Raw genomic sequence first — 72,089 nt, 5'->3', positions numbered from 1 at the left:
TTGTATCAATTCTGCAGATCCCATTTGGCATCACTAACAGAGGAACTTGTTTCCACAGAGCGATCGATGAGATTTTGGCAAAAGAACAAGTGAAAGATGTCTTTGTTTACGTTCATAACATGACCATTTGCGGCCTCAGTCACACAGACCACAATGTGAACTTGCGTTGGTTCTTGGATGTCGCTCGTAAATACCGATTAACTTTCAACGAATCAAAATGCAGCTATTCTGTGGGAACCGTTAATCTGTTGGGTTACACGGTTTCTGGGGGTGAGATCAGGCCCGATCCCGCACGCCTTCAGCCCCTCCTCGACCTTTCCCCTCCCGTCGACCATGCAACGCTCCGCAGAACAATGGGATTACTCGCTCATTACAGCATGTGGATCCCATGCTTCTCAGAGCAAATAAGGCCGCTTGTGGAATGTAAACAATTTCCCTTGCCCTTGGCTGCGCTGACGGCATTCCAACAACTAAAGCAGGACGTCACCAACTCGGTCGTGACATCAATCGATGAGACAATTCCTTTTGTAATAGAGACAGATGCGTCCGATTGCGCAACCGCAGCGACACTGAGCCAGGGAGCTCACCCTGTGGCATTCTACTCACGGACTCTAATTGATAGCGAAAAACGCCATTCTTCCGCCGAGAAAGAAGCATACGCAGTGATAGTCGATCCGTCGCTGTGGGCATATTCTTCTTGGACGTCGCTTTACCGTCATAACCGATCAACAAGCTGTTTCGTTCATGTATGACAAGAAGCATACTCAAAAGATCAAGAACGAGAAGATTGATCGTTGGCGCATAGAACTGGCTGATTATCGCTTTATAATCAAGTACAGGCCGGGTATGCTCAACCTCGCTGCCGATATGCTCTCTAGACCCGTCTGTGCTGGGATGACCGTCGCTGACCTGCGTGATATCCACACATTGCTCTGCCACCCTGACGTGACGCGTATGGTGCACTTCGTTAGAAGTAAGAACCTACCTTTCTCCATGGAGGAGATACGCCATTTATGCAAGACCTGTAGGGATTGCACAGAACTAAAGCCGAGCTTCTACCAGCTGGCCGTGGGTACTCTCATACATGCAGGGAAACCATGGGAACGGCTGAATGTCGATTTCAAGGGGCCGTTACCTGGGAATCGCTACATGCTGACTATAGTGGATGAGTTTTCTCAGTACCCATTCGCTTTTCCGTGTGCTGACATGTCCACCCAGACAGTGATTCGTTGCTTACGGCAGCTCTTCCTGATGTTTGGATACCCTGCCTTCATTCACAGTGATCAGGGGATTGCTTTTATGTCTGGGGAACTTAAGCAGTTTCGCCTCGGGTGTGGCATCGCTTCCAGTCATACCACCGCATATAACCCCCGAGGGAAAGGACAGATCGAAAAATATAACGGTGTTATCTGGATGGCAGTCATGATGGCCTTGCGGACCCATGGTCTAGCCCCTACCATGTGGTAAAGGGTGCTCCCTGCACCACCACTAATTGTACGCCCGATGATAGACTCTTCTGGCACCAACGTCGAGGTACTAGTGCCCACCCCTTGCCCGCGTGGTTAGCCAAGCCCGGGCCAGCACTCTTCAAATGAATGGTTCGTCACAGCAAATATGAGCTGCTTGCTGACCAAGTTGACATACTGGAAGCGAATCTGTAGTACACTCACGTTAGACTTTCCGATGGTAGACAAACTACGGTTTTGCTGCGACACTTGGCACCTTGTGGTGAGATGGATGAAATAGAAGCCGATTCGACTACCCCCGTCGCGCCCCACTCGGGCCCCTCCGCGGCTACGGGGAATGATACTGCGTCACCTGTACGAAGTCATGTCTCCCTTGCCCCCGGCAGTGTCACTGTACAAAGTCATGTCTCCCTTGCCTCCGGTTGCGGGATCGCCTGGTTCTGATGGGGGATTGCCGGGTGACGGGGAACGGTCTATGCCTAGCTGTGGGGCCTATGGGACCGACGGTGTTTATCGCACTCACGGCGGTCGGCTGTGTCAACCACCGACCCGCTTCGGTTACGACTACTCCTATTAGTGGTATTCTTAAGACAGGGAGAATGTGATGAAAAGTCTCCTTTATGCGAGTGCTTAATACACATCCCTGGCTGAGGAGGGCAGTTGCCGTGGTGAGGGGCGGGATGCATATGTAATCTGCTTCTGGGGATGTAGTTTGCTGCGGGGATGATGGGAGACACACGAAGTCATGATTCTATGAGAGAGCTCGGTGAGTTTTTGCTGTTTAATGGTAGTTGCTTTATTCAAATGTATTACCATGTATTCTTTGTGTCTTGTTGACTAATAAAATACTTATGATGTTTATTTGTAGATGCACCAGGTCGATTGCATTAAAGCCTCGATACCTCGAGAGGTCTTTGTGCTCAATTAATTTTCACATCAGGAGGTGTGAGCGGGGAGTTTGGGAGGAGAGAGGGGAGATTAGGAGAGGAGGGGTGAAGGGGGAGTTTAGGAGGAGAGGGGAGGGGTAAGGGAGGAGTTTAGGAGGAGAGGGGAGGGGCGAGGGAGGAGTTTAGGAGGGTAGGGGCGAGGGAGGAGTTTAGGAGGGGAGGGGTTAGTGGGGATTTTCGAAAGTATTGGACGATTAATGGACAACGAACATTTATTGCAAAATTAGTTTCTTGTGATTTTCGAGTCAGAGATCCGTTTAAAAACGTTGGAGGAGGGGTGGAATGAAGGTGGGTTTAGGGAATGTATAAAGGAAGAACTGTAGGAGATTGATTTTTTTTTTTGAAATGGAATGATTTGATGAGCAAATTGAAGACAGCATTTTAAAGAGGAAGAAGAAAAGCGTGGCATAATACACAACAGAATACAACACTGCAGGGGAGAGAGGGAAATTCCCTGAAGTGAGAGCATGGATGATTAGGGGGATGAAGGAATCCAGAAAAGGTTCAGGAGGAACAGAAGAAGAGGATATTGACAGCCAGGTGAACAGCGAATGAAGGAACAGGAAGGTGTATAAGCAATTGTGCTTATACGTAGGAGGGGCGAACTTTTTAATTCTTCATTAATATTGTTATGTCAGTGGGCAGAGCATATACATAGATATAGATTTAGGTAGATCTGCATAGGTAGGTGCTTCGTCTGTCGTGCTCGAGAATCTCGATGTAATACGTTATGTTGGCCTGGTGTATGGCTGTCTGCTGGACCTTGGCATGGTCAAGTGTGGGTGGGCACTCCGGGCTGCAGTTGTGTGGACTGGGGGAGGAGGGCGGCATAGGTGACGTGATGTGGATGCCACGCACTGCGACCGTCTCCCCCAGGGCCGAGGTTGTGAGTGTGGTAGTGTTTGTTGGCAGCAAGTGCTCACCACATTGGCCAGCTGAGGCTAGAGCAGCTGTGTTCCTCACAGGGGGGCCGAAGGATGGACGGTGGGTCGCACCCTTATGGACACTAATGGGCCATGTTGACGTTTCGGCTGCTAAGCTTGTCCCGATGACCCTTGCACAGTAGAGGTGCAGAGCTGTCATAGCCACATGTAGTTATGTAGTACAGTTCACCATTGGAGGCAGATCCACATACCTGCCAGTGTAGTGGGGACAAAAGAGAAATTTGGAAAATTTGATTGGTCCAAGGATAAATTTTGGGATTGTGAAGGGTGGATGGCACTTTGGGTCTGACAACCGGAAGTTACCTGTACATCAAGGTAGGGTAAGGCCTTGATGATTACTGTCCCAGGCTTCAGGACTTGCTTATGGAAATTGTGGACATGTAATTTGGAGTTGGGGGCGGGTGAGAGTGATGACATGGCCGGTGAGGGGGATGGAATGTGTGCCACAGAGTCTTGTGGGTGGCGTTTGTTTATGTGTGGAGGTGATATGTGTTTATGTGGTCGTGAGTTTGGAAATTGCAAAATGAGTGAGTGGTGATTTTTGAAATGATTTTTTTGAGATGTAATGGTAAAATATGAACCAGGGGATTTCACATGAAGCAGGCCATGGCAGCAACTGTTGGAAACATCTTTTGGAACCATTTTTTCACGAAACTATGTGGTGGAGAATTGAATGGCAGTGGGGGAGGAAATGAGTTTTGTGGATTTTGTGGGTGGGGAAGGTGTGCGTGTCCGCAGGTACGGATCAAGCTCTGAGGAGCGATAGTTTTTGCATGTTGTTGTTTGTTCCCTCCCTCCGCAAGAACAACGAATTATAATGATTGTAAATATTTGAAATGCATGATTGTTAAGGGGGTTAGCATGTTAAGGAGCATAGGCAGGTAGTTTCGGCTCACTTCCCACAGCCTTCCTGCTTTATTTCATAGGTTAATTAAGTGTGAGACAGTAAGTGCGAAGACTGGAATGGTAGCGCCTGCAGTGAACCTTGCAGGGGCTATGGTTCTGGGGGGGGGGGGGGGGGGCTGTGTTATGTCGGTGGGTAGAGCATATATATCTATATTATAATAGCCGTAGATGATTCTGTCTGTCTGTCTGTCTATCTGTTGGGTGTCTGTCCGGGGTGTGGCTTACTCGGTTTGCAGAGTAGCTCCACCCATAGCTCCACCCATTCTGGGAGTGGCTATAAACAAATATCCACCATTTTATTAACTCGCATAGCTTTGAGTCCTGTTTTGTAGGCCCGTGGTGTCTTGCTCTCCCCCAGTTTTATTTCAAATCAAATTCGATAAATCATTTCATTTTTCACAGTCGCTAACATAGTTTTAGACTCGGTTGAAAAAAAACGGGAAGAAAATCCGATGAAAGTTGCCGTTTATAGAACGAAATGAATTCTCAAACGCCTGTAACTTCAACTTCAAGGCCATTGAGTCTCTCTCACGCCTTTATCTCCAATCTAACTCACCATATGATTTCATTTTTATCGATGGTTTTACTTTTAGACTCGGTGTCAGCAATAATTGAGAACAATCCACACACGCGGGAAAATGCAGAGATATATTTTTTAAAATCGCGTCATGGTGTATCATACACCGCCCAACATGACCGCCGGCAATGTGTCGATATATATTAAAAATTCGCTTTTGCTTTTCCGTTATGATATATTACTATTTCGTTTGATGATAGTCGTCACAAAAACGTCAACAATGATGCCGACATATATTTCTTCGTTTTTATTTCATTCAACATATTAGCCGGAAGTAAAATATGTTTCAGGAAATTACCGAGAGATATTTCTTCGTTTTTTTTATTAGTTATGTGCGCATACACTTTAAATAGGTTTATTTGAAATCTTTAATTTTCCACAAACATTCCACACACGCGGGAAAATGCAGAGATATATTTTTTAAAATCGCGTCATGGTGTATCATACACCGCCCAACATGACACCGACGGCAATGTGTCGATATCTATTTTAAATTCGATATATCATTTCATTTTTCACAGTCGCTAACATAGTTTTAGACTCGGTTGAAAAAAAACGAGAAGAAAATCCGATGAAAGTTGCCGTTTATAGAACGAAATGAATTCTCAAATGCCTGTAACTTCAAGGCCATTGAGTCTCTCTCACGCCTTTATCTCCAATCTAACTCACCATATGATTTCATTTTTATCGATGGTTTTAGAGTCGGTGTCAGCAATAATTGAGAACATTCCACACACGCGGGAAAATGCAGATATATTTTTTAAAATCGCGTCATGGTGTATCATACACCGCCTAACATGACACCGACGGCAACGTGTCGATACATATTAAAAATTCGATATATCATTTCATTTTTCACAGTCGCTAACATAGTTTTCGACTCGGTTGAAAAAAAACGGGAAGGAAATCCAATGAAAGTTGCCGTTTATAGAACGAAATGAATTCTCAAACGCCTGTAACTTCAACTTCAAGGCCATTGAGTCTCTCTCACGCCTTTATCTCCAATCTAACTCACCATATGATTTCATTTTTATCGATGGTTTTGGACTCGGTGTCAGCAATAATTGAGAACATTCCACACACGCGGGAAAATGCAGAGATATATTTTTAAAAATCGCGTCATGGTGTATCATACACCGCCCAACATGACACCGACGGCAACGTGTCGATATATATTAAAAATTCGCTTTTGCTTTTCCGTTAAGATATATTACTTTTTCGTTTGATGACAGTCGTCACAAAAACGTCAACAATGATGCCGACATATATTTCTTCGTTTTTATTTAATTCAACATTATTAGCCGGAAGTAAAATATGTTTCAGGAAATTACCGAGAGATATTTCTTCGTTTTTTAAAATTAGTTATGTGCGAATACACTTTAAATAGGTTTATTTGAAATCTTTAATTTTCCACAATATAATTTACTTGCCATTTATCATTTGATGATTACGAGACAAATTCCTCTTGAGGATCGTGACAATTCATGCGCTGCGTGGAAACTTCTATTTCCAAAATGAATGAGACGATCGATGAAGAACGCAGACTTGAACAGGATGCAGCAAGAAAACGAATGAGACGGGCGAACGAGTCCATCGACGAACGTCAATGCAAACTTGCGGGGTCACCCGTGGGAATCCCACGGGCATGGATGTGTGTGACATTTCGACATATTGAGTTAGATGCTGCACATTCATTTTTACAAAATGGTTACTGGCAAGTCATCAGATCCAGAAATGGTGTAAAAACCACCGTTTAGAGGCCATTTTTCCCCGCAAAGCGGGGGTTGGCCTTTTCGGGGACCGTGGTAGTTGTTGTTTTTTTGTCCCCTTTTTGAAGCAATGTTTTACGGCCGGATGCCCTTCCTGACGCCAACCCTTTTTGCCGCCTTCAACGACAAACAGGGAATTACCAGTGAACTGGTACTCAATTAGCCGACCTCGGAAGGATGACAGGCTGAGTCAACCCCCCTGGCATTAATTCGGCGATCGACCGAGATTCGAACCCAGGATCCTAAGCCGGCACCCTAGCCGCTAGCCCAACACCAGAAATGGTGTCATGAACACAATTTATTTACGCACAAGCACAAAAGCAAGACGGGCCGATTTCCGATTCCGACGGGCCGACGGGCGAGACGGGCCGATTTCCGATTCCGACGGGCCGATTTGGAGCAAGAAAAAGAACGAGACGGGAGAAAAAGGAGAGAAACGAGACGGGGAAAGCCGATTGGAGAGGCGAGTGAGGCGCGATTGGAGAGGAGTGTGAGGCGCGATTGGAGAGGAGTGTGAGGCACGATTGGAGAGGAGTGTGAGGCGTGATTGGAGAGGAGTGTGAGGCACGATTGGAGAGGAGTGATTGGAGGGGAGTGTGAGGCACGATTGGAGAGGAGTGTGAGGCACGATTGGAGAGGAGTGTGAGGCGCGATTGGAGAGGAGTGTGAGGCGCGATTGGAGAGGAGTGTGAGGCGCGATTGGAGAGGCGTGTGAAGGATTGGAGAGGAGAGGAGTGTGAGGGATTGGAGAGGTGAGGGATTGGAAAGGAGAGGGATGTGAGGGTTTGGAGAGGAGAGGAGTGCTAGGTGGAGAGAGGAGAGTGTCAGGTGGAGACAGGAGAGTGTCAGGTGGAGACAGGAGAGTGTCAGGTGGAGAGGAGTGAGGGGTCACATATTATGTGAAATAACTAAATTCACACCATTTCTGGATCTGATGACTTGCCAGTAACCATTTTGTAAAAATGAATGTGCAGCATATAACTCAATATGTCGAAATGTCACACACATCCATGCCCGTGGGATTCCCACGGGTGACCCCGCTAGTATATATATATTTAGGTATATCTGTATAGGTAGGTACTTCGTCTGTCGTGCTAGAGAATCTCAATGTAATAAGTTCTGTTAGCCCGGTTTGTCAGATCAAGTGTGTACCTGTGATCATACGAGGATGATCCAGTGATAGGTAGACTAGGGACTAAGCTAATTCCCATTTGTGTCAGACCTGGTGAACATCCCAGTGTCCCTTATGGCAATACATCACATATATTAGCTAGATCCATTTGTGCACCACATTAATTAATTCCCCCGCCATCACAATGACTGACCGAAAAGACCGACAGCAAGCGTTGCGCAGTGGTACACCATGGCGATCAGACATAGAGCAGGCAGGCTGAGGCCACGCCCACCTCACGATAGATTGACACCGAGGGTTTGTTGGGCGGATCGCACGACTGGTGGGAGGGGATGGATGACATCAGAAGATTCGGGAAGTCCAGAAGCGACACGCTGGTTGGAGGAGGAAGCGCCAGTGACGTCAGAGAGATCTGATAAAAGAGAGCGGAGACCGACATTTTCTCTCTTCGCCTCTGCCTTTCTTCGCCTCCGCTTTTCTCTTCACCTCCACTTCTCTCTTCGCCTCTGCCTCTCTTCCCTTCTGGCCGTCTTTTGCGCTGGAACCTCCCTTGTGTTGGACCTCGTCCCATTTGGACCCTCGCTCGTTGGACATTGGAAGGGCGTTGGCACGCCGACGGTTCTGTTACCCGGCGTTCATGCACGAACCTCGCGAACGTTCGCATGGGGACACGAGGCTTGGCATGCAGCGGAGCCCTCGGGCCTGGTGGAGCGCGAATGGGGGCGGAGCGAGGCCCACTTCCTGCTGACCAGAGCCACGGTAGGACGACTGCGCTCGGAGCTGGACCATCCTTGACGACTGCAGACTACTGATTGAGATAAGCTCGCATTCACAAACACAACGAAACGGTTATTTTATTATTCATTCCCCTGTGCAGTATGTGAAGTCTGTGAGTGGGGACGTCCCAACCTAGGTTCTGGTGTTGATCATCGCATTTCCCTGTCCCGATAGTTGTTTTAAATAAACCCTTTTATTATTTTCTTTTCTATTCAAAATACTGTGTTCGTGTGAGTTTAATCACCTTGCAGGTTGAAGACGCCGGCACGCACGGGCGTGAGGTAAATCTCGCTGCTTCTTCTTCTTCCTTCTTGCTTCCTCCTGCGCGTGTATAGCAAATCCGCCATTGATCTTCACCTCAGAGTTAAAGCTCGTTTTGGCCATCCACGATTCCCTGGTCTTAACCGAGGGGCAATCGCGCGACAATATATATATATATTTTTTGAAGGTTAGGTGAAAATGGATCTGAGGAAGATGGAGAAAGGTCGAAGGAGAATGGTGAAAACTAGAATTGGAAAGATGAGTATCAGCTGGAGAGGGTTGAGATATGAGAAAATGGGCGAGATGAGACAACATGTGGTCGCGGTTGAGGGAGGGGAAGCCACGAGGAAAGAAGGAAATTGTTATTAAGAATTTTTTTTGAGTTTCTTTTGTATTAAGACCTTAAACAAAGGGTAAGATGTTCGGGGAAAGTATGGGGTGAATAGAAAGACAAAGAAAAACCATACATTGAAAGAACGTTAGTAAATAGACAACAAACGATGGCCGAGGAGAGGGAAGCCTCGAGAGACCAGGCCCCAAACGTGGCGCGAACAAAAACGACTGTTAGGCGTATTACACACAGGTATGCACGATTTACAAACCGAGATCTTACTCAAAACACACAGTAAAGTGGACACAAACACAGCAAAATAAACAGGAGAGTTTTGACAAAAACACAAACAGGAAAATACTTTTATATAACCAGGATATTTTATATAACCGGGATCTTTTCTATAACTGGGATCTTTTCTATAACTGTGGTCTTTTCTATAACCAGGATCTTTTATATAACTGGGACGTTTTATACAACCGGGATCTTTTATATAACCGGGATATTTTATATAACCGGGGTCTTTTATATAACCGGATCTTTTCTATAACCGGGATCTTTTATATAACCGGGATCTTTTCTGTAACCCGGGGTCTTTTATATAACCGGGATCTTTTATATAACCGGGATCTTTTCTATAACCGGGATCTTTTCTATAACCAGGGTCTTTTCTATAACCGGGATCTTTTATATAACCGGGATCTTTTCTATAACCGGGGTCTTTTATATAACCGGGATGTTTTATATAACCGGGGTCTTTTATATAACCGGGATCTTTTCTATAACCGGGATCTTTTATATAACCAGGATCTTTTCTATAACCGGGATCTTTTATATAACCGGATCTTTTCTATAACCGGGATCTTTTATATAACCGGGATCTTTTCTATAACCGGGATCTTTTATATAACCGGGATCTTTTATATAACCGGGATCTTTTCTATAACCGGGATCTTTTATATAACCGGGATCTTTTCTATAACCGGGATCTTTTATATAACCGGGATCTTTTATACAACCGGATCTTTTATATAACCGGGATATTTTATATAACCGGGGTCTTTTATATAACCGGATCTTTTCTATAACCGGGATCTTTAATATAACCGGGATCTTTTCTATAACCCGGGGTCTTTTATATAACCGGGATCTTTTATATAACCGGGATCTTTTCTATAACCGGGATCTTTTCTATAACCAGGGTCTTTTCTATAACCGGGATCTTTTATATAACCGGGATCTTTTCTATAACCGGGGTCTTTTATATAACCGGGATCTTTTATATAACCGGGGTCTTTTATATAACCGGGATCTTTTCTATAACCGGGATCTTTTATATAACCAGGATCTTTTCTATAACCGGGATCTTTTATATAACCGGATCTTTTCTATAACCGGGATCTTTTATATAACCGGGATCTTTTCTATAACCGGGATCTTTTATATAACCGGGATCTTTTATATAACCGGGATCTTTTCTATAACCGGGATCTTTTATATAACCGGGATCTTTTCTATAACCGGGATCTTTTATATAACCGGGGTCTTTTATATAACCGGGATCTTTTATACAACCGGATCTTTTCTATAACCGGGATCTTTTATATAACCGGGATCTTTTCTATAACCGGGATCTTTTATATAACCGGGATCTTTTATATAACCGGGATCTTTTCTATAACCGGGGTCTTTTATATAACCGGGATCTTTTATATAACCGGGGTCTTTTATATTACTGGGGTATTTTGTGGCCTTCAGGACACTGTCCTGGTTTTCCAAATTGACAAGAGACTGCACACATCTTTCAACAATTGGCTCTCGAAATTTCATCCCTGGTCTGTGTGCAACCTGCAGGTCACAATTTTAAACCGATCTTCAAGAAGCTTCACCAAATGGTTGAGTTGGTCAAAAGGAAAAAGCCAATTCATTTTGAGGTCAAAAGGTCAACAACGTAGGTGCCGTTTCTAAAATCCTCAATTTTCATCCGATTGATTTGAAATTTGAAGAGGATTTACGTACCAGATCACTGAATTTAACCACCAATTATTTTTGAGGTCAAATTTGTTTTTGGGATTTGGCAAGGATCGTGCTCTGCACGAGGTCTTTCTTGTTTGTTTGTGTGCAGGATATCTCAAAAGATTGTGGACCGATTTGGATGACATTGGGTGGACAGGTTGGGTGTGTGACAAGGAAGAATTGATTCGATTTTGGTGAAGATGAGAATCCAGATTCGTATATGCTAATTTTTAAGTGATACTTCACCATTGAGAGATGGGCCAAAAACGATATATAGCACGATATCTCAAAAAGTTGGGGACGAGTTATTTATGACTCAACGTACTTTTTCGAGTGTCTCATCAGAATAACTATTTTTAAAACCTCACTTATCAGGCGTAAGAGTAATGAAATTAAATCTTCATCTCAATTCCCTTAATTTTGTAATTAGTTTTACGCAATTGAAGTTATGATTTCAGTTTCCCCATTTCGCACCAACATACAGATCGAAAAATGGCAGGAATGACCTATAAGCGATCTCAAAATCAAATATCTCAAATATCTCAAAAACTTGGTACAGATTGGGAATAAATCGAAGGTTTTTCGAATGAACATCCAATAACTAATTTTTACTTCCTGCAGATGTTTCTCCCCTGATCACACTTGGTATCTCTGACGGAATGCTAACAACTAGGCTCACCTGTTATTCCTGAAGATGAGGACTTTTGGAAAATGAGCATTAATTAGTCAGAGAAAAAAACAACTTAACTATTGAACTTGTCTTGTTCGAAAATTCACATTAGCTCATAAATTGCTTTCTTTATTTTCACCTTTTGTTGCCTTATAACCTGGAATTAAAATACATTCAATCAGACATTTTCTACCTTTACTTACACATCGTTAACTCACAACTTCCAAGTGAAAAACAATTTCTACAAATATCAGAAAATTAATTAATAATACAAAACTGGCTTATCTTGGTTGGATTAAATGATTAATTACTTAATTATTATCGATTTATTAAGTACTTATTTATTTTCTTTCTCCTCTGGGCCTTCTTGGCTGTGACCTCGAAAAGATGAGGTGCGTATGTAAGTGTCATCATTCATTTATCTCTCTGCCAAATTTGAACAAGATCGGTGAATGTATTTCCGAGAAATGGTTGAGGACACTTGGACCAAAAACGTTCTCCAGCCCAACCCCACGTGGTGGGAAAAATTGTAGTCGTTAAATTGACGCGTTATCTGTTCTGCATTGATTGATAGTCGTCGTTAGAGGATCAGCCTTACCAATAGTTATTACCTCCACCAGCAAAGGTGGATGGAGGTTATGTTTTCACCCCTGTCTGTCCGTTTGTGAACCTCGTGGTCGTGGTCCCCCTGTACTGTCTTTCCCTCGCGGTCCCCCTGTACTGTCTTTCCCTCGTGGTCCCCCTGTACTGTCTTTCCCTCGTGGTCCCCCTGCACTGTATTTCCCTCGTGGTCCCCCTGTACTGTCTTTCCCTCGTGGTCCCCCTGTACTGTATTTCCCTCGTGGTCCCCCTGTGCTGTATTTCCCTCGTGGTCCCCCTGTGCTGTCTTTCCCTCGCGGTCCCCCTGTGCTGTCTTTCCCTTGCGGTCCCGCTGTACTGTCTTTCCCTCGTGGTCCCCCTGTACTGTCTTTCCCTCGCGGTCCCCCTGTACTGTCTTTCCCTCGCGGTCCGCCTGTGCTGTCTTTCCCTCGCGGTCCCCCTGTGCTGTCTTTCCCTCGAGGCCCCCCTGTGCTGTCTTTCCCTCGCGGTCCCCCTGTGCTGTCTTTCCCTCGCGGTCCCCCTGTGCTGTCTTTCCCTCGCGATCCCCCTGTACTGTCTTTCCCTCGCGGTTCCTCTGTGCTGTCTTTCCCTCGCGGTCCCCCTGTGCTGTCTTTCCCTCGCGGTCCCCCTGTGCTGTCTTTCCCTCGCGGCCCCCCTGTGCTGTCTTTCCCTCGCGGCCCCCCTGTGCTGTCTTTCCCTCGAAGGTCCCCCTGTGCTGTCTTTCCCTCGCAGTCCCGCTGTGCTGTATTTCCCTCACGGTCCCCCTGTGCTGTCTTTCCCTCGCGGTACCCCTGTGCTGTCTTTCCCTCGCGGTCCCCCTGTGCTGTCTTTCCCTCGTGGTCCCCCTGTACTGTCTTTCCCTCGTGGTCCCCCTGTGCTGTCTTTCCCTCGCGGTCCCCCTGTGCTGTCTTTCCCTCGCGGTCCCCCTGTGCTGTCTTTCCCTCGCGGTCCCCCTGTGCTGTCTTTCCCTCGCAGTCCCGCTGTGCTGTCTTTCCCTCACGGTCCCCCTGTGCTGTCTTTCCCTCGCGGTCCCCCTGTGCTGTCTTTCCCTCATGGTCCCCCTGTACTGTCTTTCCCTCGCGGTCTCCCTGTGCTGTCTTTCCCTCGCGGTCCCCCTGTGCTGTCTTTCCCTCGCGGTCCCCCTGTGCTGTCTTTCCCTCGCGGTCCCCCTGTGCTGTCTTTCCCTCGCGGTCCCCCTGTGCTGTCTTTCCCTCGCGGTCCCCCTGTGCTGTCTTTCCCTCATGGTCCCCCTGTGCTGTCTTTCCCTCGCGGTCCCCCTGTGCTGTCTTTCCCTCATGGTCCCCCTGTGCTGTCTTTCCCTCGTGGTCCCCCTGTGCTGTCTTTCCCTCGCGGTCCCCCTGTGCTGTCTTTCCCTCGCTGTCCCCCTGTGCTGTCTTTCCCTCGTGGTCCCCCTGTGCTGTCTTTCCCTCACGGTCCCCCTGTACTGTCTTTCCCTCGCGGTCCCTCTGGCCTGTCTTTCCCTCGTGGTCCCGCTGTGCTGTCTTTCCCTCGCGGTCCCCCTGTGCTGTCTTTCCCTCGCGGTCCCCCTGTGCTGTCTTTCCCTCGTGGTCCCCCTGTGCTGTCTTTCCCTCGTGGTCCCCCTGTGCTGTCTTTCCCTCGCGGTCCCCCTGTGCTGTCTTTCCCTCGCGGTCCCCCTGTGCTGTCTTTCCCTCGCGGTCCCCCTGTGCTGTCTTTCCCTCGCGGTCCCCCTGTGCTGTCTTTCCCTCGTGGTCCCCCTGTGCTGTCTTTCCCTCGTGGTCCCCCTGTGCTGTCTTTCCCTCGCGGTCCCCCTGTGCTGTCTTTCCCTCGTGGTCCCCTGTGCTGTCTTTCCCTCGCGGTCCCCCTGTGCTCTCTTTCCCTCGCGGTCCCTTTGTGCTGTCTTTCCCTCGCGGTCCCCCTGTGCTGTCTTTCCCTCGTGGTCCCCCTGTGCTGTCTTTCCCTCGCGGTCCCTCTGTGCTGTCTTTCCCTCGCGGTCCCCCTGTGCTGTCTTTCCCTCGTGGTCCCCCTGTGCTGTCTTTCCCTCGCGGTCCCCCTGTACTGTCTTTCCCTCGCGGTCCCTCTGTGCTGTCTTTCCCTCGCGGTCCCCCTGTGCTGTCTTTCCCTCGCGGTCCCCCTGTGCTGTCTTTCCCTCGCGGTCCCCCTGTGCTGTCTTTCCCTCGTGGTCCCCCTGTGCTGTCTTTCCCTCGTGGTCCCCCTGTGCTGTCTTTCCCTCACGGTCCCCCTGTGCTGTCCTTCCCTCGCGGTCCCTCTGTGCTGTCTTTCCCTCGTGGTCCCCCTGTGCTGTCTTTCCCTCGCGGTCCCCCTGTGCTGTCTTTCCCTCGCGGTCCCCCTGTGCTGTCTTTCCCTCGTGGTCCCCCTGTATTGTCTTTCCCTCGCGGTCCCCCTGTGCTGTCTTTCCCTCGTGGTCCCCCTGTACTGTCTTTCCCTCGCGGTCCCCCTGTGCTGTCTTTCCCTCGTGGTCCCCCTGTACTGTCTTTCCCTCACGGTCCCCCTGTGCTGTCTTTCCCTCGCGGTCCCCCTGTGCTGTCTTTCCCTCGCGGTCCCCCTGTGCTGTCTTTCCCTCGCGGTCCCCCTGTGCTGTCTTTCCCTTGCGGTTGTCAGCTCTTTCACGAGCCTCGATTCAGTATACAAAAAGAAAAAAGAAAAATCTCAATAAGTTGTGGATTGATTCGCACAAAATTTTGCAGAGACGTAATTTATGTGACAAGGACGAAATGATTCGATTTTGGTGAAGATCCTGATCCGGATAGAGAATTGTTAAGTGATTCTTCACCATTGAGTTTTCGGGCTAAAACCAACTTATACCATGATATCTCAAAAAGTTATGGACGGATTTGAACGAAACTTTGTGGACAGGTAGTGTTTGTGACAAGGAAGAATCAATTCAATTTTGGTGAATATCCGGATCCGGCTAGTATAATTTTTTAAGTGATTCTTCACCATTGGGAGATCGGGCCAAAAACGATCTATAGCAGGATATCTCAAAAAGTTGTGGATGGAAGATTTTGATCAAATGTGATTCTGTACTGTGATTTCTGGTCTACCCTGGGATACAAAACGTAAACTGTTCACCTGGCAGAGGTATGCTCTCTCCTGAATGCCGTTCCAGGTATTACTATTACTATTAAGATTACTAGGGCATGCCCGTACTATATATAAGCTAGGACGTGCCCGTACGTGGGTGCCCGTTCCTTGCCAAAAAAAAAAAAAAAAAAAATTTTGTGTAGGGGTGTGTGTGTGTAAACATCCTAGGGCGTGCCCGTACGTGGGTGCAAAAAAACATGCGTGCAAACAACAACAACAAAAAAAAACTTTGAAACCACGTGGCAGTAACGACCACAGAACCCCCCCCCCCCCCCCTCTATTTACATGAATGGTTTGGTCCATTCGCAACGACCACAGAACCCCCCCCCCCTCTCTTTACATGCAATGGTTTGGTCCATTCGCAACGCCAAAGCGAACGGCGAACGGCTAAATCGCCATAGCTCGGTAAGTACTTGTCCGATTAATTTCAAACCTTGAAAAGGCACATCCTCGGGTCCCCAGCAATATACCTGGCAAGTTTCAAGTATATCGGACCGGTAGTTGTCGAGAAACAGCGGTCACAGACAAACATACACACATACAAACACACAGAGATTACTGGAATTATAGATAGATAAAATATCGTAAAATTTCATCATTATTCCGCTGTCGTTTTACCGTTTTTATCAATTGCATTTTTTGTTTGTACGTGTAGTATGGTACATGATATCGCAGTTCAGTTGTTTGGTTGTTGTTTTTTCTTCATACGTGACGTCACGACCGTGACGCGCTCGAGCCCCTCGTCCGTATTTAACGCGCAAGTCGCGCGTTCCGCGTCCACTCGCTTCTTCACGTCGTAGCACCTGCTCCTGCTCACACCTTGATCGGCGTCTCGCGTCATCATCTCCACGCAATTCGTCCATCACATTTCATCTTCGCGTATTTACAATCAAACGGTAAGTTATTTTGTTCACTTTCAAACGATTTCGATCTCGATAGTTAATGCGTCATTTACATGATTAATAGTCATGTAATCAATCGAAGGTTTTTGAATTAACATTTGTTATGACGTCACAAAGTGCAACGTGCACACTCAGGACTGTTTTGAATGATTGTAACTTGCATTGATCCATATGACTGGCATTTATTAAACGATACAATACGTCGTATATCGAACTTTGAGAATATTGTCGTTCGCTTGCTACAAGTATAAGTTTGACGTTTGTTTGTGCGTTTAGGTCTTCGTGGACCATGTGGACCTTGAACACCTTTCTGCTCGTTTCGTGCATCATTTCTGGCGTCTGGGCTGCGACCTTGGACCGCGGGCTCCGCACCGATCTCAGTGTGACCGACGTAAGCACCATTTACTCAGCACTCACTTGATGCACTCAGCACACACTTCATGCACTCACTTCATGTACTCGGCACACACTTCATGCACTCACGTCATGTACTCAGCACACACTTCATGCACTCACTTCATGCACTCAGCACACACCATGCACTCAGCGCACACCATGCACTCAGCACACACCATGCACTCAGCACACACCATGCACTCAGCACACACTTGCTGCACTCAGCACACACTTCATGCACTCAGAACACACTTGCTGCACTCAGCACACACTTGCTGCACTCAGCACACACTTGATGCACTCAGCACACACTTGATGCACTCAGCACACACTTGATGCACTCAGCACACACTTGATGTGTGGCACAAACACCTGCATTGTAATGTCTTCTCTGATGTGGACAATCACCTGTTCCCACCTTGTTAGCACGACGAAGAAAAACGTGCGCACTTCGAAAAGCGAATGGAACCATTTCCGTCCAACAGCGAGTTTGTTGGTTTGATGGGAAGACGAACAAATGGTGAGTTGTGAGTTTGATAAGTCGAATGATCGCTGAAGGATTACCACCACGGTTTCCTAGATTGTGGAGAGTTAACTCACGAAGTTACCAAAAACAGAAGCTTGGTGTTTGTTTGATGTCAAGTCGAATGATTGCTCAAGGGTTATCACCACGGTTTCCTCGATGATTGTAGAGTTAACTCACTAAGTTACCAATAACAGAAGCCTGGTATTTGTTTGATATCAAATCGAATGATCGCTCAAGGGTTATCACCACGGTTTCCTAGATTGTGGAGAGTTAACTCACGAAGTTACCAAAAACAGAAGCCTGGTGTTTGTTTGATAAGTCGAACGATCGCTCAAGGGTTACCACCACGATTTCCTAGATTGTGGAGAGTTAACTCACTAAGTTACCAAAACAGAAGGCTGGTATTGGTTTGATAAGTCGAATGATCGCCCAAGGGTTACCACCACGGTTTCCTCGATGATTGTAGAGTTAAATCACTGTTACCAAAAACAGAAGCCTGGTATTTGTTTGATATCAAGTCGAATGATTGCTCAAGGGTTACTGTTACGGATTCGTCACTTCCGTTGTTGTGGTTCTCATCCACTGTAAACATTTTTGGTTGCATGTACTATTATTGTTATCGTTTAAGTGAAATAGAGATTACTGTTTTCAAAAGGTAAAAAAAAGTTAGTGTTTTAAAAGAAACCGGAAACCGGATCGGGAACCGGACGAAGAGGAAGAAGAAAAAGAGGAAGCAGAGGCGGAGCGAGTGAGGTCGGAGAAGGAGCCGAGCTGCATTGAGGTTTTGAGCAAACGCTGGCGAACGGGGGTCACTAGCGAACTTTGGGGTTTCCTGGGAAAGGGATTACTGCGACAGAGTTGTTATCGCTGTGACAGATAAACCTGCGTGACAGGTTTTGCGGTTGAATCCGAAGAGAATCATTGGAGTGCCCTAACGTCTCGAGAACGGACCGTTGGCCATTTTGCCTCGCGCTGGATTTTCGCATCGCTCCAGGTTTTTCACATCGCTTCAACCATTTCACCGCATCCAGATGTAACCTGGTGTGTGTGTGTGTGTAATGTGGATTTTGAGTGTGAATTTGCGGTTCGCCGATTGGGAGCCGTTGAACGTCCATACCCGAAGGTGTGATTTCCCAGCCGCCTCTTGAGGACACTTTTGCCTATCTTTGGCAGTGTGACTGTCAACCGAGCGGGATTCTGGTCTCGATACAACATCGTTCTGACGATCACTGGAGTGGATCGACTTTGGTTTGAAGCCGGAACCAACTTTGGTTTGAAGCTGGGATAGAGACATTGGGAATGTTATTTTCGCTCACTTGGAGCACAGTGAGTTATATTGTACGAAACTGATGCTACCATCATAGGAATGATATATTGGTTGTACAATTGATTAATATTGTTATTGCACTGTTATTCTTGTGTGACCTTAATACAATACTTGTTTGTTGGTAACAATTGGTGTGGTTTCACCATTGATCTTTAACACACAGAATAACACATCTTTCTGCCGTGACTCCTCTCGGGGCTCGGAGGTACACCGTGACCGGGGTTTGGGGAGGAGCACGTAACATTACCACCACGATTTCCTCGATGATTGTAGAGTTAACTCACTAAGTTACCAAAAACAAAAGCCTGTTATTGGTTTGATAAGTCGAATGATAGCTGAAGGGTTACCACCACGATTTCCTCGACGATTGTAGAGTTAACTCACTAAGTTACCAAAAACAGAAGCCTGGTATTGGTTTGATATCAAGTCGAATGATCGCTGAAGGGTTACCACCACGGTTTCCTCGATTGTGGAGAGATAACTCACTAAGTTACCAAAAACAGAAGCTTGGTGTTTGTTTGAAAAGTCGAATGATTGCTCAAGGGTTACCACAACGATTTCCTCGATGATTGTAGAGTTAACTCACGAAGTTACCAAAAACATAAGCCTGGTATTGGTTTGATAAGTCGAATGATTGCTCAAGGGTTACCACCACGGTTTCCTCGACGATTGTAGAGTTAACTCACTAAGTTACCAAAAACAGTTGCCCGGTGGTGGTTTGATGCTTTAAGATGGCTGGATTAAGATTTACAGGTTCCTTAGTCCATGGGCCAGAGGGGCGACCATGCACCCACCCCCACCCCCCCCCCCCCCCCCACCTCCTTGATCCTCCCCAATGTACATAATTATGATCAGTGATGTCTCCTTCGATGAAAAAAAAACAAACCGTTAACATCAAAAATAATATTTTGGTCTGTTTTGTACATAATACAAAATGTCCGTTTTTAATATATCGACCATTTGTTGAGGTGTGTGAATTACTTGCACCTTAGTTATGTTATATCAATAATTATCAGCTGGATCACACTGAATTTGGCATGTCATTGCTTTTTATTGTGTTTAACAATCTGACAAAGTTTTACTAATGTGTCATGTTTTGATTTTATGTGAATTAAGTTATCTCATTAGCATATATCGAAATACGTCATACCTGCCGCTATTCTCTCTCTCTCCACTGTGAATCGAATACAAATAATTAAATAAAAAATGTAGGAATGTGTTATATTTTGCTTTTATTAACATCCAATATTCAAATAACTGAAATATTCACATGACACATCAATATGCTAATTTGCATTTGCATATAATATACATGTACAGATACCAATACATATATTGTACGTCTATGAACAAATTAGGCCCATTTACTTGCAGGTTAGTGTTGTAATAACTCCCCAATTACTAACTCAAATGTGACCACACAGTTCAAGCTTTCAGTTACATTACAGTTTCATGAAATTGTGTAGGAATGTGTTATATTTTGCTTTTATTAATATTCGTTGTGTGAACGAACAACTGGGTTCCATGACTCGGTAACGAGATCCGGTAACGTAACTCGGTAATCCGGTAACGAGATCCGGAAACGTAACTCGGTAATCCGGTAACGAGAACAACTGGGTTCCATAACTCGGTAACGAGATCCGGTAACGTTACTCGGTAATCCGGTAACGAGATCCGGTAACGTAACTCGGTAACGAGATCCGGTAACGTAATCCGGTAACGAGAACAACTGGGTTCCATAACTCGGTAACGAGATCCGGTAACGTTACTCGGTAATCCGGTAACGAGATCCGGTAACGTAACTCGGTAACGAGATCCGGTAACGTAATCCGGTAACGAGAACAACTGGGTTCCATAACTCGGTAACGAGATCCGGTAACGTTACTCGGTAATCCGGTAACGAGATCCGGTAACGTAATCCGGTAACGAGAACAACGGTTCCGTAAAAAGGTGAAACTTGTGCAATGTGCTAATAAACGGACTTGCTGATGAACCCTTGTGTAGTTTATTTTCAACCTTGTTAGCACGATAATATGGATGATGTATGGACGATTTAGTTAGATGGTTAGAGTAATTTAGTTAGCCATACTTTAAAAACACAATTTCGGTTACAAATATCAACTCTAATCACTAGGTTGTGTTGCGAGGCTGCAGCCGTTGGATTCGTCCAGTTTCCCGGTCCAAATCCCGATGAACCGTCAAATCGTTTGTGACGGCCGCCTGATTTTGTTGATCCAAGTTTAATCACAGGCCTGTTTGCCACGATAACGTACTATGATGGGGAAACTGAGCCGATGAATGTATCGCGCTGATCAGTGCTATGTGTCGGTTTACACTAATTAGCAACCGAGCGAAGTCACCGGATGCCGGCAGGTCTTGTCCTATACATTTACATGCATAGCACATGGGGTGCTATACAATAAAGAAGGACACCTGCAAAGAAAGGAAGCAGAAAAAACACCCCTCTACCCACATATGTGCCCCAAGTCGACAAACTAATGGTAATTCCATAAATAACTATGCCTTAAGGACTCATTCATTCCACAGTAGATAGAGGATTGGTAAAATTGACGACAGGAGTAGCCGGGCTGCATCTGCCAGGACAGATCGAGACCCAAGTGGTGACATGGCTTGATAGTCCCAATTTGCAGAGTCTGCCTGAGGGGGAGAGAGGGCGTGGCCTGCTGGGTGGGCTGCAGCTGTCGGTTGCTGGGTCTCACAGAGACTACGATGTAGATCATACGCAGATTCACCGCTAAACTCCAGGTGCGTCTCCTCACCAGCTGTTCACGACATGCCTTTTATAGGCTCAGCCTCCACCATCCGCCGTGACGCACGTAACCCCTTCCTGTTTGGCCGATATTGGTGGGAGCAGCAAAGTCTGAAGGAAAGAGGGGGGGGGGGGAGGCGAATGAATCCAACCCTACCCCTTTGGCATCTGTTGCCATCATGGCGGTGTTCCCTCCGAAACTCGGCACCTGATGGCCTTTCGGATACTTTTAAAGGACATTTATTACAGATTACAAAGGAAAGAACATTAGAAGGGGTATAAAGGGATGGCGTTTTTAGATACACATACATTGGGGGAGGGAAGATTAATTATTTTGACATAAAACAACGCATATCCTATATCAATTAAATTACCTCACACTTGTACTAATACAAGCTATATGGGAAATAACTATTGCTATCTTATGCGAGTTATACCCCAGAAGACGTTCCCACAATATTGTTACGGATCCTCCTCAGGGTGAATTATAAGATCTTAAAATTTATTTTCCGAAAACCGTCCAGAAATTGCCATCAGGTGGATAACTCGGGCATGACGGGTTGCTGAGAGTGAGCAATCACAGGCACCATCTGAAAGGTTTAACACAAGTCTGATCCAGCGTCCAAATCCCGCTTTAACTTCCCGGAAAATTAAACACCCCAGATAAGGGACTGTGCTTCCAACACGCTACTGAGATAAAGACACGGCCGAGCGTTACTGTAGGTGTGTGTTGGCTACTATTCATAACGGAATGGCCTGGCAGAACTCCGTTACAACACACAATGCTTAACCAACGGTAACTAGCAACCGGACAGTTTGAAAGGGGATCATAATTTTAACAAAGAGCACATATTTACGAGTCAAGCAATGTCACATCGAGAAAGCCTTATCCGAGTATGTCAACTTATTCCGTCAACTTGTCACAAATACACAGGCACCACTCTTATATCAGCAAATATGTTATACAAGAGGATAGACAGAGACAGACAGACACAGACAGAGAGAGGGAGAGGAAGAGGGGGAAAATGTCGACCCCGCTCTTATCCATGCGTGACCAGCTGGTTCACGCGTGCCCGAACGGGTGCATGATGTGTGTGCTCGGAGAGGTGCAGAGGATGGATGCGAGGGTGTAAGGTGGAAGTGTGAATGTCAGTTAACCCTGAAAGGGACTGTTGGCACTTCATTGATGGCTCTGAATCTAAAGAGAACAAGGAAGATATCGTAAAATAAGGAAGAAAGTCTGCGAGTCTATGTTTGCCAACCTCGCCCAGGAGCGATCACTCAATCGGTCTTTCTGCCGTGGATTGGTTCTTGTACGCTTCCAGCTTTCTCTCCAGGCTTCTCAGCCCCTTGGCACAGCTTGCTGTTCCAAAGTCGAACAACTTTTATAGCCGAAATGTGTCCAGCTATACTTTCACGTTTCCATGTGGAATTCTTGGATGTGTGGTGTGGTGTTGTGCAAAGCGTTATGTAAAGTGTGTTCAGAGACTGAGACAGAGACAGACATTGACTTATGTCCTTTCATTACAAAAGTATAAAAGAGATTCCTTAGAGTCAAAACCACAAGAAACAAACTAGTTGCATACAAATTTACCAGGGGGAAACCAAAACCAACAAAACGTTAATCTACCAAAAAAAATCCACAAAGGATATTTAGTAAAGACTAGAGAGAGAGAGAGAGAGCACCAAGCGGCCATCAGATAGTTTACAAAAATCATCATTTATACAGCACATTCTCTCAAATAGTTCAAGTTGGCTGGAAAGGCAGCAACGGTGAAAATCAAGTTTTATCCGCGGCTTTTACAAAGTGCTCTGAACGTTGCTACAGTCAGTATCTGTACTGTACAATTCATTCTTTTTCTTTGATTTCCTGGTTTTGTAAATCGCCTATTTTGCTTGGGAATTGAAAAAGTTTGCAAGAATTGTTGCTTGGATGTTAAAGGGTCCACTTGGACCAAAAATGAAAATTGGAAAACTGAAACCAAGAAAAAGACGTGGAAATAGCACTTTCGAGAAAATAAAAAGAGGAGTTAAACGATTGCATCGAATATATGCATGGGACAAGGTTTCACTCTGTCCACAAAAGGGACACTAATCACTCATGGGACAAGGTTTCTCTCTGTCCACAAAAGGGACACTAATCACTCATGGGACAAGGTTTCACCCTGTCCACAAAAGAGACACTAATCACTCATGGGACAAGGTTTAACTCTGTCCACAAAAGGGACACTAATCACTCATGGGACAAGGTTTAACCCTGTCCACAAAAGAGACACTAATCACTCATGGGACAAGGTTTAACTCTGTCCACAAAAGGGACACTAATCACTCATGGGACAAGGTTTCACCCTGTCCACAAAAGGGACACTAATCACTCATGGGACAAGGTTTAACTCTGTCCACAAAAGGGACACTAATCACTCATGGGACAAGGTTTCACTCTGTCCACAAAAGGGACACTAATCACTCATGGGACAAGGTTTCACTCTGTCCACAAAAGGGACACTGATCACTCATGGGACAAGGTTTCACTCTGTCCACAAAAGGGACGCTAATCACTCATGGGACAAGGTTTCACTCTGTCCACAAAAGGGACACTGATCACTCATGGGACAAGGTTTCACTCTGTCCACAAAAGGGACACTAATCACTCATGGGACAAGGTTTCACTGTCCACAAAAGGGACACTGATCACTTATCGCTTGTGAAAAGTGGTGAATAAGAGAGTTTGTAGGTATTATCCAATGTGCGATTCTCCATTGAGATCACCAGCACGTTTTGGCACAGGATTTTTGTAATACCCAGTTTCCCCAGTTTGGAAAACATCCCCAGTTTGGGGAGAAAGGAGGAGTGTGTGGCAGGACTGCAGACCACTTACAAGGTGCTGGGGTAGACCAGGAGGGGAAAAGAGCTTTTAAACATTGAAGATATAAGGGTTTACGGTTATCACTGGAAGAGGAAAAGGAGCGGCCAAAATGTATTGGCTCCAAGTTTTCAGAGGCAGACAAAAGAAGGTTGGGGAAAGGAGAGAGGCTCGGCTCAGAGGGAGGTACAGGATGAACCAACCAAGGTTGGGAGGTACCATGGGCACGAAGCACCACCCTTAAACATCTGTCGATTTGGCGAGGTGACCTAACGCCAGTCGCTGAGGCAATAGCAGCAACACTTAGCCACTTATCATTGGCATTGTTTTTAAGGTGGCACACTTTAGTTATTGATGCAGCCACAAACTTTTGAATGAAGGCCCTGCTGTTATCAAAACCTTCAAAAAGTGAATTATAAACCAGTGGCTCGTTAAAAAACATGGAGCTCTCATATGCAGTATGATCGCGATTGCTTGTGAAAGCTTGCCATGCATTTAACAAACTTAGATAGAAAGAAAGGGAGTGAAGAGAAATCAAACTTGGTCCAGTCCATTAGGAAGAGCTCCTGAGCATGACAAAAATTCTTAACTTGACCCAAAATACAGCATGCAAGGGGCCTCCAAGGCACAACAGGCTCATGCAAAAAGGACCGTATCGTGCAAAGACGAAAAGCCATGATTTGGCTTTTTACGTTGACAAGTCCTTGAACACCCTCAGATATCAGCAAATTTAAACCTTTCTGGGCATAGCCAATGCTTTCCAGACCAGAAGAAATGAGTTTCTTCCAGAAGACTGGAAAACTTTTCTGTATTTCGTCGACTAACCCATCGGGTGGTTACAGAACCAAAACCTTGTGCCACAGAATGGAGGTAACCAGGTTGTTTATGACCAATACTCTGCCACGGAAAGACAATTGGCAGAGTAACCCTTTCCATTTTATTATAAGCAGTTCAATGCGTTCAGGCAAACCTTCCCAGTTATGCTTGATGAAATCTCCAGGACCAAGAAAAACTCCCAAAAATCTCTTCTCCAAGTGATACTTGTGGGGGGAGATGGGGAGTGTGGGGGAGATGGGGAGTGTGGGGGAGATGGGGAGTGTGGGGGAAATGGAGGGGGGGGGCGTGGGTAAGGGATTCAAGCCACAGTACCTCTGTCTTTTTCCAGTTGATTGTATCATGGAGGCTGTATGCAACAGCAAGAATTGTAAAACTCAGGGCTCTGTTCTGGATGAGAACTGCACCAAGTCCACTTTGGCATCACAGTGAATCTCGACTGGTTTGTTGACATCGTAGTATGCAAGAACAGGTGGATGACAGCAAAGTTTCTTCAGTTTCTCAAATGCTCTCGATTGAGCTGGTTGCCATTGATATTCGATGTCTGATTTCAGCAGCTCTCAGAGTGGAGTTAACTCGTCACTCAAACGAGGGATGAACTTTGACAGATACGTGATAAATCTGACAAAACATCTCGTAGCTTCTTTATCGGTCAGAATCGGCATACTGTTAACTGCCTCTACTTTGGCCGGATTAGGAGATAATCCATCAGCAGACAGTACATGTCCTACGTACTGTACCCGTGACTGGAGGATTTTACACTTCTGCAGATTCAACTTCAGATTGTAATTTGTTGCTCTCTCGATGACCTTTTTCAGGATTCAATCATGCAACTCCATGTCTGGACCAGCTACAGGAATGTCATCCATGATTGCGAATGCTCCATCAATGCCTTCAGTCATCTGGTCCATAATCCTCTGAAAAATTTCAGGTGCACATTTTAATCCAAAATGAAGACTAAGCCACCTATACCTACCGAACGGTGTATTGAAACTTGTCAGATAAGATGATTCCTCGTCCACTTTGATTTGTAGGAATCCTGACTTTGCAACAAACACTGAGAACACCTTGGCATTAGGTATACTTGCATCGACCTTCTCAACAATGCACATGGGTTGGTGCTCCCTCTTGATGACCTCGTTCAGATCAGATGGATCAACACATTCTCAGTTTGTCATTTCTCAGAGAAACCACCATTGAGCTGACCCATTCAGTTGGTTCATTAACTTTGGCAATGTATTCATCGGATTCCATCTCCTCCAATCAGGTTTTAATACGTGGCAAGAGGGAAGCTGGTTGTTGCTGCAAAGCATGTACTACTCCCTTCGCACCAGATTGCACTTTAATTGTATACATTCCTGGCAAAGTTCCAGTAGTTCGCACAAGATCCGGCTACTCCTTCAGCTCAGTAAGAACGTCACCCGAGTCCACCTCATTTCCAACGGATTCGAGTCTGATGATCAGACCCAGAACTTCAGCTGTATCTCCGGATATTGTTTTCCTGTGGGAGAGCAACCACTTCAAACGTTGTGGTGACTGTCTTGCCACGGTACTGAACAGGACGATCCAGGGCTGCGATGGGTTTTATCCTGTGATTAGAGTAGGTACACAATACCTTGGCCGATTGACGGAGTTCACCAGTGTGAGTGAGACGCTGATAATCAGATGGTGTCATTGTGTTGCAGCGAGCTCGGGTATCAATTCTGAAGGTCGCTTGCCTTCCTGATACGAAGAGAGATTGCCTCCATTTATCACCAGATGATGCAGCCATTGTCTGCAGTGCACTGATCCACCGAATTTTCCCATGAGTTTCATCCATATACTCGGTTGTATCAGCATAAGCACCGTCCAACTGCGTTGTATGCTAGCACGTCGACTGCAAACTGCAAGCCAATGATTCGGTTTCTTGCAGTGAGAGCACATAGATCCAATTGCTGGACATTCACCGTGATTCCATACATGGTTAGGATATTTACCACAGCGTTGGCATCCTTCCTCAGGCCGGGATCTATTCGGGGTTGGTCTCCTGCGTGATGGCGGTAGTGGCGCTGGGTTAGATTGTGGTTTCGGCCTCGCTTTGTTGTAGTGTACAGCAGCTAGACTCGTGTCCTCATCATGGCCAATGCGAATTTGCTTCTTTGAAAATTCATATTGCTGACCCACTTGAAGAGCTTTGGCCAGTGTAAGTTCCTCACCTCTGTCCAGCAGGTGTTCCTGGACCTGCTCATACACACCTTGGATGATCGCATCCACAAGCACATATTCAGGTCATGCGTACTCACAGTCCAAGAGAATGAGAAGCAAGTCCTTAACAAAGTTGTCAAACGATTCCTCAGAGCTTTATTTCCTGTTTAACAGTCAATGCCTCGCGATAGGCTTGTTTTTCGTGGATGAATATACAATTCAAGTTTGTCCAAAACTTTGTTGGGATCATCCTTCTCACCTTCAGTCCACTCAAAAGTCTTGTATATCTCGCGTCCTTGTTCTCCGATCCATGTTCCAAGCCAGCCTGCCTTGCGTTTATCGGGCAGAACGGCCAACGGACCGTCTAACACAAATCCAACGTGGTTTCGAAATCGAACAAATTCCTGATATAACGAAGCCGAATCCCAGTCAATCGTGGGGTACTCCAAGTTAACAGATGCCATAGTTTATGTATCTCAGATACCAGATTCAGATGGCACAGATTGACGGAGTTATTTGCAGATTATTTCTGACACCATGTAACATAAGCAGGACTCCAATGTTAGGCCATCCGGTACACACCGGAAGTCTGTTTATTTTTCTGGGTCCCTCAGGACAACCAACAACAAACAACAATAACAACAATGTAGTTGTTTCTGAATTGCAGGCACTTCAAACATACATTACACCATCAATGCCAGGTGATTTTCCTTTGCCAAGGCTCTTTAATGCGATGGAGAGTTCCTCAAGTGTGAGTGGTTTCTCCAGGCTCTGCCTTTGCTCTGGGGTTAAGGTGGAAACACCATCAAACAAGCGAGCGACACCATTTAAATCGACTTCCTTTGTTTTGTAAAGGTTGGAGAAAAAGAGTCTAGCTTCCCTCTTGATTCCTTCAGGGTGAGTGATGACAGAATTGTCGGTGAATTTTAGAGCAGTAATTTGGGGGTGAGGAACCTTAGATTCAGAATCAAAGAATTATCAAAGTCAGAAAACCGTGCAGGTCAAAAAATGATCTTTAATGTATACGTGTCTTTTTTTAAAAGTGTTGTTGAGGAATTTCAATATTTGGGTTGGTGAGACATTGGATTCATTTGTTGAAAGAAAATCCTCAATTTCGTAAGATTCCTCCTCGGACATGTCGGAACCACTTTCCGGGAAACTTTCAATTACTGGTTATTGGGGCTCTGAGATAACTTGAGGTGTGCAGGTGTCATCCTGCTCCGTATTAATACGAAGCAGGAGGGGATAGAGGAATTAATATGGTGAGATAGAGAACAACAATATTGGAGGGAAGGGCCCAGTGTGCTAACCTCCAATGTCTATCCGCTAGCACACCATGTGTGGGTAAGGTACACATACGAGGCCAAAGTGGAGTAGAGGGAGAACCCGACCTGAACCGCTCTGACCACAATGCTATTCGTGTTCTCTCAGAGAGGGATACATTTTTACTTTGTCAAGAGAAATCACAAGTTCCAGTCTTGTTCACAAGATTAAATGGGTGAGGGGCATGAGGGGGGGTTATGGTCTATCTCTGACTGAAAAGAAGAAGGGAGCACCTTGATTTCAGGGAAACTTAACCGAAACTCCTCAATGATACCAACACCTTCCCATCCACTGTTTAGCTGTCTACATTTCCTAACCATATGACAACACCACACAAGTTGGGCAGATGTAAATCCAACAGGTTGCCAACCCAGCAGGTTTCCACTTAACTCCAGATGAATCTTTCAGATCACACACGTTATTAATTCCTCCTTGGATACATTTTTGAACAGGCATGACCTTTTCCAAGTATCCAATAAACTCCAATAAAATTTCGGAAGAGAAACAAAATTTCTGTGGTTGAGTTCTGTCAAAAAAAGATGCCGATCATATTTCAATTATATAAAGAACAAAAAGCTATTCGCTTGCTGTGGCGTAAGGCCGATGTCTCATCGTTTACACCATGCCCAGCAATACTGGAGGACTCGTCGTTTACACCACGCCCAGCAATACTGGACAACTCATCGTTTACACCATGCCCAGCAATACTGGACAACTCATCGTTTACACCATGCCCAGCAATACAGGACAACTAATCGTTTACACCATGCCCAGCAATACAGGAGGACTCGTTGTTTGGATGATGCCCAGCTATACTGGATGACTTATTGTTTTGGATGATGCCCTTGAAGACATCCATCCATCCATCCATCCGGGCTCATCCTTGAAGACATCCAGGTACGTATCCAGCACATTTTTGAGTGTGTACGCTGCGGTAGCAGAAACGTTGGCTGCCATGAGTTGATGAATGCTTTTCCACTTCAATTGAATTATGCTCAACCAGTTCCTGCCAAGTAAGGAAGGGCCCTTTCCAGGAATGACAATCAGGGGTAGGTGAAACTCATGGTTATCGTAGCCCACCGTGACGTCACATGTACCGCAGGGAACAATCTTCTCACCTGTATAGGTGGAGAGTCCATAGGTAGTAGGTTTGAGATGGGGTCGGTCAGCATCAATCCACAGGTTTGTGAAAACAGCATGGCTGATGAGCGAGACAGCCGCACCAGTGTCGACCTCCATTTGCAATGGTCGATTGTTGACAACAGTGGCAAGAAAAGGGTCCCGCTTATGGCGAGAATCAGTATGAAACAGGTCACACGATTCTGAGTTGTCAGAAACAGAGCTCACCTGGTCAAGCTCAGGTTCCTCCGAACAGATAAACCGATGAATCTTCTTGTCAGCAGCTTTCTCTTTTCCCGATTTGCGAGTGATGCAAGCTGGAGCAATAGGGCCAGTTTTCGAACAGAAATGGCAGGTGGCATCTTTGAACCGACACGTCTCCGGGAGGGTGCTTTCCGTTGCACCGAAAACATTTGTTGTGTGTTTGAGACTGCACCGACTTCTGACGAAGAGCCTTGTCCCAACGTTTTTGCTGAACATGATCCTACCGATTTACAGCAGGGCTGGTACCAGACGAGCGAGTGGCACCGATGCTCGTAGCATTGCGTTCCGCACTTTCCATGGAAATGGCGGTGTCTCTGGCATTTTGGAACGTCGGTCTTCTCTCAGCAAGCAGGCGTCTACGAGTGCGATCATCGGACATGCCAACCACCAGCAAATCACGGAGCATGTCATCAATCATGTCCCCAAACTCACACAGATGTGACAGTTTTTTGAGGTTTTTCCATGAAGTCTGCAATCGACTGACCCTGATGCTGTCTGCACATGTAAAAATTAAACCGACACAGGATGACTGAAGGAGATGGATTACAATGTTCCTTCAAAGCGGCCTTGAGCTCTGCATACCTGAGCTCCTGGATTGTCCGAGGACGAATCAGGTTTTTAATGAGTGTGAACGTCTCACCCCCGCAAACGGACAGGAAGACGGCCTTCATCTGGGCTTCCATCGCGATGTCGTTTGCCTCGAAGTAGAAAGACAACCGCTCAGAATACGTGTCAAAATCTCCCTCATGAGGGTCGAATTCATCGATATGGCTGAAAGAAGTCATGGTCAAGATGTTTATCCTTGTCGCCATGTTAGGTATCTCAACAGACTACGATCGATTGTAGCACACGTTTATTGACTCTGCAGATACAGGGCCAATTCACCACAGCGCCATCCGAGCTGGGCCGTAACTTCCGGGAAAACGGAAATAAACCCACGGTCACGGTGTAGGGATACAACGGTGAATATTTGCAGCTTCATACATGACAACAGGCATCATCCAAAAGTCAAGTGTTAAATTTCCAATAGGCACTGGTATGCTTAAACTTAGGAAAGGATCGGCCCATCGTGACCAAGTGGTGGTCAGACAAGATAGACGGGACAATATTCGAGAAGGTTATATTCCTAAAACGTGGGGTGATGTATCATCTGTCAAGTCTCGCTACGGACACTTGACCATTGGAACATTGACACCATGTGTACTGTTGGTCATTTGGGTGTATCAAGCACAATACATCAAGAAACCCCATGACTGAAAGGAAATGGGAGAGGTCACCATGGGCTTCGGGATGTGGTTCTGGTGAGTTTCTGTCCAATTTTGGCTCAAACGTGCAATTGAAATCACCCCCCATGCATATGCACTGATTGAGGTCAAACAATTTTGATTGGTTTACCACTACAGTAAAGAAAGTTTTACGGTCAGTACTTTCACTTGGTGCATATACATTAAAAATAATAAATTTTAGTTTATTAATCACCAGTTCCAGGGAAGCAAACCGGCCCTTTATCACCTCCTGAAAGAGGCAAGAGTCAGGTACAAGTCCTGGTTTTAACAAGAACCCAACTCCAGCAGGTACAGACGACATGTTACTGAAGAAGCATTCACCTTTAAAAATGCTGCACCTGTCATGTTCAACCTTCTCAATGATATGAGTTTCCTGCAGTAAGATCACATCAACTTGTTTCCGTTTGAATAAACTATTTACTTGGATCTGGCGGATGTTACTCACCCCACCACCATTTATATTGAGAGTTGCAAGAGTGAGTGTCTTCATATTTGTTTGTGAATTTTGTCTGATGCTGAGAAAACTCAAACTTTGCCTTTGTTATTATTTTCTTTAGTCGATGAAACTGTGATTTTGTGAGGTTTAGTTCCTCGGATTTTTTTTTAGGACCAGTTTTGCAGCCTGAATAAAGGAAGCCAAGTCGGGGAAATGATCAAAAATGACAACATTCCGTTGTCTGTAAGTTTCATTGAGAAACGAGAGAACAAGATGAGGAGGGACTTGGGGCTGATCTACCATTGATTGTGCTACAACCGTCACATCCACCTCCTCCTCTGATTCCGATAAGTCAGACATTGCCCCAAAGGGGTCTGGGGGTCCCCAGAGTGTTGGGTTTGGGAAACATCGGCAGCCTGACTCCTAATTTCCTCAAAATGGAGTCGAATCATTGTTTCCACACTCCTGTGGATTTGCGTTTAAACCCTCATTTACTAAATGGGCATTGTGGTAAGCCGAATAGTGAATGGAATAGGCTTGATTCGTTAGGTCACACAACGTAGGCTTTATTCAGCAAGAACAGTACAGCCTGTAACACAGAAGCATAGCTAAGTCTGTCGCTTAAAACAAGCATGATAGTAGGGGACCAGCTAATAGATTCCGTGACCATTTTCTCAGGACCATGGTTTGAAGGCATATTTTGGATGATAAGGCAATACTAAAAATTTTTAGCCGGGGGATCCCTTGCAAAAGTGTGGGCTAACTCCACCAGACGGCGGAATCCAAGATGGCCGCCAATAATACTGATTTGGCCATATTTCCACTTCTAATTAAGTTAGAAAGATGATTTTTGTGTCTAAATATATGTTTTTGAGGTCAAGGAATTCAAAAAGAACAACTAAAATAATGTAGAATTAAAAGTTACTTCATTTCTAAACAAAATTTCACTGTTTCACCACAAATCAACAATTTATATATACATGTGTATGTTCCGAAACTGGTGAAAGGCATGTTGAACAATAATGACATGGATTAGGATAATAATTTCAATATGAAGACAAAATTAGAAGTCTTAATCAAAGTAATCTGTCAACATGTTAAATAGTCTTGTACAACTGTACATTGTAAGTATTTTTTTTACTAGAGGTAAACATATACTTTAACAGAACTGGTTATATGGATTGCATAAAATTAGATTCATAGGTCAAAGTGATATGCCTACATATCTATTAATACACAACAATCTACATTTGCATAAAAATGTATGCTGAATGGTATATATATATATATAAAACTAAAGTAAGCAATTTAGTGGCCCAAGCCATACACAATATATTGAAAGTTCGTCATCATCAAGATATTCATCTTCATCAGAGTCACTTTCCTCTGAAACAGAAGAATAATCTGGAATGGTTGATTCTTGCAAGGTTTTGGGAAGTGCTGGCCTGAGATGTCGCACTGTCTTGCACAAGCCATTTTCCAGGGTCCATGCATGGGTCAAGGGAGATGTAGCAGGATCAGATTTTTCAAAGTTAAGCAGTAAGTATGTCTGGAAGTTCACTCTCTTCACCTTAAGGTCATGGGACTCTGTCAGGTGGAATTCTTCGGGTTTACTTCCTTTTCATGCTCTTCCACTTTTGAGCTCGAGCTTCCCCCAGAGACAAGCTAATTTTGTCATTGTCGATGAATCCAATAGTGAACATGGCCATGTTATCCAAGAACCTCTCGTTGCAGGGATCTCTTTGCCAACAGGCTGCAGCATAGCCCTGGCTTAATCGAAGGATAATCCTTTTTCCTAGAGTCTTTTTCTCATGTGCAAAGAATGATGTTGTTGTATCACAACCTGTATGTGCATGAAGAGGGACAATTATTTCAGACACAGCCTGGGTACAAATGGTTTGGCAGTTGATGATTTCTCCTTTCCGTCTTATTGCCAGAAACCCATCAATCTTAGGAGCAGCATGTGCAGCCAACACGATAACATCTGTATCTTCTGCATCTAGGATGACTGGTGTTTGGATTCTGCTTTGTGAATTTGAGAATAGATGAAAAGGAGAATTGTATCAGCTTCAATGTGTGCACATTCAAAATCATGAACTTGACCTCCTGTTGTTAAATTCTCACATTTGGAACCCACAGAATATATGATTTCAGCATTGAGGCCTTCTTGACATAACACACGTAGCTCACTCTTTAGGAAGATCTGTAAACGTTGCTCGTTTGCTGAGCTACATAGTAGGTCCTGAAATGCTTTTGGTGATGGGAATTTATCTGATGATTTCATGAAGACATTTCTTTGCCCATCGAGGCAGCCAGATTTGTTTGACCTCGAGCTGTGCTCGCTGTGTTTGATAGAATAAGGTAAGTCATATGGGTCATTAACGAGAACAATTTTACTTGCAGATGAGTGTCTGTTAATGACAACAGAAAGTATCTTTGAAGCATAATCTGCCCATGTGTAGCTTGTTCCATCTGGCTTGTTACGATCTTCAGCTGAAGGGGTGCATAAGTGCCATATGAAACCCATGTCGACTGGAGCTATGAATTCATCTGGTAACTGTTGAACTTTTTCCATGTTCAGTGCTTCTACAAGTTTTGACTTTTGACCCTTTCTCATTGTGCCATTTATATTAAATATTGGCAGACACTCCTCAGTGACTCTATATTCCATCACTTCTGAGAGGAGGAACTTGTCCTTGTGTGCTTCAGGAGTGCAATGACTGATGCCATTGCTTTGTTTCCATAGCTTCGGACTTGGTGATCTTCGCAGCAGAAGCATCTTTTGCTTGTGGTGGGTTGCTAAAATTTCTTCTTGAATTCCTGTGAATGGTTGTATGAAAAGATTTGCAGTTAGTGAACATTCTATCTTTGCAGAACGTTTCGAGCAAATTCTCTCCATCCTCCTCTGCTGAATCAAAGTCACTGACAAGCTCATCAGAAGCAAGAACACCAGACATCAGTGATCTCAGTCTAGTGTTGTTCATGCTGAAAGGATCACAGTCAAACTCAGTAATGCAACTATGTAAATCTTGGACAGCTTGCTCATCTTGTTTGATGCGAGTTGGAGCATTTTCTGTGTGTCCTTGATGTGACTCGTGTGTTTGCAAATGCATGTAAAGATGAACGTACTCTGTTCACCGAGTTTACATTGCGCACATCAGAGAGGAGCATCTTCTCATTTTTCAAGATTTTATGCCAACCAGCTTTCATCTTGGAGCCCTTGTTCATTGTCATTTCAATCCATAGGTCAAGTGCGAGACAAGAGTATGGTTTTCCTGTTATGGACTGTGCAAACAGACCTTCTCTCATGTATTTGGCTTTCTCTTCTGGAAGACTTTCAATTTCTAGATAGTACTCTACAATCCACCTGCCATATTTGTCATTATCATAGACCTGTATTCAGGGTATCATCAGCCTGAGCGATGCTTTGAATTCTTCCCAGTTTCTAGTTCTTGGAGCATGCAAGTTCATCATCAAAATTTCAGTCATTTGTAGAATGTTCAACCAGAATCGAGCCATAGGACTATTTGAACTTTCTATCCTTTCTACTTCATGTGCCAATGCTTGTGACTCCTGGATTAGCTTCATGAAGAGCGCAGGATTCCTGACGTTGCTCTGGCATAGACGAAGGGTCTAGTACAATTTCTAAGTGAACTTTTACCTCATCTGGGTATGTGACTCCATTTTGAATACTTTTGGTGATCATTCGTCTCATCAGAACTTCATACATGAGCCTCAGACATGTGATACTTCTCTTGAAGTGTTTACCTCGTAAGGCTTGATCAACTGGTCCCTCTGCAATGACATCGGTTGCAACAAGAATGTCAGCAAGTCCTGATCCATGGAAACGTTTATCCATTGCAGAAAAAAAGAGCGGTGTAAGTGAAAAGGGCCCATAGGCGGCAAGATAATGCTGAATTGTGTTGGGTGTTCATACTTGATTTGCACTGTGAGGGCGTACACAGGATGGTCACCAACTAACTGAATGAAGGGCATGCTCTTACATTCTGCTGCTGCAACAATCCTACACATCACTTCATGTACAACCATCTTGTTTGGAGGGCGAGGGAATGTCAGGAAGTAATCGGGCTTGCTTTTCACAACAGATGGCTGGACTGTTGCCTGGAAACCAGCAAAAGCACTTATCTTGTGTCTCAGGTGTTCGTGGTGTTTGGTCCTCATTCAAACGTACAAGTGCGTGGATAATTCCCCTCCTTTGCTGTATTTCACTGCTTTTTGGAGTAATATCAATTTCTGTGCGCACAGCTGGACTTCTATGCTGCACTGTTTTGTATGGCTGGACTACATGCTGGTCAACACACATACGTTTTACATCACTGGAGTTCGGAACTGTAAGAGCTTCAGGTGACGTTGATTGATAATTCACAAGGTTTTCTGGCTGAACAAACATCACATTTGTGCGGTGCGATGTGTTTGCTCCTGTCAGTGTATCATCATTGAAGTCATCATTGTCCATTATGGCTGTACCAGGGATGCCAACTGCCAACTCAATAGGACTAGTATTGTTGTTCTAAGTCATACTTGGTCCAAGCATCGTAGAGATGCAGTATGTCTTTGTAACTGATCCCAAGTGAAAATTTCTGTAAAAGGTCAGCAATTTCTCGGCTTCTTTTCAAACCATGCAGTGTGACAGATAACCTAGCTTTGAAAGATGTGCGTGCCCCTGTCCTAAATGAGGAGAGATGTGATGCCATTGCAAAGACTTCAGGATCATCTTTTTCCTTGTTGCTTGCAGCCTTTGTTGTTTTTTTTAGAAGACTTACAAATAACCACAAAAGCTCATCTATTTCTTCTTCTTTGATCAGTTCTTCAAGATGTGGTGGCCATGATATGATTGACATAGTTGATGCCCTACTTCTGAGCCTTTGGGCTACTGTCTCAGCAAGATTCTCATCGCTAATGCCCCCAACTGTTCATTGCTGCTTCAACATAGGTACCTCCAGCTGAGGTGTCAAACACTAAAGCACTTTCATTCTTATGAAAACGGTCATGAAATCCATTTTTGTCTTGGAATTCCTCTTGCAGCATGGATTTCAGGTAGGCTGATTTCACAATTGAAGTCATGCCAAAGTTCTGTAACATACCAGTGTAGTCTTGAAGTAGACTTTGTAAGGTACGAAATTCATGTTGTTGAAATATAACATCACGCACATGTTGGTGAAACATCTGTTTTACTTCAGATAAATGTATGCGTTGTACATGGAGTCTCTTTTCATCACCAGAAGCATTTTGCATTGACGATATGTGTAGTTTCCAACAGGAGCGATGGTAACGAATCTCAGCAGCAAAGGGATCTGGCGTTGATTCAATAAGTGCGAAAAGTCTGTCTCTCATACTCTCATCCTCCAGATAAACTGTATGACTTTTGAAAATGTTCCAGGCATCCATCTGTTCCATGGTGTGAAACTTGTCATGCCCAGGATGCTTTGTATCAACAGGCCTCATACACCAAATGCATAAATGCTTATCATGTATTGTTCCTGTGGCTGAACGTGATTTTCTTCTTTCAGCATCTAGCTTAGAAGTAACAAGGCCTCCAGGATTACTCTGTGTAGGAGGTTGCTCACTTTTGCTTTTACGTTTCAAAGCATGCTCTAGTTTTTGCTTACTTGTGAGCTGAGTTTTGCACAATTTGTGGTAGTATATACCATTTGGTCCATTTTCCCATGAAACGTTGTCAAATAAACTACCATATCTATCGAGTCCTATCCACTTGTTTGCATATTGTTTCAAATGTTCCCAAGCTTCTGGGGATGTCTTGCTTTTGTCTTCATAACAGTCTTGGTTGCAAATAATGCAGCAGCCAGAGGTCATTTCATCACTCCTCCTTTTCTGACCTTTACCAAATGATGTTGCCATTGTTTACATCAACCTGAAAAAAGACAAAACAAACGTAGCAAGTCCAATACAATTATGTGTTCCATATATCTAAAAATAGATGTGTAATAATATCTTAAATAGAAGCTTGGTTTGCACTCAGCACACACTGGACAGGAGGCCGTTATCTTCTTCACTTCCTCGACAGAGAAGGGAAGATTCCGAGTTCTTACGAAATGTACCATCCTTGTAGTGCCGGGGTGGCAGAGAGAATTGTGCAGTTCAATTATGGTATCTGTACTGATTGCCGAGCAGTATGCTCTGGATAAAGTGTCTGCCACTATGTTCTCGCTCCCAGGTCGGAACTGCATATCAAAGTTGTAGCAGGAAAGTTCAATCCTCCTGTTGTAAAAACCAGATCTACAACATTGTCCCAATAGTAGGTTTAATTCAGTTTCGATCTCTAGCTAGCAACACCTGTAAGAAATCACAAGCATTGTAACAGTATACCATAATCATAGAAGTAACAATGGATTAGCCATTTAGTGCAATCAAGCCTGGAACATCGAGCAATACGCACCATTCGAGTATGCACTACCACAGAATAAATGTCACAGAAATGTGTCGGAGCGATGTCCGTCCGAGTTCTTATGGAAACCTCTCAGTGGTCGAAGGGAGCACAGCACATGGGTTCAACTTAGATACAATGTCATTACATTCTCCCCGCCGTTAAAACTACACTTCCGCTTGGCGGGAATCAAGCCAGCAGCACATATCAGTTAGCAGCAGAGTAATATCAATGAGCAGCAGTTGTCAGTCTTTGTCAGTCAGTCCAACCATAGCGGTCAGGGCGGCGAATTTCTCTCCCGGCGCATGTCAGATAGACACCAGGTACCACATCCCGAGGCCGGAATCCCCCGCATCGGAATGTCCGCCTAAGTCGGGTGACGGCGGTAGCCCCACAAAGCCATACGGATCGGGTGCATGTGGCGATGGAGTAACCGGTAGGTTTTCCATTGTCGGATCGACTATACCGTAAGCCGGCTCGTCAGTGTCCCCACATGGCGCAAGATGGCGCACTGAGACTGTAGACTCCCGTCCATTGGGCAACAGTACATGAGCGTGCTCGGGATTGGTTTGGAGAACATGCACTTTGTCAACGAGAGGGTCGTATTTACTTGTGCGAACCACGCGTTTGAGGAAGGCCGGTCTGGGCTCAGCAAGCCAGCCCAGCAGAGGACGGGTACTGCCCGATCGACGCGGGTAGCGAAACATACGGTCGTGGGGAGTTTGATTAGTAGCGGTGCACAGTAAAGTCCTGATCGAACTTAACGCCCCAGGTAGCGACCAAGCCCATCGGTCCAGCCCTAGTCCGTGGGACTTCAGGCTCAGAGTAACGGCTCTCCATATGATGCCATTAAATCGTTCCACCTGTCCGTTCGCCTGAGGCCTGTACGGTGTAGTATAGCTAGAAGCGATATTATGTTGGAGCAAGAAGTGTCTCACATCTTGGGATAAGAACACCGCACCTCGATCAGTGTGCACAAAGGCCGGATTCCCAAACATAGAAAACAAGATCTGCAGCCACCGGATAACCGTAGCCGCAGACATATCGCTGCACGGGAAAGTGAAAGGGAATCTGGAGAACTCATCAACGATCGTGAGTAAATAACGAGAACTACGTGAAGCCGGCAGGGGGTCCTTTGAAGTCCATTGCCAATCTCTCCCACGGCCGAGTGGCCTGGACCAGCGTACCCATCGGAGGATTGTAGAAACGAGGTTTAAGTTCAGCGCATACGGAACAGGTGCAACAGAGCCGACGAATATCCTCAACGGAATAGGGTAAGTTATGACTGCGCACATAATGAGCGAAACGCGTCACGCCGGATGGCACAAGGTGTCATGAAGGATGCACAGATCATCAAAGGGGGTGAGACCCGCACACACCGCAGGCCGTGCAAAAGCATGTGCAAGAGGTTATCCCTCCCCGGGCGATATTTGATCTTGTAACAGAAATCGGCTAGTTCAATCCGCCAGCGAGTGATTTTCTCATTCTTAATGCATTGAGCATGTTGCGTGTCGTACATAAAGGCAACACTTTGTTGGTCCGTAATGATCTCAAAACATTTGCCAAGCAAATATGGCCGCCAGCGCCTGATAGCCTCAATGATGGCGTACACCTCCTTTTCAACAGATGAGTGTCTTTGCTCTGCGGAGGACAGAGTCCTTGAAAAGAAAGCCACAGGCTGCCCCCCTTGAGAGAGTGTAGCAGCTATCGCGTGATCCGAAGCATCGCTTTCCAAAACAAAGGACTTGTTTTCGTCTATCGTCGACACAGCAGTGCCAGCTATGTCAGACTTCAGGCCATGGAAAGCAGCCTTAGCAGCGCGACTCATGGGGAATGCATTGCAATCGACAAGTGGGCGGAACTTCTCGGAAAAATTTTGAACCCACTTAGAGTAATGAGCAAACAGCCCGAGAGCATGCTTCAAAGAAGCTCAATCGCAGGGCGGGACCATGTCGAGCTAGGGTCACAGACACTCTTTATCTGGAGCAATAGAGCCGTGGGTCACGGTGTACCCCAGGAGATCTATCGTTCAAGCAGAATAGCGACATTTAGCCTCGTTCATAGTCAGGCGATACTTGTGTGCAACCTCGAGGAAGCGCTTCAGATTAGCATCATGATGTTCTTTGTCATACCCACAAACCGTGAGATTATCCAGATAAACAAAGACATCGGTTAAATTCTCCTTAGCGATGAGGTCGTCCATAGCCCTTTGGAAGCACGTTACCCCATTCGTGACCCCGAAAGGCAGCTGGGTGAACTAGTACAACCTCTGTCCGGATTCAAACGCAGTGTAGATGCGATCTGCCTCTGAGATTGGAATCTGATGATACACTACGAAGATCGAGAGTGCTGTATACCGAATATTGTGCCACCTGCCGTACCAGAGAATTCATTCCCGGGAGCGGGTAGCCGTCCAATTGGGTAAACCGATTAATCATCTGCGAATATTCGATTATCATGCGTTTGCGGTGCGATTCTGTTCGAACCACCAAAACTTGGTCCCGCCAAGGCGACCGACTAGGTTCTATAATAAATTCATTTAACAGCTGCGCAGTGCGCAGTCTCTTCAGCAATGAATTGCGTGTCCGCCCGTGAGTAGCGTCGCGATTTAACAGCCACCGGAGTAGTCAGTAGTCCTATTGGGAAACAGCGACAGTGGTTCAATTTCCATCCCTGCAAGAGCACACAAAGCAAGAGTATCAGTACCACCAAATTACATTTCAAAACGCCCATGTTGCCGGAGAAAATCGTGTCCTAGCAAAACTTCTGCACATAATGCTGGTGAGACCATTAAATGCACATCCGGAAACATTCGACCCTTAATTACAAGCTTCAGTCGACATTCCCCCTTTGTGCTGAGCCATAGCCCGTGAGAAGCCATGAAGATTCTGCGTTTTGTCCCAAGAATCGGCCAGCCATGCTTCTGAACAAGTCGAAAATCGACAACTATCAGTGGATCCCATGTCAATTAAAGCATTTGCAAAAATTCCTTCAATCATGAGTGGGATAATAGCGCGGGACAGGCCAGGTGGCCCTGCAGATGTCGTCGTCGAGAGGAGGCGCTCGAGCCTCGCGTGTGGATCCGACCCCAGCTAATGTCTTTCGTGCAGTTGAAGTCGCTTGTAGGCCAGTCGTGCTGCCACCAGAGGGCGCTCGTGCCACGCGCGAAGATCCCAGCTTTCGTGTGGTCAAAGTGGATCGTAGGTCGGTCGTGCTGCCACCAGAGGGCGCTCACACCAACCGCGGAGATTCGAAGCCAGCATACGCAGATCGGGGAGCCAAACCCGGAAGAGGGCTGGGCGTCGAAAGAATTCCTGTCAAGGACGATCGTGCCGCGTACCGCTGTGATTGCACGAATTGTTTAGTCAGCGCGGCAAGTCTCATCAAGGTCGAGCTCTCAGCTCGGGGCCCACGGAGAGGGGGTGATTCCAATCAAGGCCGGGCGAGGCGCGCGAGGAGCCGTTCGTTCCGTGGGCGCGGAGATAAGCACATTCAGCGTCGAGCGAGCTCGCCGGCCTCGCGACGAACGACAAACTTTTGCAAAGTGACCCGTCTTCGAACACAAATGACACTTCGCCTCCTTAGCCGGACAAACTGACCTGAGATGGTTCCGGTTCCCGCAGAAATAGCACTTAGCATTATTTCCTGGCTTGGGTCCAGCAGCAGCAGCCGCTGTCAAACTCGGGTCGGGGTCCTCGAGCACATCAGGTGCCTCCAATTCCGGCGAGGATGCAGCATCCTCTAACTCGGCGGTAGCTCTCTCCGGTCGTGTCTGTCGGGATATCCCTGCAGTGACGTATGGGTGTTCATACGAGTCGGCTTGTACCTGTGCTTCGGTGTACACGTGAGATAACCGAAGGGCTGTTTCTAGGGTCAAGTCGTCTTCTTCGAGTAGTCTTTGTCTGACGACCTGCGATCTAATGCCTGAGACAAAAGCATCGCGAGCAAGGTCATCACAGACTTGTGCATGGGTGCATACCTCAGCAGTACAGTCCGTAAATAATCGTCGGAGGTCTTGAGCGAATTGGTCTATAGTCTCCATGGGCTCTTGTCTTCGAGACGTAAGCAAATGTCGGGTGTAGACCGCGCTTCGTGTTTTGATGTAGATACGTTTCAGCTCGGCCACAGCAGTATCGTACGTAGCACACTGTGTAATGGACATGTACACAGTATGATTCACCTTGGATTGCAACACCGCAAGCTTCGTGTCAGCGGTGATTCCCTCCTGCGAATTCAGATGATTAGTCAGGAGCTTCAGCCAGTGTAGCAGTTGAGCGGATGTGTCTGGCGCTTGGGGGTTCGCGCAGAAAACTGGAACTTGGATCAGCTTATGAGCCATGTTGTTCTCGTTCAGGACGAAGAGAGGAAACTGAATTAATTGTTGTAAAAACCAGATCTACAACATTGTCCACAGTAGGTTTAATTCAGTTTCGATCTCTAGCAACACCTGTAAGAAATCGCAAGCATTGTATCAGTATATCATAATCATAGAAGTAACAATGGATTAGCAATTTAGTGCAAGCAAGCCTGGAACATCTAGCAATACGCACCATTCGAGTATGCACTACCACACAGAATAAATGTCACAGGAATGTGTCGGAGCGATGTCCGTCCGAGTTCTTATGGAAGCCTCTCGGTGGTCGAAGGCAGCATAGCACCTGGGTTCAACTTAGACACAATTTCATTACACCTCCATCTTTGTATTTTATCATTCTTGATCTCTCCCGATTGCTTTGAGTCAAACATGAAGGCTGCAGACTCCTGATCAGTGATCAGGGTGAAATGGCGTCCAGTCAGATAGTGTCGCCACTTACGCAATGATTCAACAATGGCATATGCCTCTTTCTCCACTGAAGAATGTTCGCATTCAGTGTTCACACTCGCATTCAGTGTCCTAGAAAAAAATGCCACGGGTCTCCCAACTTGGTTGAGTGTGGCAGCTATCGCAATGTCAGAAGCATCTGTCTCAACAACAAACGGAACGGACTCGTCAATAGAATTAACCACCGATTTCTCCACCTCTGCTTTCAGATCATTGAAAGCTTGTTGGGCTGCATCAGACATAGGAAAAGAACCGACCTGAACAAGGGGGCCAACCTTCTTCGAGTAGTTAACAATCCACTGTGAGTAGTACGAAAACGTACCCAGTGCACGACGCAGAGACCCCTTATCCACTGGAAGGGGAAGATCACGGAGTGGCCGAAGTCTCTCTGGGTCGGGCCTAATTAACCCATTCGAGATTGTATATCCCAGGAGACCAACTGAGGCTACAGAGAACGAGCATTTATCAAGGTTGAAGGTTATGTTGAACTTCTTGGCAGCCTCGAGAAATTTGTGAAGATTATTGTCATGCTGTTCCTTACTTTTGCCACAGACAGTAATGTTATCCAGGTAAGCATAGGTATCAGACAGTCCGTTATCTGCAATAAACTGATCTATCACCAGTTGGAAACAGGTGACTCCATTTGTCATCCAGAATGGAATCCTGGGAAATTGATACAACTGCCCACACACCTCAAAGGCAGTATACGGTTTGTCTCCATCTCTGATAGGGACCTGGTGGTAGGCGGACTTCAGGTCGATAGTACTGTATAGTTGATACTGCGCTACCTTGTTGACCAAATTGTCTATCTTTGGTAGTGGGTAGGCATCTTGTTGCGTGAAGCGGTTGACTGTCTGTGAATAATCAATCACCATCCGCCTTTTGTGTCGCTCATTCGTTGTAACTACAACTTGAGCTCGCCAGGGCGAGGTGCTGGGCTCAATAATGCCCTCTTCGAGCAACCTCCTCGTTTCTGACTCAATGAAACAGTTGTCTGGTGCACTGTACTTTCTTGATCTGACAGCAATGGGCTTACAGTTGGGAGTGAGATTGACAAAAAGTGGTGGAGGTGGTATGGAGAGGGTAGCTAGCGTGCAGACAGAGTGGTGGTTTATCTCGCCCAAACTGCACAGTAACACTCGTGATGTTTCATGAAATCCTGGCCGAAAATTACATCACTACATAGGTCAGGTAAGATGGAGAGTCGAACATCACGGTATGTACAGCCCTTCAGCTCGAGGTTCACTAAACAATGTCCAGCTATTCGTGTCAACAATGAGGTTGATGCCATTGATACTCTACGTGTCCCTGGGTGTACACATAGTTTGTACACCTTAACCAGCCTCTGGCACACAAAACTTTCCGAGCTCCCAGTATCCAAAAGTGCTCTACACTTGTTACCATTCACAAGCACATTAACTGTTGCCTTAGAAAGGTTTCCTAGTAATGCTGTGTATATCGTAGCTAGGGTTGAGGTGTGGAGCATAGCTGCAGCCCTCAGCCCAGACGATCTACATACTTTAGCAAAATGCCCCATTTTCCCGCACTTATTACACACAGAATCCCGAGCCAGACAAACATAGAGTATGTCGAGAGTTCCCACAGAAAAAACACTTCGGCTGTTTCCCAGAGGCAGCGACTACTTGAGAGACATCTGGAGGAGTAGGTCGGTAAGTCCTTGGTTCGGCTTCCGCAAGAGGTTTGTCTACCAAAGAGGTTATGACTGCGTTCAGGGGTGTTACAGGTGCCGTATATGCCTCAGAACACGTCTGCGCTTGATCAAGGGCCCGAGCTTGGTCAAAAGCTGTCGTGAGATCCAACGTTTTATTCCCGAGGAGCCATTGGCGGATGACATGAGACTGCAATCCACTTATGAAAGCATCCCGGATGGACACCTCTTTGTATTTCTCAGGAGTCACAGCCTTGTAATTGCAGTCTCCACTCAAACACTTCAATGCCTGCAGGAATTCATCAAGGGTTTCACCCGGTTGTTGTCGATGACTCGCCAATAGGTGCCGTGCATATACTTCTTTCTTTGGTCTAACATACATGTTTCATAAGGTCTGTATGGCAGTGTCGTAATCTTCACAAACAGCGATGTACTCGTACACACTTGGAGCTACATAGTTTACGAGCACAGTTAGCTTCTCCGGTTCGTGATGCTCAGTTGCTCTCCAGAAGTTGTCGAACGTCTTGTACCAATGGTTCCATTCCTTTGCAGCATTGCTGGAGTTTGAGTTTGCTTCAAACCGCTCAGGACGTAAGAACTTCTCCATTATGAAAATTCTCGCTGAATATATTGTGATAAGCCGAAGAGTGAATGGAATAGGCTTGATTCGTTAGGTCACACAACGTAGGCTTTATTCAACGAGAACAGTACAGTCTGTAACAACACAGAAGCATAGCTAAGTCTGTCGCTTAATACAACAAGCAAAATAATACTAATAATAATACTACATCCGTAAGCATAGCAATCCTACATTAATAATTAACCAATAACATAACGATTATTAGTCCTACTGTGGTGCTGTGCACACACGACTCGATTGCCAGAGAGGTAGGCCACAACGCGTTGGTACAAACAAAGAGTCTTTATTAAGAGCTCGCACTTCAGCACTGCGCGGGCTCGAGCTTGGAGCCCGCATATATGTCCCGAGGCCACGTCTTGCCCCCGGGCGTGGCCGATCGGTCGAAAGGCGGGGCGTGCATTTTCGTTCCCCGCCTGGATGTTCGCGCCACCCGCTGGTGCGCGGAATTATTGTCCCTTGTGCCCGCCACACTACCGTAATTATCATCCATCCACACCGGCCCACGCAGCATCCATCTTGAATATCGTAATTCACTCGGGCTAATCGCAAGACCCGGATATATATGTATAACCTATGACGCTGATATTGATGTTGTTGTTTAACTATGGGGGAGGGGAAAAGATCCAGGCTCTCGGGCTTGCAGTATGGAGGAGGATTTGGAATGACAATCTATAACAGGCATCATTATGTCTTCATCTTTGATAACTTCCTCCCGGCACCCCGGAAGATTAAATTTGGCCAAATGACAGGATGGATGGACCGTAATGCAGGCAACACAGGATACAGAATACCCTCAAACCCGCCCTGCAATGGCGTCCAACTCCGACGTGCTCTCCTCACCTTGGGACATCCTGTATTTTAACTATCCTCTGCTCTTCATACAAAAATGTGCAAAGAACCAATTCATGGTATTTCAAACCAATAACAAAGCCTGCATTGTATCAAAGGGGAAAGTCTGACAAAAAGTCAATGACTGAAATGGAAATGGTTGTTGTTGTTTTACATTGTCCTTTACAATATGGAAACTTTGACCTTTTCAATCTAACGCCACCGTCATTTTACATTTCTCTGGACTTACTGATTGACCCTCATACCTGTTGTGAATGTGAACCTTTGTTGACTCATAGATGAAGCTGTGATGTAAAACCTTTTGCTTTGTAGAATTTGAATTTCCTGAAGAAGAAGAACATGACTCAAGCAAGGCATCACACAACGAGCAGTCTCTGCTCACCTGGCTGTTTCTGCGTCTTCTGGCCACACGTAGAGCCAACCACGTGATCAACTTCCATGAGACACCATATTGAGATTCCAACCTGCTTTGTATATTTTCCAGTTATGTCTTTATATACCTACGTTGACTTGATTACATAATCTCAATTGAACAGAATCAAACTCAGTGGTTGTTGTGCTTCACATGTGATGTTGTCGTTTCGACTGTTGTTGATGTGTGAATAAAACTGAACGTGAGCATTGGCGATCTCTTCAGCATCTTGTATTTTCGCTTCACAGTGTTGTGTGTAATATTGCTATGGTATCGGCACATGTGCCGGGCCCTTGAGGTGCGTATTCGGACTCGCCGCCACCACCGACCCTGTTACCTGTTGGTGACCTAATGAACTGAACAAAGGTCCGTGCCCTCAGCGTTCACCCATCTCACTACCAACGCTACTACTACTTCTACTACTACTACTACTACTACTACTACTACTACTGCTGCTGCTACTACTAATACTAGTACTACTACTACTACTACTACTACTACTTCTACTACGCCACGCCACGCCATTTTGCTGCTCATCGAGCCATGCCATTTTCGACATTTCCTTCTCATCCTCTTCCGTTTTCGTTTGTATTTTTGGTTTATTTGGGTTATTTGAACCGAGTTGGTTCATTTTGTTAGTTTACTTTGACGTCCCGTTTGAGTTATTAGCCCTTTGTGTTCGGGCCTAGCCGCACCCGTGTGGGACTAGATTTGCCGCGCCCGATTTGTGGCGTATCACAAACTGTTTGACCTCCTTGTTTTTGCTTAATGACCCTTGACTTTCTGTGCTAAATTTGCATAGTTTTGGCGATTAAGCCGATAAGTTATTTGCTCAACGCGCGTTTGATTATCCTTTTGAGTTAATCTTTAGCATACCGGTCCGGTCGTGCTGAAATAAGCAAAAACTCGCGAACGAGCTCATTGGTATTTTTTTTTTTCATTTTCATTTGACGGGAAATATACCGTTAATAGTAATCATGCCTCTGGATGGTACATGGGCAAGGATGGCCGCTACTACCTCTGGTGCAGGTGGGAACCGCCCTGCCCACCCGTTTAAGGTGTTAACAAGGAAGCACGGGGTGAAATGCGAGTTGGGACAAATCACCCAAATAGAGGCCTATGTGAACGCACTCGCTAGTGTGGTTGATCCAGCAACGATAGTTGCAGCCTCGAAAATGTATGGACAAGCTGTGTTCTTTCTTAACTCAGAGGCTGCAGCAAACAAAGTCATTGAGAAAGGGATTAGTGTGGGAGGACTCTTTGTACAAGTCGAGCCACTCTCAAGTCTTGGTACAAGGATAATTATATCTAATATACCTCCTTACATGCCTGACAATGTCGTGGTGCCTTTCCTGGAACGACTGGGAGTGTTGAGATCACCCATCAAGCCTGTGTCTTTGGGCTGTCATGAGCCCTATCTACAACATGTCTGGTCTTTTAAAAGACAAGTATCGATTGAATTGGGAAAGGAGGCTGAATGTGAGGGGTCGTTTGTTATTCCTTTTGACGGAAAGAATTACAGGGTGTTTTATATGACAAACGAACCCCGTTGTTTTGTATGCAAAGCGAAGGATCACAGGAGAGCAGACTGCCCCACTATCATTAAAGAGGTTGCAGCTCCTCAACGTCCAGATCAGCCTCGAGAGGATCCCAGCGTCACTGAAGGTAACCTAAGAGAGGCGGTTGCTCCTTTGTGCTCGAGGGCAGTGGACCCTCAAGAAAGTTCTATACCAGCTTCTCATCCCAACTCTTCCACTGCCATAAATCAATGGCAGGCAGTGGGAGCAGGGAAGGCAAAGAGAGCACAGAAGAGGAAATCAGAACCCGCAGAGGATGGGACCACGGAACACCCTGGTACAATTGAGGATGACACGGGAAGTAATGTGTCAAAGGGATTTGTAAAGCCTAGTATTCTGAAGGAGAAAAGAGTGGTAACCCAATCTGAAGAAATGGAAGAAGAAGAAGAAGAGGAAACTTCATCAAACGACAGGATATGGAGAGTCTTCTCTCTCAGATCCACCCAAAGACAGTTTGAAGAATGAACAGGAAGGGACCCCGTCAGGTAGTAAACCCAGCACGGTAAAGACAAACAACCTGGAGGTATCTGACTTGACAGGGCCAAACGATACTGTGATGTTGGCTCCTGAGAAAATGCATCCAATAATAACAACTGCAACGAAGCTTCAAAATAAACCAGGGATTGAAACATCTACAAGAGCAGTTCTGAACCGAAGGATTAACACCGAAGTTTCAAAGGATTCTGAAGTAGCATTCATCGGTGGGACAGACAGAGAGAGGGAACCAGACACACAAGCATCAATAAAGTTGCTGGCACTGACCGACATCTCAGGTGATGTCACTTCACTCACTGTTGGCGCAGAAAGGGGAATAGTTGAGCACATCTCTATTTTACCACCCCAAAAGGTTGGATCTCCTATACCAACTGAGGAGGAGGCATCCATTCCCACAGGTGAAGCAACGTCCGCCGCATCAGAGCCAAAGGAGCGTTCCTCTGCGCCAGAAGATTATGCCAAGTCAGCCTTGAGAGACGACATGGCAGAAGACTTGACACATTGTACAAGTTCACCAAAGGAGAAGGATCTTGAACCTCCAGACAGCGATGATGAGGAAAGTATTGGTGATGGGGAAGACTATCAAGGGTCACTGACTGGTTTAGAGACAGACCTACCTGCAGGACGCCATTCCTGCATTCCCAGCCAGGAAATACTCGAGTAAAGCTTGCATAGCAGGAAGAAAGTGGAAAATGCGCTGAAACGGTGGAAAGATTATGACTTGCTAGTGCATTCCTTGTATGCACTAAGGAGAGAGGGACATAAAACAAGGACTTCAGGCTCGGCCGAACAAGCCCGAGTCAGGAAGTTTCTAGCAAAGTTGTTGAGTTACGGGCCTGAATATAAATTCGTTTAGGAGGATGAATTTCACAGAAACAAAACTCTCAATACAATAATGACATCAAACTTACGAATAGGATCATTGAATGTCAATGGCTGTAAGGATGCATTCCGTGTGCACCAGGTATTGTCATTCTGTGTGAAGGAAAAACTTGAAGTTGTGGCGGACACAAAAGCCCACTGGCGTGGTGACATCATTCCGCGCACCAAGTGGGCGGTGGCCACGCACCAGGGGTAGGCGTGGCCTCATGATATACACCGGGCGCCCAGCCCGGGACAGTACAGTGTTAGTGTAGTCTTACAATAAAGACGTTTATATGTTACCGCTTGTCCGCTTCCTCCTTGCTCACAAGCAGCGCGCGTAACGCCGCGCTTTACTGGTGACCCTCGACGTTGGATCTGCTGGAGCGATCCTTCCACACGCGACGCCATCGCCATGGCCGACTTCGTCAAACTTCCGGAATTTTGGGAGGCTCAGGCCGAAGTCTGGTTCGTCCAGGCCGAAGCCCAATTTCAGCTTCGGCGCCTCACCGGCGATGACACGCGCTATTGCCACGTCGTCGCCTCCCTCGGGCCCGGCACGGCCGCTCGAGTTGTGTCCGTCCTTCGCCACCCACCGAACGGCCACAAGTACGAGGCACTCAAGCGGCTACTCCTAGCCACGTTCGGCCTTACGGACGACGCACGGGCCGACCGCCTCCTGGATCTCCCCGAGCTCGGTGAGACGCGCCCGTCGGTCCGAATGGACCATATGCTGTCACTGTTGGGCGACGAAGCCCCCGGTTCGCTATTCCGGGCGCTTTTCCGGCGCCAACTTCCAGCGCAGGTCCGCCTCGCGTTGGCCGGGACCGAGCTAACGGAACCCCGAGCATTGGCGGCCGAAGCGGACAGGTACTTCGCCGCTTCGGACATGCGGGCGAGCGTCGGCGTGGCCGTCACGGCCCTCGACGCTGATGTTCAGCAGCATGTTCCACAGCATCAGCTTCTACAGCACGCTGATGTTCAGCAGCATGCTGATACGCACCTCGTGAACGCCGCCACGCCCCGCCCACCGCCGCAGCGAAAACCGCCACCGCGGGGAAACCCGCCAACTCCACCGGCCTGGCGGAGCCAGCCGCGCTCCTCCAGCTCCACCACCTGGTGCTGGTTCCATGCCAAGTTCGGCCACGAAGCTCGGCGGTGTCATCCGCCGTGCTCCTTCAACGGGTCGGGAAACGCCCGGGCCGGCGCTCAATAGTGGCGATGAGCGCCGGCCATTCGAACAGCCTGCTGTTCATAACGGACACCTTCTCCAGGCGCCGTTACCTGTGCGACACGGGAGCGCAGGTGAGTGTCATTCCCGCCGGCACGTCAGACAAGCACGCCGCGGGTGGGGGCCCCGCGCTGCTTGCCGCGAACGGGACGCCCATCCGTACGTACGGAAAACGCTGCCTCTCTCTGCGGTTTGGAGGGCAGGTTTTCCGATGGACGTTCGTCACCGCCGACGTGCCCATGGCACTGCTTGGCGCGGATTTCCTGTGCGCTAATGGGCTCCTGGTCGACGTCAAGCGCAGACGGCTTGTCCAGGCCGAGACGTTCAGCTCGCTCGCTTGTGCGTTGCCCAGATCAACGAGCGGCTTGCCAAGCGGCTTGCCGAACGATTCGGTTCCGGCCACGTTGGTCTGTACGCTTCCGGCAGCGGACGCATTCACCCGCCTCCTCGCCGGCTTCCCGGCCCTCACGCGGCCCACCTTCTCGGCGGGGGCCGTCAAGCACGGGGTGGCCCATCACATCCCCACCGTCGGGCCACCGGTCTACGCCCGGGCACGCCGCCTCGAGCCGACGAAGCTGGCGGTGGCAAAAGCGGAGTTCGCTACCCTGGAGCGACTCGGCATCGTTCGGCGCTCAGAGAGCGCTTGGGCGTCGCCGCTGCACATCGTGCCGAAGCCCGGCGGGGGATGGCGACCGTGCGGGGACTATCGCCGTCTCAATGACGCCACGACTCCCGACCGCTACCCCGTCCCCCACATTCAGGACTTTTCCGCCCGTTTGGCGGGCAGGTCCTTCTTCTCGAAGGTGGACCTCATACGCGGCTACCATCAGGTCCCCGTCAGGCCGGAGGACGTCCCGAAGACGGCGGTCATCACGCCATTCGGACTCTTCGAGTTCTTGCGCATGCCCTTCGGTCTGAAGAATGCGGCTCAGGCGTTCCAGCGACTGATGGACAGCGTCCTGCGCGACTTGGATTTTGTCTACGTTTACCTGGACGATATCCTCGTCGCCAGCGCGTCCCGCGAAGAGCACCTACGCCACCTCCGCACGCTCTTCGAACGCCTGGGCCAGCATGGCCTGATTGTGAACCCCGCAAAGTGCCGGTTCGGCGCCGCCACAATCGATTTTCTGGGGCACCGTGTCACCAGGCACGGAGCCGTCCCCCTACCGGCCAAGGTGGAGGCGGTGAAGGGGTTTCCGCGCCCCCGCACGATCAGAGGGCTGCAGGAGTTCCTGGGCATGGTGAACTTTTACCATCGGTTCCTGCCCCGTATCGCCCAGCTCCTGCGCCCCCTGCACGAAGCTCTCCGAGGTAAGCCGGGCAAAGGCGACGTTACCTGGACCGAGCAGATGGACACGGCGTTCACGGGCGCGAAGCTCGCCTTGGCTAACGCCACCATGCTCGCGCACCCGGCGCCCGATGCACCGATCGCCCTCACCACCGATGCCTCGGACTACGCGGTGGGCGCAGTGCATGAGCAATGGGTGCGTGGAGCTTGGCAACCGCTGGCGTTCTTTAGCCGGCAGCTTCGCCCGCCCGAACGCCGTTACAGTACCTTCGACCGCGAGTTGCTCGGACTTCACTTGGCGGTCAGGCACTTCCGCCATCTGCTCGAGGGCCGGGCGTTCACTGCCTTCGTCGACCACAAGCCGCTGAACTTTGCGATGGGCAAAGTCACCGAGCCGTGGTCGGCCCGGCAGCAGCGTCACCTCTCGGCCGTGTCCGAGTACACGACGGACATCCAGCACGTCGCGGGGAAGGACAACCCGGTGGCGGATTGCCTTTCCCGGGCCGTCGCCCACGCAGTCCACCTCGGCATCGACTATGCCCGGATGGCAGCGGACCAGGCCGCTGACCCCGACGTCCAGGCCTTGCGGACCGCCGTCACGGGCCTCCGCGTCACCGAGGTGCCGTTTGACGGCGCGGGCGCGGCCCTCTTGTGCGACGTCTCCCTCGGGCGTCCTCGCCCCATCGTGCCCGCGGGCTGGCAGCGCCAGGTGTTTGACGCCATCCACGGCCTGTCCCACCCGGGCGCGAGGGCCTCCCAAAGGCTGATCGCCGACAAGTTCGTCTGGCATGGCCTCCGGAAGGCCGTCCGCGGCTGGGCCAGGACGTGCCTCGCGTGCCAGCGCGCCAAGGTGCACCGGCACACCCAGGCCCCGTTGGCCCCGTTCACGGTGCCGGAACGCCGGTTTGACCACGTCCACGTGGACCTGGTGGGACCTCTGCCCCCCTCGCGGGGTTTCACCTACGTCCTCACCATGGTGGACCGCACCACCCGGTGGCCGGAGGCCGTGCCCTTGGCGTCGACAACGGCGGCCGATGTCGCGCAGGCTTTCATCGCCACCTGGGTCGCCCGGTTCGGCGCCCCCTCAGACATCTCATCCGACCGCGGCCCCCAGTTCACCTCGGAGCTCTGGGGGGCGGTTGCGCAGGGGCTCGGGGTCCGGCTGCACCGAACCACGGCCTACCATCCCCAGGCTAACGGCCTGTGTGAGCGATTTCACCGCTCATTGAAGGCCGCGCTCCGGGCCACCCTCCGCGACGGCGGCTGGGTCGACAGGCTCCCCTGGGTCCTGCTGGGCCTCCGGACGGCGCCCAAGGAGGACCTGCGCGCATCCGCGGCGGAATTGGTCTTCGGGCAACCGCTGCGGGTGCCGGGCGAGTTCCTCCCCGACTCCACGGCACCATGGTCCGCGGCACAGCAGCGCTCCGCTCTACAAGAGACCGCCCAGAGGTTCGCCCCGGTGCCAACGGCATGCCACGGGCACCCACCGACGCACGTCGCCCCGGAGCTTCGCACGGCGGAGTACGTCTTCGTCCGCCACGATGCCCATCGGACACCACTGCGGCCCCCGTACGACGGGCCTTTCCGCGTGCTGGAGACCGGGGCGAAGCACTTCACCCTGGACATCGGCGGTACTCCTGACCGCGTTTCGGTAGACCGCCTCAAGCCGGCCCACCTCGATGTGGACCATCCACCGCCAGTGGCCCGACCCCCACGTCGGGGCCGCCCTCCTGCGGGCGGACCCCCGGCACCGCCCAGCCCCGCCGCCACGCCGCCCCCCGGTCCTGCACCCATCCCAGGGGCAGCCAGGGGCATCCCACCTGGCATCCCTGCACCCCGGACGCCGCCGATCGCCAGGGGGCGCTTCGGCCGGGTCATTCGTCTGCCCCGCAAACTGGCCCTCCAGGTGCGCGGGAATTCTGGGGGGGCGCGTGTGGCGGACACAAAAGCCCACTGGCGTGGTGACATCATTCCGCGCACCAAGTGGGCGGTGGCCACGCACCAGGGGTAGGCGTGGCCTCATGATATACACCGGGCGCCCAGCCCGGGACAGTACAGTGTTACAGTGTAGTCTTACAATAAAGACGTTTATATGTTACCGCTTGTCCGCTTCCTCCTTGCTCACAAGCAGCGCGCGTAACGCCGCGCTTTAAAGTAACCTTTTTGCAGGAAACCCACACGACCCCAGAGGCTGCATCCCGATGGGAAAACCAATGGGAAGGCTTGGCCTTTTTCAGTCACCTAACGGACACATCTTGTGGAGTGGCTACCCTCCTTTCACCAAAGAGGAAACCTGAAATACTTGTCGTAAAGGAAGCCAGTGTGGGGCGGTTGCTACATATAAAAGCAAAGTTTGAAGAATTTGTTGTCAATTTCGTCAACATTTATGCACCTTGTGTAGGAGTTGCAAGGGGGATTTTCTTCAACCGGTTGCAGAGATTCATGCTCACCTTGCCTGGTGAAGAGTGTGTAATTCTTGGAGGAGACTTTAATTGCACTCTAAACCCCTCCCTTGATCGAATAGGTCAGGAGCCGCATAATCCCTCTGTAAGAATATTACAACAAACCATAACACTGTTAAACTTGAGGGATATTTGGCACATACAACACCCCACAGACAGAACATTCACGTATACGAGTATCAGAGGTGGTCATATATCACAATCCCGGCTCGATAGAATTTACGTGTCTCACCGTTGGTGTAAGATTGTCAGTGACTCCGGCATAAAAGTTGCCCATTTCACAGATCACAACTTGGCCTGGATTAAGTTTTCCCTGGCGGAAACAAGGTGAGGCCCTGGCTTGTGGCACCTGAACAATGCTTTAAGTCAGGATGAAGCCGTTTTGTCAATCTTTTTGAATTTTTGGCAAGCCTGGAGGAATAAAAAAGGAGATTTTTGCTCACTTGGATTCTGGTGGGATGTAGGCAAGGTACGATTGAAATTGCTGTGTCAGGAATACTCGTATGGATCGAGCAAAACACTTGGGTTAGGGATCAAAAGACTGGAAGAGGAACTGCTGCACCTTGAGAAGCACCTGGCCACACTTACCTCTACTGAACTGCAGGCATACCAAGAAAAAAAGAGCACCCTTAAAGCATGTAGTCGTGTGAAGGCACGAGGGGCGTATGTGCGCTCTCGTTTGCAGTTTATTTCTGAGGATGAATATGTCCTGAATTATCTCAAAGGGGTGGAAAAACGCAAAGGTCAATTCAGGACTATAGCGAGTGTTCTCGCAGAAGATGGTCTCTTGCTCAATGGCTCTGAGGGTGTTCAAAAACGAATTAGAGCCTTTTACGCTCAGCTGTATTCGGGTAAGAGCACAGATGCAGGTGCAGGTGGCACTTTGTGGAGTAGTCTTCCTGAAGCCTCTGTAGAAGACCGGGAGCAGCTGGAGACTCCATTATCTCTGGAAGAATTGAAAACCGCCCTGCACAGCCTATCAAGAGATAAATCCCCTGGCATGGATGGCTTATCATGTGAATTCTATACAAAAGTATGGGACTTGGTTGGACCTGATTACCTAAGCGTAGCTCAGGAAGCATGTGATACAGGTATAATGCCCCTTTCTTGGCGTCGAGCGATGCTGGTCTTGATTCCCAAGGAGGGTGACTTGAGAGACTTGAAGAATTACCGCCCTGTGTCTCTGCTGTGTGTGGATTATAAGGTCATGGCTAAAATATTGTCACTCCGTCTCGGACCAGTCCTGACAAAATTAGTCAGCCCGGACCAATCTTATGCCATTCCAGGCAGGACAATACATGACAACATATCCCTTGTCAGAGACCTGATACAGTATGCGGACATGACTCGGACTCAAGTCGGATTTCTTTCCTTGGATCAGGAGAAAGCCTTTGACCAGATGAACCATGAGTATCTGTTTGAAACCTTGCTAACATTTGGGTTGGGGAGGAGATTTGTAGGCATGATTCAGACGTTGTACATGTCGGCAGAATGCCTAGTCAAAGTCAACGGTTTCTTGCTCGCGCCCTTTCCATTTGAGAGAGGAATAAGACAAGGATGTCCCCTGTCCGGCCAATTATATTCCCTATGTATCGAACCCTTCCTTTGTTTGATGAGAAGAAGGCTAACTGGCATTGTGGTGCCACACAACAGGGTCAACCTCAAACTTTCTGCATATGCAGATGATGTTCTCGTGTTTGCCAGTAATGCAAGGGATATGCAAATAGTTTATGATTGTCAGCAGGTCTATTCAGCAGCATCGTTTGCTACAATCAATTGGAGGAAAAGCTCGGGGCTTCTAATTGGACAAATGCAGGTAAAGGAGTTACCAACACTTTTTCAGAAATTTACCTGGAGTCGCAATGAGCTCAAATATTTGGGGGTGCACTTGTCCACTTCCCATGGGTCCTCACCACTCATTAACTGGAACACTTTAGGGGACAAGATCGAAGCAAAGTTGAGAGACTGGAGTGGACTACTAAAAGTCCTGTCTCTGAGGGGAAAAACACTCCTTATTAAACAGTTTATAATTCCGAAGTTAGTATTCAGGCTCTCTTGCATAAGCACTCCAGAGGAGTTTCTGGTTACGATGCAGAGGAAGCTACTGGACTACTTTTGGAATAGTAAACACTGGGTTTCCCTGGGCAATCTGAGCTTGCCTTTTGCAGAAGGTGGACAGCCTTTTCCCTGCCTTCGAAGCCACTACCACGCATCCAGGCTGAAGACCATACAACGTTACCTACATGTGAACCCTGCACTGCAATGGTGCTCACTGGCATCATACTTCTTCAGCAAAGTGCTCAATCTTGGGTACAAAAGGAATCTTTTCATCATTACATCTCAGAGCCTGTCTAGTGCTACATTGCCTCTTTTTTATCAAGAAATGCTGAGGGCTTGGAATGTAGTCGACGTACAAAGAACACTTCCTTATCCAGGCAAGGACCTGTTAGCAGAACCGCTCATTCTCAACCCTCTTCTACAGGGCCCAACTCTGGCTTCCTTTTCAGTAAGAAGGAGCCTCTTAGCTGGTAGCATATCCACAGTGGGAGACCTTCTGAACGATGGTAAGAGAACGCTTTTACCCAAGGAACTCGCAGCGAAAATGGGCCTGAGGACAATCAGGATCCCCTCCAGGATACTTGAAGAGGTCAAAAGCTCCTTGCCTCCCGATTGTCTGGAATATCTAGAGAATCCCAAAGAGGGTGATGGATCTGGACAGCTGTCCATCGGTAACTCCATGGATTTTAAAATCCGACCACGATGTTGCGAGCTCTCTCAGCCAATACCTGCAAACAATATGAGTAAGACCCCTGGCACAGTGGAAATGTCGTTCTGTGGGCTATCAAGGAAAAATATATACCTGCTAGTGATCCACTCGCTCCATTATATAGCTCTTGCAACCCGACTTGATACTCCCTGGCGTGAGACTCTTCCACTTCCTTCGACTGTTCATCCACGTTGGGATTCACTCTATCTCTACCCAACGCCAAGAATGATGGCAGACTTAAGTTGGAGGTTGCTACATGGTGCACTGAGCTCTGGATCTATGATGCGGCATTTCACTAACTTCTCAGAGGATTGCTGCTTTTGTGGTGAAAGGGAAACTATATTTCACATATACCTTCAATGCCACCGTCTTGAACCAGTGTTCTTACTGATGAAAAATCTTCTCTTGCGCTTCTGGCTTCACTTCTCTCCAACACTTTTTATCATCGGGCACCCGGTAAAGAAACTAAGCAAGTCACGAGATCTCCTTGTTAACTTTATTTTAGCCTGTGCAAAAATGGCAATATATAAAACCAGGAAGGCAAAAATTGAGAAAGATGTGGTGGAACACAGTTCTGTATGTCTGAAGGGCTTAATACGCTCACGCATTATTTCGGAGTACAAGGCGGCAGAATATAGTAACACTGTTCAAAAGTTTAAGGAAACCTGGACTATAAATGATGCACTTTGTACGGTCTCCCCACAAGATACTTTGCTCTTATTTGTATAAATGTGTTATTTGGCATTCTTTTTGGTGTTCTTTGGCGTTCTATTTTGGTGTTCTTTGGCGTTCTTTTACCTTCCCCTTATCTGTCTTGGTAGTGCTTTCTCTTCAAAATGCTCTACCTTGTCTACTGTAGTTCAAACCATGGACTTGCAGAGATGAGGAATTGAGCGACATTAAACTGGGAACATATGTTTGCCTGAGCTTGCATGAGCTCTGAACGCAAATCTCTGTAACCTTTCCAACAAAAGCACTACTACTACTACTACTACTACTGCTACTACTACTACTGCTGCTGCTACTACTACTACTAATACTACTACTACTACTGCTGAGCAAGCCGTGGGTGAACGCTAGCTAATCTCTACTGAAATGAAGAAGCGAAACAGTGGGGCAGAACTCCCATCTATCTATTATGTACACACCATGTCCCATCAATGAAAGAAAGGACGAGAACAAAGCAGATTGGAAAATGTAACACCTATTTATTTACCAAACAAGCAACCAGAAGTTTTTATTCACGCAGCAAAATCAAAGGTGAAAGGGCATTTATTTAGAGCAGGGACAATAATAAACCGATCACTTGGTTGAAGGTAGGACTGATGGGGTGATGGGGGGTTGATGAATTGAGGTTTCGTGAATTGAGGATTGGTGAAGTGGACCGATGGTGGATTGAAAGAAAGGGATTGGTGGAATGTGGAGACAGCACACCGGGAATACACAGACTATTCTAACAACAACGGCTCGCGGACTTCCTCTCCTGTCAGTCAACGTGTGGCTCCAAATGGAATTCTCTCATCTCCCCTTTCTGTCCAAGCTGGAGTTCCTCAGTGCAGTGTTCTGGGCTCTGTCCTTTTTTCTATTCTTCATCAACGATCTCTCAGACTCTTTGGAAAATCCTCTATCTTTTTGCTGGTAACACCAACCTCTGCTGCTCCATATCTCAACCCTGAGATCGGCAGGCAGCAGCCTCCTCTCTTTGCAGACCTGGACAAAATCACAAACTGGTCAAACACGTGGAACATGTCTTTCAATCCTGACAAATCTCAAACTCTTACTTTGTCTTTCCGAAAACACCGTATGGACAACCCTCCCGTCTATTTCTCAACAATACTCTCCAAGAAGTTCTGTCACTCAAGCTTTTGGGTCTCACTATCTTTCTTTTTTTTTTTTTTTTTGGATACAGGATCGAGGCTCATGAAAGAGCTAACATTTATCACACAAAAAAAATCAAAGAGACAAACAAAACATATAATAAGGGTAGCGGTAGACAACATGGGGAGAGAACGGGGAGCACACAAACACAACATTTGAGAGCAGGGACATCGGGAGATCTGTGGGAGGGAGAGGGCTTGGGGGGAGGAGGCGTGGGAAGCCGACTGGGCATCCTCCGTCGTGCGAAGTCCTTCCTTGGCACACCTGAGCTCCTCACCACATACAAGGCTTTCATCTGCAGCTCAATGGAATACTGCGCTCCCCTCTGGGCTGGTGCTCCTGCTTCACACCTAGCTCGGCTTCACTCTGTTGAAACCAAAGCTTTCAGAATCATTGGAATCTCCTGCTATGAAGCTAACTCTGAGGGCCTTTCACTCACTCACCGCAGGCAGGTTGGTGGACTTTTTGTCTTCTACCGATTCCTCTCTGGCCTAGCCCCCTCCCCCCCCCCCCAGCCCTGTCTGTGCTCTGGCCACCAAATATTCCTACAGGTCGCACAAGATCTGCCTGCAAACCTCTTATGGTTAAACTGCCAAAATAAAGACTCTCTGCTCACCTTCACTCTTTCATTCCTCTTTTCTCCCACCTCTGGAACAAACCCCCTCACTCTTCAATCCCACTCCTCCCTCCAGGTCTTTAAAACAGCTGTTCACCACCATCTCTTTTCTTCCCCCATCCAAAACCTTGATCTTTTCTACCCCCGATAATTCACCCCAGATCCACTTTTTTGAAATACCGACTTCTTTCCTGGAAGTCCTCGTAGTGTCCAGGTGTTTTTTTTTAAACCTCTCCCACCACACCTCCCCTTTCCCATGGCCTTCTCCCCCCAAAGCCCACTCCCTCCCACAGATCTCCTGATGTCCCTGCTCTCCATCTTGTTCCCCCCCCTCCCTTTATCATGTTTTTTTTTTATGTGTCAGTTTGTCTTTTTTGTGATCATTGTTAGCTCTTACACGAGCCTCAACCTTGTATACAAAAATAATAATAATAATAATAATAATAATAACAATAATAAGGAGCTCTGAGGTGTTCAGTTAAAATTATAGCGGGGATGCGCGTTGGGGCAAGTTTTGGGAACCGGAGCCTCACCTTCACGGATCCCACCGGCAGTCTTCACCCCGTAATAATTAATGCGAGCTGACTCAGGACTTCCTGTACAAAAATAAATGCTGGCTTTATTAAAAGAAATGCACGATAACTAAATTCCTAATTCGGAGTGCTCCCACAAACAGACTCGAAAACAGACGAAGGATAAAAGAACCGAAAATAAATATCTGTGATTATTTAGTGGCACATAGCTCAACTTGGCTGGGGTGACTCGTCAAGAATCGTCCAGGCCGCCCCCCCCCCCCTCGTGCGCGCAATCTGGACGTGGCTCTGGTGTTGGCGGGATAAAGGCCTCACTGTGTGTCCCTTCACTCCGGGCCTCATGCGCGAAGCAAACAGGAGTTGCCGCGCAGCTCGTTGTTCTTGCTTGGGGAAAACCGCAGCTCTCCGTCCGCGGCTCTCCCGCCTCATGACCACCAGCCTGATGCCAGAACATGGCCGCTCGCGATGAAGCCTCCCCGTGCAGAGAGCAAAGCACAACCATCCACTATCGCTTTTGGAACGAGAAGATGCAAGAGGGAACGTTTGCTCTCAATGCCCAGACGCCAGAAGAAAGATGTCGCCCGTTCCAAGTCCTTTGTACACGCCGCTCTCTTGTCATCTCCCGCCGCCCATATCTCATCCAACCAGTGCGTGCCACCTCTTCCAGTGCTTGTCAATCAAAACCCCGACCAATCACTGCTCTTCGGGGCATGGCTGGCCTTGCCCGTCCTGTGTCTTCTTACCAAGTCAGGGTAATCAGCGGTAGTGCTTCATGTCCTGGCTTCCGGTCGGTTTTTATTTTGGATGTTTAAATGCGCGATTTCTTTCTAGGTGTGTGTGCTGCGTATGTCATAGGGAACAAAGGAATAGATTACAGAGGTAACGACACACAGGGGATTAATTACCTATAATCCCTCTCGAATTAACACAAGAGCCACCCTCCATATGACCACATGTAACACTTAATCTGAACACCCGGAGCTGACTTATTTACATCAAGATGGCAACAGGACATTTGGAGCATATTACCTACACATTCTACCTGTACTAAAGTAATCACTGCCAACCCCCTACAAATGTAACAAGATATATATATATATATATACATATACACTACCGGTCAAAAGTTTTAGAACGCCTCAATTTTTCCAGTTTTTATTGAAATTTACAACGTTTAATGTCCAGTGAATAACCTGAAATGGTACAAAGGTAAGCAGTAAACTGCTCGAGGTTAAAAAAAAAGAAGCTAAGGTCAGCAAAAACGGGAAAATAATGTAAATTGCACAGTTATATTGTAAAAAAATGCCTTCTTCAGGGAACAAGTAATGGGTTAACAACTTACAGCTGCTCTGCAGCAATGTAAGTAAATTAAGCCGTGAAAGTTGATGCAAACAATTATTCCTACAGGTGTCCCAACCTCTGCTGATTACTTGATTACAAACCCCCTGTCTGTATAAAAGCAGTATTGGAACAGACTGTTATTACACCCTCTGAAGCATTATTTGGACAATATTGCACTGCAGGAAGTAGTATATTGGAAACTGGAGGAAACTCTGACAGGAAGAGGTCTGGCAGACCCAAAGCCACAACAGAATCAGAAGACAAGTTTCTGAGAGTCAACAGCTTGCCTGATAGGCGGCTCCCAGGACAACAGCTTCAAGCACAGCTCAACACTGGTCGAAGTAAGCAAGTCTCAGTTTCAACTGTGAAGAGAAGACTTCGAGCTGCAGGTTTGACAGGTCGAGTGGCAGGAACAAAGCCATTGCTAAGATGGCAAAATAAGAAAAAGAGGCTTGCCTGGGCCATGTAGCACCACCAGCGGACTACTGAAGACTGGAAGAAGGTCTTATGGACCGATGAATCAAAATTTGAAATATTTGGTTCATCACGCAGCGTTTTTGTACGCCGTTGAGAAGGCGAAAGGATGGTTCCTCAGTGTGTGACACCAACTGTCAAACATGGAGGAGGAAGCATGATGGTCTGGGGCTCTTTTGCTGGATCCAGAGTCGGCAACTTGCACAGAGTGACTGGCACCCTGAACCAAAAGGGCAACCACAGCATTTTGCAGCGCCATGCAATACCCTCTGGTATACGCCTAGTTGGTCAGGGGTTCATCCTACAGCAAGAGAATGACCCTAAACACACCTCCAGGCTATGTCAAAACTACCTTCGAGGAAAAGAACAAGACGGAAGGCTTCATATCATGGAATGGCCAGCAGTCTCCAGACTTAAACCCCATCGAGCCTGTTTGGGCTGAACTGGACAGAAGGGTGAAAGCAAAGCAACCTACAAGTGCAACACATTTGTGGGAACTTCTGCAACAGTGTTGGGAAGAACTTCCCGAACAATATTTGATTTCCATTGAAGAAAGAATGCCACGAGTGTGTTCGGCGGTTATATCTGCAAAAGGTGGCTACTTTGCTGAGTCTAAAATTTAAATTGAATTTTGTTAAACAAAATGATTCTATGATTTCTTTTTTTATCTCCAATTGTTTATTTGTTCTATGCTTAATTTTAGAGTACATTGAGACATTAAACTGCGTAAATTTCAATAAAAACTGGAAAATTGAGATGTTCTAAAACTTTTGACTGGTAGTGTATTTATATATATATTTATTTATATATATATATATATATATATATATATATATATATATATATATATATATATATATGTATATTGTTGCGAATATGGAATTTGGCCTCCATATCCGCTTGTAAATATTCCCCTATTTTCTCCAATACTCCCCAACTTTCCCCAATCCCCCATTCCCTAGTCCCATTGTATGTAAACAACAATCAGTAGAGCCGACCTTCCCCTTATTCCCCCATTAAATGTCGTGCCCAGGTCCACCACACCACACGTAGACAACTTTCGGACATCTTCCTAGTTATTCTTAATCTATGTCAGTTAAGGCCTCGTTTCCATTAATTATGACTCTTCGTTGCACCAGAATGTGATTATATGGCATCAGTAGTGAGTTTAGGACCTTTCCCATACCTCCTCCCATCTTCTTCCCCAAACAACAACAATAACAACAACTACAACAACAATTACAACTACAACTACGACTACAACAACAGAGGGGCGGGGAGTGTGCGTCCTCACACCGGCTCGGTTACCCGCCATGACCATGCGCTCCACGGCGTTACCCCGAAGGGGCTGGCTGTCAGCTCCTCGTCAGGGGCGGAGCCAGTAACCCCCCCACGCACCCAATGAGAAGCAACGTGCCGATTCCATCTGGGGCGGTGCTAACGAGCCGAGGGCGTGTCACTCCCCGCCGGATATACGCGGCCCCGCGCCGGACGTGACGACAGATGCGCCTCAGCTTGGAGAGAGAAGCCACCGCCACCCCCAGCGCGACGATACCTCCCCGCATCTTTGGACCGGACCGGACCGTACTGTACCCTGCCCCGAGCCCAGGAGGACCCCATGACATTGTTCTCCATTTTGCCCTATTTTCTGCATCTCCCCTTGTTAACCCCCTTGCCCGCATTTCTTCTTCCACCATCTTTGGCCAAGTCTTTCTCGGTCTTCCCTGTCCTCTACTTCCTTCTACATTCATTTCCATCACTCTTCTCAACCAGTCACTTTCATCCTTCCTCAACACATGACCAAACCATCTCAAACTGTTTCTCTTCACAGCATCCATCACAGGCTCTATTCCTATCATCTTTCGCAATTCATCATTTGTCTTCCTCTCTCTCAACGATACTCCACACATCCACCGAACCATTCGCATTTCCACCCTTTCCAGCCTTCGTTGCTGCTCTACGTTCATTATCCATGTCTCACTCCCATAAATCATAACACTTCTCACACATGCAGCATACACCTTTCCCTTCAGCTTCATTGACACTCCCCTCCTCGTCAGCACGCCACTCAGTTCCCGAAACTTCTTCCATGCACATCTCACTCGAGCAACCGTTGCCGAGTCTGATCCACCTTCTCCATTCAGCATGTCTCCAAGGTAACAAAATGTTTTCACACCTTCCAGCTTCACGCCATCTCCAAGATCCAACTCAACATTTCCTCCATCTGCAGCTCCCTCTGTGCACACCTTACACTTGAATGTAGCTGCCACACTGGTTAATGACCCTCTCAAACAACTACATTTTTGATGAACCCACTCAGCGCACATTGTACATTGAATGGAATTCACTCCGACACCCTTCCTGCACACAGCACACTGCCACTTCCCAGTTCTTTCCACCTCACCACATGCTTTACCACTTGTCATCACCTTCGTTTTTCCGATATTCACCTTCAGACCTTTTGTCTCCATACATTCCTTCCAGTTGTTCATCTTCTCCTTCAGTCCATCCATACTTTCTGCAATCAACACCAGATCATCTGCATACAACAACGCCCACGGTAAACCCTCCTTTACGTTCTGAGCCAGAACCTCCATCACAGCTACAAATAGTAGTGGACTTAGTACCGACCCCTGATGCACTCCCACCTTCACCTCAAACTCACCACTGTTCCCGTCTTTCGTCCTTACAGCTGTGCACGCTCTTTTGTACATTGCCATCACGACTCTGATCAACCATTCCTCCACTCCTAACTTCCTCAATGCCCATGTCACTACTTCACGTGGAACCCTATCGAATGCTTTCTCCAGATCAACAAACCCAAGAAACAACTTCTTCCTCTTCTCCATATACTTCTCCTGCAACTGCCTCACAATAAAAAGCGCGTCTCTCGTGCCTCTTCCTGGCATAAATCCAAACTGCATTTCGTCGATCTTCACTTTCTTCGTCATCCTCCTCTCCAACACCCTTTCCAATACCTTCATTCCATGCTCCAATAACTTTATCGCTCGCTACGAGCCACACTCCAGAGGGTCACCTTTCCCCTTGTATAGAGGGACGAGGGTATTCAGTTCCCAAACCACTGGAATGCGGCCTTCTTTCACCACCATATTGCAAATCTCTGTCATTCTCTTCACACCCCAATTTCCCGCTGCCTTCAACATATCTCCCACAACTCCCGTCGGCCCTCTCACTTTTCTACTCTTCATTGCTTTTATCGCTTCCTCAACTTCCTCCTCGGTTATCTTCTCTGCCGGTCCTAAAACTGGGTTACTCTCTATGTTGCCATCCCATTCATTCTCTGCATTCAACAGTATTTCCATATATCTCTTCCATCTTCCTTTAATTCCATCTGGGTCCACAACGATTTGTCCCACTTCATCCTTCAAGCAACTCACCCCCATCACATCACACCTCTCTTTTGCTGTCTGCTTTGCAATCCTGAATACCGCTCTCTGACCCTCTTCCGAATCCAAGCGCTCTCCGAATTTTTCCTACATGCCTCCTGCGCCTTTGCTACCTCTTTCTTTGCAGCCCTCTTGGCTGCCTTATAACTTTCAGGCTCTGTCTTTTCTGCCCCCATACCCTTCGCCTTCTGCCACTCCTTGAACTTCTTGCTCTTCTCGTCAATCTTCTTTCCAACTTCATCATCCCACCACCATGTTTCCGAGTGCCTCAGTGGTCCTTTTGTCCATCCACATACCTCACCAACGGCTCCCAACAGACTATCTTTCATTGACATCCAACCACTTTCAAGCTCAACCACATCATCCTCCACCATACTCAGCCTCTCTTTTAATTCCTCCCTCACTGTCACCTCTTTCAACCTCCACACCTTCATTCTCGGTTGGTACTTCACCGCCGAGCTCTCCTCGCACCTTTCACCCTTATGTCGCAGACAACCAAGTGGTGCTGTGAAACAGCCTCCTCCCCCGGGATCACCTTTGTGTCCCGGAGGTGCCCCCTATCTCGCCTACGCACCAGCAGGTAGTCAACGGTTGTTGTCGACCCACCTGATGTGTATGTAACAAGCTTATTATCCTCTTTCTGGAACTGAGTATTACAAATCAACAAATCAGATCCATCAGCAAACTCCAAAATCCTTTCACCTTCTACATTTCTCACACCATATCCGTAACCTCCATGAACTCCCTCAAAACCATCCATACTCCTTCCCACATGTCCATTTAGGTCTCCTCCTACCACAACAACTTCCTCATCTTTCACGTTTTCCATCAGCTTCTCTATAGCACACCAGAACTTGTCCTTCTCTTCATCGCTCCGACCAACCTGCGGAGCATATCCCGAGATGACGTTCACCAAGAGCTTTCCAATCATCATTTTCACCATCATCAACCTATCACTCATTCTAGTCACACTCACCACACTGTCTACAAACTCCTCAGAAAACAGGACACCAACACCATTCACGCCTTCTGGGCATCCTTGCCACACAAACTTGTATTTCTGTCCCTGCCTACCCTTCACCATTCTCACACCACTTCCCTTCCATCTCGTCTCCTGCACACAACATATGTCCACTCTTCTTCTGACCAATACTTCCACCACTTCTCCTGATCTCACTGTCATTGTCCCTACATTCCATGTCAGAAACCGATCTCCACGTCGGGCATCAGACGTTTCGTCGTTATAAATGGAATGATTTCCACCCTTGCTTCGATCTGGTTCCCCACCTTGAGTTTGACGAGAGGGAGTGGGGTCCCCCACGGGTTACTTCGGGCTGTACACTGCCCATATGTAGTCGTAATTGTCATGGTTCTCTTTTTGAGGCAATGTTTTTATGGCCGGATGCCCTTCCTGACGCCAACCCTTTTAGTCGCCTCTTATGACACGCAGGGATACGGTGTACCTATTCTAAACCGGGGTACACACCGGGATATATATATATATATATATATATATATATATATATATATATACGTATATATATATATATTAGTGTAGCAGCAGAGCAAACCTGTTGTGCATTTTGTGATACAAGCACCAAATTTGGCACAAATGTACATTAATATGTTGCGAACATTTTCAGATATTGGGCCACTTGAAATTCCGTAATTTTTTTTTTCAAATTTTTTCAAATTTCGTAATTTCAAATTTTTCGGGTGACACCGTCACAATTTCGGTCTTCGAGGCCGGCCGATATAGTGGGGCGGCTTAGCCCAAATATTCAAAAGAATTGTGCATTTTGTGATACAAGCACCAAATTTGGCACAAATGTACATTAATATGTTGCGAACATTGTGTGGTCAGCAATGAAGACGAGAGTCTGAATTACATGTATGCAAAAGACCTTGTGAACCAGTGAAGCAAATACACGGGTAAGCATGAATTAAATCTAGGGCATGATATAATTTCCATGATGTTTACCTCTACACTCAATGGTGGAAGGAGGTAATGTTTTGATCCCAGCTTGTCTGTATGTCTGTTTGTCTGTTAGTCCACAAAATTCCAGACAAAGCTTGTAGTAGTGGTAGTTGTAGTGGTAGTGGTGATAACAGAAATTGTTATATAGAACTGAACTTATATTATTATTATATGCAGAAAATAACTTCATTTCTATATGCCCTGCAGTGGACAGGTTAATTGGTTTATGCACTGAAGGGGTCACCCTGGTGTGCACTGCTGTGTTCTGCCTCACTGAGTTGTTCAGGTATGATGTACTCAGCACAAGCTTCCGGTCGGCCCGGAGGTGGGGGTGCGGGGCCTGTCACGGAACGTCAAAACAAACGGCCTACCGGGGCCGCCCAAAAGTCGGGCGTGAGGGGCGCGTCCACTAATGGAACGCCTCTCGCTTCCCAGATCGAGGGCCACGTGGTCAGGAGAACCTCGTCCCTTCCGGTCACACTTTGCCTATCGGCCGGCCTCGAAGACCGAAATTGTGACGGTGTCACCCGAAAAATTTGAAATTACGAAATTTGAAAAAATTTGAAAAAAACAATTACGGAATTTCAAGTGGCCCAATATCTGAAAATGTTCACAACATATTAATGTACATTTGTGCCAAATTTGGTGCTTGTATCACAAAATGCACAATTCTTTTGAATATTTGGGCTAAGCCGTCCCACTATATATATATATATATATATATATACATATATATATATATATATATATATATATATATATATATATATATATACATATATATATATACATATATATATATATACATATATATATATACATATATATACACATATATATATATACATATATATATATTGTTGTGGATATGAGAATGTTTTTTTTATTTTATTGTTGTGGTAAAATGTTGTTGTAAAAGGTTGTTGTAAAATATCACCCCTCCTCCCTCCGTTTGTGGTTGTATAAAGGTCAAAGGGCGTTCCCGTAGTTAGTCCATAAAACATACATGCAGGACACGATATATCTTTTTTGACAGTTATATCCTTATTATGTGTATTAGTGTAAGGCTGTGTCTTCCATTAATTGAAATACTCCATTGCACCAGTGAAAGAGATAGATTCCCTTCATTCCCACTCCCAACACTTCCATTCCCCCCTTCCCGTCAATTGCAATTCGCATTGCCAACTGCATGTTGGGCGGTTTTCCCTTCATCCGCCATTGACCACGAGGCAGGGTTGGGGGAAGGAAGGCGGGTCCCCACCTCGTCAGAGAGGGGAGGAGTGAGCCGGCCCCACTCGACCAACCATGAACAAGGGGTTTGGCTTGAGAGGGTGGGGAGAGAACGTTTGGGGGAGGTTCGAAAAGGTTGAGGGGCGGGGCCTATATAACCCACGGCGGGGGTGTTCCCAGAAGAGATGCACTCTGAGTTGGTCTGAGTCGGTTGCCAGAGGGAGTTGGTGGTCAAGGGAGAGTCGTGAAGAGTCAGTCAGTGGAGTCGGTGGTCAGTTGGTTGCGGTGAGGAGTCGGTGGTGAGGAGTGAGAGAACCAAGAAAGAGTTGAGGGTTTGGACCAGACGAGTCGGACAAGGCCTGGCAAAGCACGCGACGTACACAGCAGCCAAAACAGCAGCGTGGGGCCTGGCCTGAACGGCGGCTGCTAAACGCGCCGGTTGTGCTGCGGGACCCCCTTGGACCTCCCTCTCCCTCCAGCCATCCACATCCTGCCATTCCTGCAATTCCCCGCGTGAGTCAGTGTCTTTTGTTTGTTCTGTCCTGGGTTAATTAAGACTGTAGGTAAGCTAGTATTTTCCCTGTGTCACCTGCGTCTTATGTGTTGTAAATAAAACTTGATTGCTCCTTTTTGCTTGTGTGTGTAAATAATGAACCCCATTACTCGTCTGTACGTCTTCTCGTTTTATTCCTTTTCCTCTTTGCATTCGTCGCCTCTGTCTTTTCCCTATTGACTAGCTGTGGTGCGATCCGGCCAAAGTCCTGGGTGAATCGGGTGAGTCAGGGATCCTGTTAGGTCGCGGCAATACCAAACCGCTCGGTAACTAACATCTTAATCCGCGATCTGTAACAATTGGTGTCAGGAGTGGGATTCGGGGCCCGAACCAAATTTTTAAAACATCTAAAAAAAAAAATTTGGTCAAAATTTGGAGCGGCCGAAATTTGTTTTGTTTTATAAAACCCGAATTTTGAAATCGCGCCATGGCTGGTCAAGGCGATCGAATGCCGGTGGGTGAGCTAGAGGAGGAGTTAGGAGTAACCCAGGATCAAATGGAGGGGAGCAATGAGGAGGCGGTTGAGGGAGTATCAGACGCACAAAATGGCGGCCTCGCGCACATGATTATTGTGGCGCCAAATTTAGCCGCGCCCGTGACCGTAGCAGCGCCGCCGATGGATTGGGGCCTATTTATGGAACAAATAAAGGCGCTCATGGTCCAGACAAGTGAAGACCTGAGGAATGACTTGGGAAACCAAATGGGGGTAATGGGGAACCGGATGGATGCTCAGAGTGAGCAATTGGGAGTAATGAGGGACGAAGCGAGGGGTACCGGTGAGGGATTAGACAAGAAATTTGAGGGGTTAGACAATGGGATAAAAGAGGTGAAAAATGGGTTAATGGGGTTAGAAAATAGGATGGAGGACAAATTGCGGGAAATAGGGGAACAATCCGCCCGAGAAATTAAACAGATGGGAGAGCAGATAGAGGAGGTAAAAATCGGGGTAGAAACCAAACTGGATGCTCAGAGGGATGAATTGGGACAGATGAGGGCGGCATCTACAAAAGAAAGGGAGGAGATGAAGGAGGAGATACGACGAGGGGTAAGTGAGGAGGTTTCAGGGCTACGCGAGGAGGTAAAGCGAGGTGAGAAGCGTATGGAGAAAGAAGTGAGAAATAATACGGCAAAGTTACAAGGGGGAATAGAAGATCTGACGGAGGAGGTGGAACAGCTGACAGAGGGACAAACGAAGTTAGTGGAGCAGGTTCAAAGGAACACTGCAGTACTCGGAGGGTTAAAGGCGACACAAAAAGAAATTAAAAATGACTTGATAGCGACACAGAGGCAATGTCAGATGGTACGTGAGGAACTGACAATGAGGGTGGACGAGGTGACAGAGATAATGGAGACAAAATTTGGTCAAAGAGGGTGTAACGGGTCTCCGGCCTTGCTCCCCCAGCTCTCTCTGTGCTCTGTCCCCCCAATATTCCTTCAGGTCGCACAAGATCTGCCTGAAACCCTCTTCTGGTTAAACTGCCAAAGTCTAGGCTCTCTGCTCACCTTCACTCTTTCATTCCCCTTTTCTCCCGCCTCTGGAACAAACTCCCCCACTCCCTTCAATCCCACTCCTCCCTCCAGGTCTTTAAAACAGCTGTTCACCACCATCTCTTATCTTCCCCCATCGAAAACCTTGATCTTTTCTACCCCCGGTAATTCACCCCAGAGTCCTTGCAGTGTTCATATGTTTTAATCCTCTCCCACCTCCCCCCAAGTCCTCCCGATGTCCCTGTTCTCAAATGTTGTGTTTGTGTCCTTCCCCCTCTCTTTTGTGTCCTTCCCCCTCTCTCACCATCTTGTCTACCGCTGCCCCCTGTTTTTTGTGTTTTGTGTGTCGGTTTGTCTTTTTGTGTGATTAATGTTAGCTCTTTCACGAGCCTCGATCTTGTATACAAAAAAAAAAAAAAAAAAAAAAAGGACCGGCAGGTGAGGAAGTACATAGAGACGGTCACGGTAGCCTTAGAGGACGAACTTGAGGAGACGCACCGAGAAATAAAAGAGGTTAAACAAAAATTAGAGGAAGTGGAAGAAGAGGTGAGTGAAATTAAGAAGAGACGGACAGAAACTAAAAGAGAAATCCAGGAGGAGGTGATGGAATATGTGCAAGGTCGGTGCTCAACTCATGATGTGATGCTCACTAACCGAATAAAGAGTTTGCAGGTGGCAAAGGAGGTGCGGAGACGATGTGCGGAGGTGAGTGGCAATGTATATGATGTGAGGAAAGCTTCAGTCGGCTTGGGGATTGGTTTGGATCCGGGTGTTCGTGAGAGGCCGTTGGTGAAGTGTGCGACAGGTCAGGTGTGCGAAAAAAGAGGTGTGCGAGAATGTCCGACCATGGGGTGTGTGAGGAAAAAGTGCATGCCGAGGAGTGAGTGTGCCGTCAAGAGTGAGTTGGACGTAGCGCGTGTGCGAGGGAGCACATGGAAGCGCGGTGTAGTGAGTGTTACGGAGGAAGTAACGAAAAAGTGTGCGCAAGAGGATGCGCGAGAAAGGTGTGTAACGGACGGGTGCATGGGGAAAGCGCATGCTGTCAAGAGTAAGGGAGAATGCATGCCTGTGGTGAGTGTTACAGAGGGTGTAACGGGACAATGTGCGGAAGAGTGTGCGCGAGAAAGGTGTGTAACGGACAGGTGCATGAGGAAAGAGTGCGCTGTCGAGAGTAAGGGTGAGTGCGTGACCGAGAGTGGAGGTGAGAGTAGTGAGAGTGACACGGAGCGTGAGTTGGTTGTGGCAGGTGAGCGAGGATGTACACCTGGAATGGAAGGATGCACACCTGGAATGGTAGAGCGTGAGTGGGAATGCACGCTGGAATTGGTAGTGAGGCACGTGGTTGGGTGTGCGGGTGAGAGCACACCTGTGATTGTCACAAAGGAGGTGACCGAGAAAGGGG

General features: G+C 47.2%; 1 protein-coding gene across 2 annotated transcripts; it reads left to right on the top strand.

The window, feature by feature from the left end:
* The first annotated feature begins 16,082 nt into the window (after window positions 1-16,082).
* LOC144892855 (uncharacterized) lies at window positions 16,083-46,722 on the top strand. 2 transcript variants are annotated; one of them, XM_078781187.1, is made up of 4 exons: window positions 16,083-16,376; window positions 16,659-16,773; window positions 17,205-17,298; window positions 46,409-46,722. In XM_078781187.1, the coding sequence occupies exons 2-4, from the start codon at window positions 16,672-16,674 to the stop codon at window positions 46,549-46,551; spliced, it is 339 nt and encodes a 112-aa protein (XP_078637313.1). In that variant the 5' UTR covers window positions 16,083-16,376; window positions 16,659-16,671; the 3' UTR covers window positions 46,552-46,722. The 2 variants fall into 2 exon arrangements, with proteins under 2 accessions (XP_078637313.1, XP_078637312.1); XM_078781186.1 differs by having other exon boundaries at window positions 16,083-16,773.
* The last annotated feature ends 25,367 nt before the right edge of the window (window positions 46,723-72,089 follow it).

Source organism: Myxine glutinosa, chromosome 7, assembly GCF_964187855.1.
Source record: "Myxine glutinosa chromosome 7, kmMyxGlut1.1, whole genome shotgun sequence".
In the NCBI taxonomy this organism is placed as follows: Eukaryota; Metazoa; Chordata; class Myxini; order Myxiniformes; family Myxinidae; genus Myxine; species Myxine glutinosa.
The sequence above is the reverse complement of the archived record's forward strand: the minus strand, read 5'-3'. Positions and strand labels throughout refer to the sequence as shown.

Excerpts from the sequence above, each read along its gene's own strand:
- LOC144892855 (XM_078781187.1), top strand. The coding sequence starts at position 16,672 with ATGTGGACCTTGAACACCTTTCTGCTCGTTTCGTGCATCATTTCTGGC. Across the intron at positions 16,774-17,204 it reads CCGATCTCAGTGTGACCGAC|CACGACGAAGAAAAACGTGC; the intron begins GTAAGCACCATT and ends CCACCTTGTTAG. Across the intron at positions 17,299-46,408 it reads GATGGGAAGACGAACAAATG|AATTTGAATTTCCTGAAGAA; the intron begins GTGAGTTGTGAG and ends TTTGCTTTGTAG.